Source organism: Culex quinquefasciatus, chromosome 2, assembly GCF_015732765.1.
Source record: "Culex quinquefasciatus strain JHB chromosome 2, VPISU_Cqui_1.0_pri_paternal, whole genome shotgun sequence".
NCBI lineage: Eukaryota > Metazoa > Arthropoda > Insecta > Diptera > Culicidae > Culex > Culex quinquefasciatus.
The window spans coordinates 183,038,371-183,110,459 of NC_051862.1; the positions used below are offsets into that span (position 1 = coordinate 183,038,371).

Genomic DNA, 72,089 nt, shown 5'->3' on the forward strand with positions numbered 1-72,089 from the left:
CTGTGTTTAGATTTTTGGGACAAGCGAAACCAGAAATATCCAAACGGAGTAGATGTTGGCGGGGTAGTCCTTAATGTAGACGCCGAGGGCGAATTCGACCTTTTGTTCCGAGTTTAGGTGGATTCCGGTGCTGCGGACTTGCGCTACTAAAGTTGATAGGTTCGTGTACGGGAGGTTGATTGGAAATCCGTTGATTCTGTACGAGATGAAGAGCTGGTTGAACACGTCCATGTGGCGGTCGGTGTTGGCCTCCAGACAGGCGTCCACTTCTAGGGCCGATAGGGCGTAACGGAGTTGGTCGCTGATATACCTAAAACAGACGAAATTTGTCAGATTTTTTTTAATAACGAGTTTTCAAAGCATACCGATTCCAGATCGTCTTCCGGTGCGTTCTCCAAGTTCCAATTTTCTTGATAATCTTCCGCTTAATCGTCCGCTGCAAATCCCGCACCCCGAGCGCACTTTTGTACAGAAATGCAGGTTCGTGAACACACCCGCTGGGAGCTTCCACCGACCTGTTGAACAGCGCCCTCCAAAACCCGGACTTGTGAACGTCAAGCTGGGTCAAAAACACCCGATTCTCCCTCTGGATGTTGCCCCACACGTTCTGCTGGTTAACGATGAAATAAATCCGACTCAGCGGGCAGTACGTGTCGGTGGCCTGGTACCGTTTGCCGCTGGTCGGATCGACGATGTAGAATTCGGCGCCCTCGCGCAACAGGACAAAGGTGCTGTCGCCGGTCAGCAGACTATGCCCCAGAACGAGATACGCGTCGTACTCCAGGCTGAGGTAGAAGCAGGTCAGCAGCACGCCCAAGTCCTTCGGGGAAGCGCACATCATGTGGAGGATTTCCTGCGGGAATCAGACACAATCTTCTTACTAAGCCTTCTAAAATAAACGCGATCTTTACCTTATTGGTCAACCAAACGCCCGATAGCTGCGAGCACGCGTCCGTGTTGTAGTACACCGGAACCAACGCGACGTACCGCCGGATCATCCGCTCGACGGTTTCGTCCAGCACGAACGGCACGTTGACCGGGCCGAGCAGTCGCGTGATGCAAACCCGCTTTCCGCTGAGCAGCGTCACCAGCGGAAGCCGGGCACGCTGCGGAAACTCGTTCCGGTACTCCTCGAACCAGAGGTAGATCCGCGCCTTGGTTTGCTCCAGCTCGATGCATTCCAGCCCGTTCGTGTCGAAGGTGGGTATTTCGACGTTCGGTTCCAGACTGATGAACAGGGAGATGTGCGTTAGCTCCCGCATATCCGGCAGGCTGGAACCGATCAGCATCGAGGTGTACTCGGGGGCTTCCGATCCGGTGGTAGATCGCGTGTAACCAAACAGGATCGGGGGTGTTTTGATCTCGAAGGTTCCTTCAATCTTAGCAAAGAACAATCAGTAAACACTCAAATTCCACTAAAGAAAAAAAAATCCCACCCTTTGATTCAGATAGATGGTGCTGATCGGAATCCGGAACTGTCCCAGCCACTTGCTCGAAATGCGCTGGTAAACCTCCGTCGGTCGCGCTCGATCGTCTTCCAAAAGATCCTCCATGAACTCGTCGTACAGATCGATACTGAGATACCGGCGGATCTGATCGCTCGAGGCGTCCAAAGAAATCGCCAGCTGCTCGTTCCACGTCGGATTTGTTCCGTCGGCCGTGGACGTCCGGAGAACCTTGTCCTTGATCGAGATCGTAATGTACGGTCGAACGTTGGAGGCACGGAAAGCTGAAAACAATTACTTAAAATTTGAGGAATCCACAATTTCAACGAATTGAAGCTGCGTCAAACATTACACAATAGGACTGGCCGCTTTTAGTATTTAATATTATTACTATTTTTGTATTTTGGTATTTTAGTATTTTGTTATTTTAGTATTTAAGTATGCTAGTATTTTACTTTTTTTATTTTATTTTTTAGTATTTAAGTGTTTTGTTTGTTTAAAAACAGACCGCATATTTACGGATGGTAAATAAGTAAAATTTACAAATATTTTGTCTAGATTTACTAGTTTTAAAAACTGGTTTAAACTGTCAGAGGACTGTTTTTTTAGGAATTTTATGTAGAAAAAATTGGTTGAAGAATAAGTTTAATTTTTTAGGACTTTTAACAATTTTTTCGTAAGATTCACGGAGCTACTTACAAAACTTTGTGGACGAAAGGTTGCTATTCCTCCGTCCAGCCGACGACGAGACCTGATGATCCTCCGAGCGCATCGGGATCCCAAACGCTCGCACCACGGTCACGATTATCTTGAACTGGTTCACATCTGACACCCGGATCGAGGCGCGGCTCATCGGCGATCTTCGCGACGGTTTCAGCGGTCTCCGAGGGCCAAAGATCTCAAGAAACGCCAGACTCAACGAGCCGAACGTGGGGATCTGATCCCCAATCAGCAGGTTATCGTCGATCTTGTCCTGGTTGATCACGTTGCAGTGGTTGGTTATGGTGTCGTACACCTTCTTGAGGTACTTCTTGCCGCGATGGCGCTGCAGATCGATCGGATCCGTGCCGAGCGTTTCGTCGATGATCTTCAGCTCGTCCGGCACCTCGATCTCCCGCTCGACTTGCGGTATAAACTTCAGATCTTTGTACTTCAAGTTGTTCTGGAAGCGCTGACTCAGCATGTTCAGCCGTTCGTTGTTGTTGATCTCGTCTTCCGAGCAAAACGCCAGCAAATCCTCGTTGAACACGAACGCTTCGTCCTTCTCCTGCAGATCATCCTTCTCGTCATCCGAGTCTGCCTCTTCATTCTGCTCCAACGCTTTCATCAACATCTCCGCATCGGAATCGGTTGGATCCAGCAACTGCTCCTCCAGCCACTTCTCGATCAGCTCCTTCGAAAGCTGAATCCTCTTCGGAATGTTCCTCCTCGTCGACGGACTCGGAAAATCTGACCCCGCTTGCTCCAACCAACCCACCCTCAAGTCAACCTTTCCATTCCGGAACTCGTTCTGCTTGATCAACTTCCCGGAAGTAAACTCGTACTGCACACTCTCCACATCATCAAACAGCTCCGAAGAATTCGGCAACGGTACAAACACCTCCGTCAACTTCAGCTTCTTCAACCGGTTCTTCTCGTACAGCTCGATCTTCATCGATTCCGGAATCTTCGTCGTCAGCTTGATCGAGAACGACGTGTTAAAGTCCACCAGCGAATCGCTCTGGAACTGGCGAGCCTTCGTCGACGCAACATGATTGCCGTCGATGAAGAACTTGATCTTAAAGCGCAAATCCTTCCGCAGGTTCGATTCGTAGCTGCTTTGGGGGTCTTTCTGCAGCGTCAGATCCACAATAGCTTCTCCCGGTCCACGAAACGATTCCTCGAAGGTTTTCTTAAATTCCTGTCGCAATCGGGACAGATCCGGCTTGCGAGGCTTCTGCACTAGCTTGGACTCGTCCGCGTGCTGCTCCAGATCGCGCAGGTACAGCTTGTAGTCTTGCTTCTCTTTTGCATAAAGTTCATGCTCCTCCTCGAGCGTTTCCTCCAGCTCGACCGTGTACCGTTCGTTCCAGCGGGCGCGATCCTCTTCGACGTCGGACACCTCTTCGCTCGTTATGGTCATTTTGAGCCCTTGGTCGGACTTTTTGTCTTTCAGCTCTTTCCAAATCTCCACGATCTGCTTCTCCAGCTGTCGTTCGGCTTTCGCTTCCTTGTAAGCAAGCTTACGCAGCTCGCGTCGTTGGATTTTGTATGAAAAAGATTGCTCCGCTTCATCCACCGTCACACGCCGAAGATCGGCCAACTTTTTCTGCAGTACCGACACGACCTTCAACTTGCGATTCGTGTAGTACTGCTTGTAGAGCTGCTCCAGCTTCAACCTCAGCTTGACCACTTCGTCAAACGAGGGATGATTCTCGAAGCGCAGCTTTCCAATCAGAATCTTGACCGTTCGCTCCATCGGAAGTTGCTCGGTTGTTTGCGACATTGGAATCGGTTCCACGAAGAACGGGGTAAACTTCTTACCGCAGACTCCCTTCACCCGTTTGTCCGTGATGAAGTTCTGCAAGTTCACCAGATCTCCACAAGCATCGAACCACTCTTCCTGCTCCTCCTCGATCAGCCGATTGATCATTCGCGACTTGTTCGCTCCATCCAAATCCGGTTTCACCGGAACCAAACTGCCTGCCCCAGCACTCCCTCCATCCGAATTGACAGTCACTTCCTCGAGCATCCCTCTACCTTCGGGAAGCTCCTTCCCAGGAACATACAACAAATTCCCATCCTCAAACACCATCTTCTCCAGCCGATACCGCTCAATCACCTGATTGCCATCTGTTTGAATGTACGAAGACGCCAAATGACCCGGCGAGTCCGGATCGTTCGCCTCCGACGGAATCGAGGGAGACCTTTCCGCCGCACCATTTCCCAAAGCATCGTAAAACACTTCCGGCACGGCGTCCACGAAGAACAGCACCTCTCGGTCGTACTCGTCCAGCTTGCCCGCTTTCTCGTCCAGTGCGAACCGCTCCAGCGAGTTTTGGATTTCCAGCTCTTCCTGGATGTAGTCCGGATTGAGCTGGAGCTTGGGTCGATGTGGCGTGGACGCAACCTCTACGGGTTCCGGTTCTGGGGTGACGTTGTCGTGGGGTTCGATGGCGCGGGCCGGGCTAGGTTGGATGCTTTTAGCGCCTTTCGGTTGGAAGGACTGCCGGCGGCGGTGGCGGCCACGTGAGCGACGCTTGCGGGGTGATTTTGGCTTTGGGTCGCTCATTGTTTACGGATTTTTGAAAATCGTGGATTTTCTAACGAGGCAGCGTTGTTGAAATTTATTTGTTTGGTGAAGCATGGTTTGTATGGGGCTTGGGAGTTGCGTAGCAACCGTCGCTAAAGTGAGTTGCAAACTCCGAACTCAACAGGTGTTTGTTTGGGTGGGTATGGGGTAGCCGGTTTTGCTTAGCAACGGGGCCAGCAACAGGTTGTTATACTGCCGTTTTACGGCGATATGATGTATACGCCATCGAGGTGATTTTGCTGTAGACACGATTTTCTGTTTTTGTTCATTTTTTCAATTTAAAATGACTAATTCAAGGTCTGCTCTGTAGAAACTGTTAAAATGTACAATGAAAATGTGGCCCCTACAAAATTTCTAGTTTTTTCCTATTCTCTACGATTTTAAACCACAAACATCATTTGGCCGAAAAAATAGCAATAAAAAATCACTACTTTTACTTCCCAATGATGTATGTATACATTGCTTGATCAAAGCTGGCTACTAGGCTGGCTATATTTTTGTGCCAGCTATTTTTACAGCTGAGCGGATCCCTTAATGCATTGTCCACGTGGATACTTTAAGGGGGGGGAGGGTATTAGGGAGCATTCTTTTATTACGTAACAAAGTTGGGGGGAGGGGGGGTTGGAGGCCGTGTTACGCTCCATACAATTTTTTTTTAAAATTTGTATGGAAGTTTTGTTACTAGTGGGGAGGGGGTCTAAAAATCCGTTTTTTTGCGTTACGTAATAAAAGAACGCTCCCTTAGCGATTGTCTACGCTCCATAAACACATTTTTTTGCATGAACAATTGTCCACAAGGGAGGTGGGTGGGTTTAGAATTTTCAAAAAAGTATCTACGTGGATGTGGATAAGGTGTCATCCATTAAGTACGTCACATTAAAATCAGCCAAAATTTACTCCACCCCCCTTTGTCACGATTTCCCTATGCTTTTAACACGCAATGTCACGCTTGCTCAAAACCCCCCTCTTCCCTCAGAACGTGACGTACTTTATGGATGACGCCTATTGGACGTCCCCTAAGAATTAAATCGAAATAATGTAATAAAATATTGCCAAGTCTTGATTTGGTCCCAAAACCTTAAATCAACATTCAAACAGAAATGAATTTGACTTCTAGCAATTCTCAATGTATACATACATCATGATGAGTAAAATTGGCGTATACATCATTGTTTGTTTGCTTAATAAAATGGGCCCCAGAGCAGTTTTTTGAAAAATTCTTTCGTCAGGAGGTAGCTTTTAAGATTCTTTATCAGACTGTACAATAAAATTGAAAATGTCCAAAATGGCGTATACATCATATCGCCGTAAAACGGCAGTATAGGAGACATTTGATAACATGTAACCATGTGTGAAGAGGGTTTGTTTACAAATGCAACAATACAGTACAAGTTACTTAACAAGTATGTACTGTTCTTTTTTGCGTGAAATCTGCATCAAATATTTGCGATGCTTGTGACACAAAATTATTTGTTGTCAACATCAGACAAAAACATTTCAAAATATTTGTACTAGAGCAATTCCAGCCCAAAACAGGATTTTTCTCGAACCTCTCCGATTTCAATGAAACTTTGTAGACATGTTATCCTAGGCATATATAAGCCATTTTTGTGTATATGGAGCCAGTAACACTCGATAATGACATTTGAGAAGGGCGTACGTGTTTTCAATATTTTTGTATTTCGTAATTTAAATATTGCTGTATCTCGAAGCCGTTGCATCGTATCAAAAAGTGGTCAAAGACAAACTTGTAGGAAATTTGACGGGTTTTCCGAAAAAATACACTGAATGAAAAAAACACTCCACTTTTATGAGATTTTTTTGATTTATAAGTTTAAAAGTTAAATTTGAAGGTGAGCCCACGATTTTTTGTCGTTCAAAACATTTGTGAAAATAGCCTAAGATGTTACAAAAAGACTCACGAAAAATGCAGGATGGAGCAACTCACCTAAAAAAATACAAAAATCATTTACTGGAACTTTTTTTTTTAATAGTGCTCTAAACGTCAAAATTTTCAAAAGCCGAACACGGAAATCGATTCTCCAGACAATTTTACATAAAAGTCTCCATATTGACCATTGTCCTAAGTCCAATCCTTGTGAAGTTACAGTGGTTTTAAAAATAAAAATGTTGAAAAAATAGGTTTTATGATGGTTTTTGGCAATTTCTATACGACGGACTTGATTTTTCAGTTTCGAAAATATTTTTACCGAAAAACTCGTCCAATTTCCCATAAGTTTGTCTTTGACCACATTTCAATTGGATGCTAATAAGCTAATTTATTATCCAGCTTACTTTACTACACTGAAAAAATGTTATGTTTGAATTATGAGCAATGTTTTTTTTTTCTTTTTTTTTCAGTGTAGCATTTGTTTCGAAAAGTAATACTTAGGGTTAGTGAATTTTCAAGAATTCGCGGAGTGTGTGAAATCCGTGATTTTTTGTACTTCCTATCAATCCTTTGGCTACGCAACACACGTTTAATTATGTTTAAAACTCATAAATGAATAATATAAATGATTAAAAATCAAATCTAATTATTCGCTCTACAGCATTGTCTTAGCGTTCTCGATTCCGAGATTCCTACTCGAAACTAGGTGTACGAAGACTTGATTATTGAGGCAATTGCAATTTTTTTCCTTAGCTTCCATCTACCCCGGGATTTCCAACTGATGACCTTTGGATTGTTAGTCCAACTGCCTAACAGCGACTCCACCGAGGCAGGACCCAGGGAGACGATTCCTACATCTGGACTGAGCTATCGACCTAACCTTTAGGTTAGACCGGGGCCAACATTTACTTCCCCATCCGACGGAAGGCGTGATCAGACAATTTCGTCTAAAAAAAAGCCACCGGAACCTTCTGGGATCGGACCCAGGCCGACCGGGTGAGAGGCAACCAAGCTTATGATGTCCATGCTAATTATGCACGTAATGCAAGCGATATCAATCATTCTAATATTGATTTGTCGCTCAAAACATCACAATGATTTGGCATGTTTGTCGACCGAAGAAAGTCGTATCCTAGGAGCAATTATTGGACGAATCATCAATGTACCCGAATCAAATTTGTGGCAATTGGGTCCTAAAATGAAGCTTAGATTGCTGATATTATTGTTCACAGCGATAAAGCTTATTTTTCTGAGTACAATGACCCTTTGTACGACCACAAAGAGTTTAAAATGGATTTTTAAATCAATTTTGAAAAATTAACCTCGCGGTCCTTCTTGACAGAAAAGCTCCTACTTGACAGCTTGTTCCAAGGGGACCATAGTTGATCCATCGAAAAAATGTTGTCTTGTCAATATTTTTTTTGCATTAAAATGAAAAAAAAGTGATCAGACAAGGGTTTCCAGAAGCGTTTATTACTTGCCAGTCTGCCAATTAATTACTCAAATTACTGGTCCAAATTAATTAATTACATTAATTGCTTTATTACTTTTCCCTATGATGAAAAAATATATAATTTAATATTAAATAGATTTAAGTATTTATTTCAACGGTTCTAATCTTGAATATTTATTAATAGTTCATTCGATAGCTCTTGAAAAATAAATTCAATGAAATAAAATAAAAACACTCAATATCAAGCAAAGTAGAAACAGTATTGTTTTGTTCAAAGTCTTAAATTATGATTTTTTATTTTATTTTTTTTTTTTGTGTCAATCTGGATATTGTGATTTTTTGTATAATTTTTATTGAAAATAGCAGAATATTTCACAATAGTTTCATGTTTACACTTTGAAAATTGTCTCCCACTAGAGGGTGCTGGAACTTGGCAAGTCGAATGCCATTGAAACATTGTTGTTTAAAGTTGTTTGAAAAAAGGCCCCCAGATTTTCGAGCCAAACATAAACTTTGAAAAATATTTGCAGCGGCTCTTTATGAAAACTGTGAAATTCTTCAAAATAACGTTATGTTTTAAAATGTTTTTCAAACATTGGTTTGACATTATTTCGTTTCGAGAGAAATATGGTGAATAAGGCCTTCTACATACAGAACCAGTCTTTTTTCAATATTTGTGTGACACTCTGATTTGAAATGAAAAAGAAATACTGTTCTAATAGATTATATAAAAAAAATAAAAAGTTTTGTTGAAGTACAATATAAAAAAGATTACTTAAATTACTCAAAATTACTTTAATTACCAAATAATTACTTTAAATTACTCTAATAACCATGAATTACTAAGTAATTAATGAATTACCTAATTACCAGCTTAAAACCAAAGTAATTATTAATTACTTGCCAGTCTGAGGCCTTGCTGGAAACCCTTGTGATCAGAAATGGTTTTTAATCGTGTTTTTTACCGTTGTATATAAAAATTGGCATAGGGCTTTAGTACCCAATTGTCTCTCATCTGACTTCAAACGGCCATTTCAAACCACCAACTTCCATTCTATTTTCTCTTTCCCTAGCCAAATCCGCATGATTATAATTCTCTCTTTTTCCCTGGTTCCAGTCCTAACTAAAATTCGTTTTGTATGTGTGTTATCAGTTGAAACCTGTTGCATTGCATGTGTGTTGACTTTTAGTCATCGCCCGACACCGTTCTACTCAAGTTCTTCGCTATATCGTGACAGTTCCGAATCGATTCGGTATCAGTTTACGTTTGTTTTCCGCCGATTGAACACACGGGTTCCCGGTCACCCTCCGCGCGCACGTTCCTTAACCAGAGTGAATTGTAAGGTTTTGACCCTTCGTCGAGTGGTTCCTTGGTCCGCGTGTGCTGTGTATAGAAACGGTGTGCAATGATGAACAAGGCGATTAAGCTCAACACAGGATTCAGTATTCCATTGATTGGATGTAAGTACCGGCAATGATTTGGGATTGGCAGGACTTGTGCGGTTCGGTTGGATTAGGTAACAAGGGATGGATTCATGCATGCTCTCGTGGGCCTTAAAACCACAAACATTCTGGAGGTTCTGGGCTTAATTACGAAATACAAAGGAGAAATTACTTATTCATTCAGCTGCATGTAAATCGATTTCGATTTCACAGTGTGTGGCCTTGTATACAAACCATTCTGGGTTGGCTAGAACTCTCTCCATCGATCTACCATATATCACTGTTAGTCGTTGAATTTGAATAACATTCAAATGCGAGTCATTTACCTGCATTTACAGTTGGTACCTACCAAATCCGCGGCAGCCAGTTGATCTACGACTTGTTGGATTACGCATTGAAGGCAGGCTATCGACACATTGGTGGGTAACTCTTCGCAGAGGTCGCCGCGGCCAAGCGGCTTTCCTCATCGCGCACAGACTTAATGAAACCAACTTGCCCTTCTTTTTCGTTTGCTTTCTCGCCAACCGTAGACACCGCCGTGTGCTATCGTAACGAGGCGGACATCGGAACCGCCCTGAAGACGTTGCTTCCAAAGTACAACCTCAAGCGGGAGGACATTTTCATTACGTCCAAGATCAGTAAGTGACGGCGTTGACCCTTCTTCCCAAATCAAGCTTAAACCACATGCTCTTCCCTTTTCCACCAGTCCCCCAGCTCAACCAGGGCGAGCACTTTGTGGAGGAGCTCGTGCTGAAGTCATTGGCCAACTTACAAACGGAATACATTGACCTTTACCTCATCCACTGGCCCGGCGTTAGCGGTAAGTCCGGTCGTACGGGGCGTGGTCTTAGACTTCTACTTTTAAAAGTGTAGAAAACGAGTGTAAAACGCAAAAATACGTCACTTGAGAATCCTGGCTCAGAGAAGAATCCGTTGTTTGCAGGGCTCCAGGTGTCCCATCCGGACAATGTCAAGTACCGTCGGTGCACGTGGAACGTGCTGGCCAGGATGCACCGCGAGGGCAAGTGTCGCTCGATCGGGGTGTCCAACTACACGGTGCGCCACATCCGGGAGCTGCTGGCCGAGTGCAAGGACGGGGTGCTACCGGCTGTGAATCAGGTAGATGAGAGGGGAATGTGTTTTTAATTTTTAGAGGGGAGGGATCGTTGAACTCGTTGAGCTTATTGGATTGATTGAGACACAATGGTGGCACTCTGTTTGCTTCGGTGGTTTTTAAGATCGGCGGTAGGAAACGCAATCCACCGATGGCTTCTACCACACATACTTTTCAGACGTTCGGTTAGGTGGAGTTATCTTCAAGAAAAGCGCCAGAACCAGTGGACTCGTGGTGAGATTGATTTCTGGGAAACTTCAATTACCAGCCCGGAAAATAATTGAGATTTTTTGCATCACAATTTTTGTGCACAACGCGATTAAATCCATCTAGAGGTGAGATAGAGCTATTTTTACAAAACGAAGCAGCAAGTCAGTTGAATGGGCTGGCTTTGTTTTAATTTCAAGAAGTTAATTCATTTCGCATTCGCACTCGCTTGGAGATGGTGATATTAGCGGGTTGCAGACTGGATTTCGTCATATATGATGATTGTCCAGCGCAAAAGTATAAGGTACTTAGCGGCAAAAAGTTAATGAATTTCCGTAAAAATGTATATGAAAGTACTGCAATTTATTTGAGTAAAAATTCCTACTAGTTATGACATAACCGGAAAGGTGTTGAATAACGTAGTTCATTACAGATTCACAAACATTTATATTTTTTCTTACAACTTGGCATCTTGGCATCCAATGCTCTGAAAGGGTACACCTGCCAATCAAGATTAGTTTGGGAAGGAGTTAACTTTCTTAGGAATTATCCTAACAAAACTTGGTAAATGTCTACTGAGTTGCTGGGTTGTGTTGTGAAATTTTAGGGAATGAAATAGCGGACAGTTTAAGGGTGATCACTCGTCTATTGAACGGTCACTGTTCTTGTAAATACCTAATATGGGGAAACTGCAGATTCTATTTGTCGATTTTACTAAATGGAAACAGAAAGTTCCGAGCACTTGTTATGCAATTGCGGTGCCTTGATTCAATGAAGAATTATATTTTTTGGGAAAGGGGTCTTACAGCCCTCCAACTTTGCTAGGTTCCGCCCAGCAGGGCAATAGACTTCATCAAAAGAATCGATCCTATTAGAGATATCCACGCACGAGAGTGTGTTAGTTTGTAACAAAATTTACACGCAGACATAGGCAAATCGAGTAGAATATAGTTAGCTAAGCCCGATCTTACGCACACTAGCTTACCATTTGTTTTTGCTAACGGATACAAATTTTAACCCAAAAACCCTTCGTGTACGTATACGCAATACATGCGCACGTAGATAACTCTATGATTCGTTTGTCAAAATCAGCTGTGTTCTTTGTTATTATGTGGTAAACAGCTGGTTTTTACAGACGATTGATCGACTCGATTTGCCTATGTCTGCGTGAAAAAAGTGTAAACAAAATCAGCTGCTTGGAATTCAGCCAATCACAATCGTTCAAAACCAAAACAATTGAGTTATCTACGTGAGCATGTATTGCGTGTTTGTACACGCAGGGTTTTTAGGTTAAAATTTGTACCCACCAGCAAAAATAAATGGTAAGCAAGTGGGCGTGAGATCGGGCTTAGATAGCTCTATAGAGTTATCTACGTGCGCATGTATTGCGTGTACGTACACGAAAAAGATTGAGGTTAAATTTTGTACCGACCAGCAAAACAAATGGTGCGCTAGTGTGCGTGAGCTCGGGCTTAGATAACTCTATACTTCAAGTACAAATACTAATACAGAAGCATGGTGTGGGTGAGAGAAATCGTGGAGATCTTTATTGGGACAAATGCAGTAAACATGAGCTGCCTCTCACCGTTCCATGGAGATGGGTTATACTGATTTGCTTTAAACTTGAAGTTCGCATCCGCGTAAGGGAAGCGCTACCATAGAGTTTTGATCGTGTTTTCGAACTTTATGAACGCTTGTTCACGATTTTGGGAACTGATTTTGAAAACAATTTTAAAATTGTATTGTTTTCATAGTAAAACTATTTTGTCATTTCTGAATCGTGTCATTTTGATCAGTCCTCAAGACTGAACATACGTTTAAGTCTACTTGATCTACTAAAATGAAAATTAATTTGAAGATTGTTTACTTTTTTTAAATAAATTTTCATTCCCTAGACCAGTATTTCTCAACCTTTTGCGATCCATTCCCCCCTTGACTGATTTGCAAGAACTGCATTCCCCCTTATTTTTAATCTACTGGTATCAATGCACAAACATAATTAATTTTTTAGGTTTGCAAAAAGATTACAGTTTTCATAACAATAAAAAACTATAGAAGGTATTTGAAAACGTTTTATTATAATTAAAAAAAAAATGAAAAGCCACTATTCTAAGCTTCTTTTCGTTTAAATTACAATAAAAAATTACAATTATAAAATATGTACAAATATTAAACAAAATTAATAATTATCGGCGGCAAAAGACAGATTACTCTTAAAAATGTAAAGAATTCAAACAAACTTAAACAATATTTGAAAAACTTTTTGTCAACTGCCAATTATTTAATAAAATATTCTTGTTAAAAAGTGTACAAAAATCTCACAGAAACCAGCAAATCTGTCACAAAAAAATCTGCTTGAGTCCAAAAAATACAAATACGTCACGAATATTTAAAAAAAAAATTTTATTGTTTCAAGAAATGTCAAAATTCACAAAAATTGAAACTTTAATAACTATTTTTTGGGAAAAAACAAATGTTGTTATTACTAATCAAAGAAACTGAAAGTTGCAAAGAATGATTCAAATAATGATTCAAGACATTGAATTTCTATTGAACCCTCATTCCCCCCCTAGAATGGCCAAATTCCCCCCCAGGGGGGAATTCCTCACCGGTTGAGAAACACTGGCCTAGACCTTCTATGACCTTCGATTCACATTCATGGAAATTCAAGTTCGTTTCCAAGGATACTAGATGACAGCAGAAAAAAAGCAGCATCTCAATTTTTTTTAACTTCCATTCTTTAAAGGGTTAAAATGGATGAAAATAAACATTTTTATGCATGTTTCTATCGTGAAATCGTCTCAGGAACACCAATATGATAAAATTATAATCAGAAAATGGGATTTAAGGGGTCCCCCGAGTAAAAATTTACAACCAAAAAATTCACTAAAAGTAAAAGTGTCTATTTAATATGTTAAACTGCCTTACACAAAGCGTTCTCAGTCTCGGATGGTAGTCCCAGATGTCGCCTACAAGCTGCAGGTCGAACCGATTTGATATCTGGATGGAACACTTTTTTATTTGAATTTGAAAATTGTGCTATTTTTTCACTAAAATGCCAATAACTCCCTTTAGATTCAACCAATTGAGATGCTCTATCCTGCATTTTGTTGCATTTTTTAAGCCCTTTCAGATGCATTTTTAATTTTGAAATTAAATTGAATGTTGCCCAAGTTACAACCTTTTTACGATTTTTGACGACCTTCAAACTTTGTGTCCCGATTTGCCCCAATTCCCGTTGACCTAGAGTGCTCATATTTTGGCCAGATGCTAGTTTTATATGTACAAACAACCCCTGAAAATTTCAGGCAGATTGGTGAGGTCGATGCGAGATGGGTATGCTTTGCTCGTGGACTCGCTCTTAAACTTTGGTGAAACGACCTGCTGAGATATTGCCATGCAAAGGGTTTTAAAAACAAGAAAATTGATGTTTTCTAAGTCTCACCCAAACAACCCATCATTTTCTAATGTTGATATCTCAGCAACTAATGGTCTAATTCTAACTAATTTACAATGTTAAAATATGAAACATTCGTGAAATTTTCCGATCATTCCGAAAACAATATTTTTATTTTTTTTAATCAAGACTAACATTTCAAAAGGGCCAAACATTCAATATTATTTCCTGGACTTGTATAGAAATTTCAGAGAATTATTAAAAGTAGTTTAACTAGTTTTATTAAAGGTTTAGCAATGAATTAGTTATAATAAAACAATATTAGAGGTAGTGCCAATCGCCAATATCAATTTTACATAAAAAATGCCATGAAATCTTGTTTTTGTAAAGATAAAGTTTTAGCCGGTACAGATAAACAGTTCCTCACCAAATTTTAAAATTTTGAATGGATTCAATGTTTTTGGGCCAAAGTAAAGCTATTCCAGAGATATTGGACCCATTTACTATTTTGTAAAACAAGTGAAAAGCTCTGGGCTGTAGAGGGTTCAGCATCGCTGGTCTAGAATATATTTATTCAAAGTTTTCTCTCTGTTCCCATCCCGTTCCAGGTTGAGTGGCACCCGCAGCACTACCAGCCCGAACTGCTCGAGCTGTGCCGTGCCGAGGGAATCTTCCTGCAGGCGTACTCCTCTCTGGGAACCTCCGGCAGTACCCAGCTGCGGGAACACCCTACGGTGGCCGACATCGCCTCTCGCCTAGGTCGTTCTCCGGCCCAGATTCTGCTCCGTTGGGCCGCCCAACAGGACGTGGGCATCCTGCCGAAAGCGAGTTCGCAGGCGCGTATTGAAGAGAACATTGCGCTCGACTTTGAGATCCCCAAGGAGGACACGAGCCTGCTGGACGAGCTGAGGAAAAGCAGCGGTGCGAAGAAGTACGCCTGGGATCCGACCCCGGTCGTTTAGAAACGAATCTGTTGTTGTTCTCACACGTCACGTGGTGCCTTTCGTTTGCATTTTTTGTTTTAAATCATTCTTATACATTTTTGCTGAAAGCTTATTTAAGTCGGTGTACTGTGTACGGTTTTAAGAAGTAGAACGAAAATATAATTTTTATTTTGCTAAAGCTAGAAACAATGGATGCAAAGTTGGCTAATTTAATCTCGAAAGTTTGCCTTGCAAAGTTCAACAGTTTGCCAAAGACTGGAAAGCCGAAAGCAGAGTACGAGTGGAGCATTCTGTCCGCGATAGTCTTGGTGGATGCGGCCAAGGCAGGTGACCCCACGGTAGTTTCGCTTGGCACCGGAACAAAGTGTTTGGGCGCAGATCAACTTAGTGAAAAGGGAGACATTCTGAACGACAGCCATGCGGAAGTCATGGCTAGAAGAGGATTTTTGCGTTTCCTTATGCAACAGATGACGAGTGCTTTGAAGAATGGGACGAGTATTTTCGAGCTCAACTCTGAATCGAGGAAGTTCTCGTGTAAGTCCGGAATATCGTTCCACTTCTTCACTACCCACAGTCCATGTGGAGATGCAAGCATCTACTCTGAAACCAGTCGATCATCCGACGAGCCGTCTCCAAAGCGAGTCAAACTTTCCGCTGAAGGAATGACCGGTGGCAAACTACTTTCCCCGTCAGCCTCGGATGCGATGGCCCAGGACGTAGGCAAAGTTCGTACCAAACCCGGTAAAGGCGTCCGCACCCTATCCCTGTCCTGTAGCGACAAAATGGCTCGCTGGGCCATTCTCGGAGTGCAGGGATCGTTGCTGATGATGCTTCTCGATCGGCCAATCTATCTGGAAAGCGTCGTCATTTGCGACGGAACGGACTTCTGCAATGAGGCAATCGAGCGGGCGCTATGGAAGCGATGGGATCCGGATGTGGTGGAGGGTGCGCTGCGTGAGCCATTCCGACAGGTCAAACCGACGATTGTGGCCGCCAGCAACGGGTTGATGTTTCAGTTTAGGAAAAATCGACCCGTTTGTGGCGGTGGAAAGTTTCAACCGGCGCCGGGAGGAATCGTTTGGTGTAGCGATGTGGAGAGGTAAGTCTTGGATGGGATTATAGTTTCTTTTTAATGAAGACGCTTGTTCAGCTTGGTTTGTGTAGCTTTGAAAGCCTCACCTTTTGATCTTTACCGTTCTTCAAAACTCGCTTACAATCCTGAGATATTTATCAAAACTTCCTATAAAATGTTTCGAGCAGATCGTGCTATCTTGACAATCCCTGTAATTGCTTTAAGTTGCCAAAGAGAAATTACTCAGGAGACGTTTTGCTACTCAACCCGCAATATTTGTGCAATAGTAAAGCATAGTTAAAAATTTAGAAATTTCAATGGAAATTCTAGTGCAATCAGCTAAAATCAATTTTAAATGCATTTCCCTGCGCTTAGAATCATTTTAAAACATGTTTTGGTTTATTCAAAAATATATTTTTTCGTTACAATTTTTGTTTTCCTCAAATCTTACATTTTTTTTAACTAATGATTGCAAAACAACTGAACTATGTACATCGGATAATCGAAATACCATAAACTATTCTAAAATGATTTAGATTTTTTAATCGAAGATGGCGGCCATAATGGCTGTGATAACATAAGCATTAAAGGCAATTACATATTCAAACTTGAATTTAATATTAAAGGTAAGATAAATACAAAGCAAAATTTATTTGGTTATGATTCGACTATACGAAGTCCGAGACAAACCTTCGTATAATTGAAACTTCGGTTAATCGAGGCTTCGGTTAATCGAGTCTGGACTGTACCACAAAAAGATTGTTGTCCATTTCTTTCAAAGGTACACGCTGCGCGGCATTTCAGAATGTTCCGTAGCATCCGTATTTCTAGCAAAGATAAGTGCAGTGCTGCTGGGGACGCGCAGTCCTGTTTTTTTCGCGATAATTTTCGTCGTAAATGATCGTAAAAATTTATTCCAACTGGCAGTTTTAGTATTATTTCATCAAACTATCGATTTTATGAAGAGTAAAGCGGCTGGCACGTGGTCGATAAAAAAAACTTTTTAAATAATCAATTATCTATCTTTTCGCAGCCGGCTGCCTAATATTTAAAATTTTCAACCGATAAACAAAATGTCCATGGTCACATCAATGCCACTCGTGAATCCTGACCTCATACCTATCTACTAACCCCCTCAAAACTCATGTGATACTTTGTCGGAGATGCAGTCGATTGGGCGGTCTCTATCACTCAAGTATCGGACTAACATTCCCATCCATTTCCCCGTGACCCTACCATTGGTCGTGGCCGGCACCGGTATTGATCAGCATGATAGGGGCCTTTGAGAAGTTGCGAAGCGAGGAAAGATAGCTCCCACTTATCTTCCACGGCTCGTGGATGTAACTTCTGGAGGTCCTGGTCAATAACGGAGTAGCAAATGCGGGTGGGCACCTATGCTAATACGCGCAATATTTCTAGCAAAAACAATATCTGTATACCGCCAAACCGTTGAAATGGAATATTTCAATAATATTTTTATATTTTTGATTAGTTTAAGTCAGAACCGAACCGAAATCAGCTCATAAATAACGTTTGACCCTAATGAACTGTTTTTACATAACATAATTTTTGTCCAACTTGTTTTGGGCCTGTCGGGAATAAAAACATGTTTGGACAAATAAAATATTGCGACATCAAAAATATTGGTAAACAATGCAATCCTATGTCATCTCGTTTATGGAAATTCAAAAAAATAGTTTCGACTAAACTTTTTTTCATGCAAAACTTTGAAAGTTCTCTTCGCGTGAATTCAACATGTGTGTGTCTTGTGAAATTATGGGAAAGTATAGTTTGTATCAAACTTGGGTTGGGCTTCCCGGGTATTAGGTGGTGACAGCCTTCGCGCTGCTTCCAATGACCCATTTCAGAATGGCAGAGATCCTAGCGGCCCAATTCCGAGGTCAATGGACATTATCTGGTTCCGCCTAAACATAGTACAAGAACCAGACGGGTCCTCGACCTATCTTTTAACTTCCAATCCCATCAGGCAAAACAGGGATCAGCGCGTATTTAAAAATAGTTGAAAAGTTGGCAAAATGTGAAAATTTCAGTTTGGATAGATCTCACCAAGTTTCTGGTAGTCCTAAGCACCCGGGAGTTGTCCCATATTTTGGTCGTATGCGTCCGGAATTCCAGTTGCTCTCACGAGCCTCTATCACGAGCAGCTTGATCCTATTCCTGCCAACACGACTCACATCCTGGCGCACAGATATGCTGGCAATTCTTGGTCGATATCCACGTTCTTGGACGATATCCACGTTCTCCGACCAACCTTAACCGATCGCAGATCGCCCATCAAGCTTTGCTGATCTTCCAAGTACTTCTTCTCCATCTGCAACACCTTCTCCAGTAGCAGATGAAATTGCTTGAGCGCTGCTTGATGACACTTCCAAAAATATTCCTTGGCAAACTGCTTTTATTTCTTTCGAACTATTTGATTTTTCTAACGAGTTGAATACCACCCTTAGAACGAGCTAGCCCACATCACACACTAATACAACTGCAAGAGCAAAGCCGCCGCGATGAACTGTCAAACCTTTGACCAAGCGTCGTAGAAAACGAAAATCGCGAAAAAAAAACTATCCAAATTCCCAAAACAGCAGGAAATCTTCACTTTCCACATGCAAATCCACATTGTATAATCTTTTCACTACTTTTCACGCGATTTGCTATAAAAACAACCGACTAAAAAATTCAAATTCCGCGGACCGCACACCACCAGCGTCTGCTCTCGATGGCAGGGCTGCCAACTCCCTCTTCGCGTGTATCCACCATCATTCAATTTAATGCAGTTGGGAACCTGACGGAAATTTGCATTTAAAGCAGGATATTACTGCATCAGCTTGCTGCACATTTAATTACAACGCTCGCCAAATTTCCTATAGCTCGTTGCGATGTAAGCACAATCAAACAAATTGAATTGCTCTGAGCTGCTTGGTGGTACGAAAATGTACCTCCAGGATCAACCTCCAGAAGAGGGTACCTTTGCAAACGTTTCTACCGACCTAACTCGTGCAGCATTTTCCAAACAACCCCTCGCCCAACGTGTTGAACTTTCACTTCGTCAGTCACTCAACCGTGGCCAGAGGGTCCATTAGTTCCACAAGAAGTGCCCGGTTTGCAGTATCGCCGTCAGCCATCGAGGTTTCCTTCCCCCGTGGGTGGAACTCCGCTTTTGGCGTTCCGAGGGAGGTTGACTGAGCTGAGCAAAAAGCGCATAATAATTATCGCAGTCTCCAATTAGATTATACGCTTTATTTGCTGCCTGATTGCGGGCGAATGATTTTCTTATTTCCCTTTTCTTAACCTTATTTATGCAGGTCCAGTGACCTGCGGGGGAGGAAGGTGCGTTCATTCAGCTTCTTCGACCACGGTTTTATCCGTGCATAATAACGAACGCTTTCACCTCGGGGAGCAATTACTTGATTATTGCATAGAAAATATTTTTGAGTGCGGTCAAGGATTTTTGATTCTTGGGAAATACTGGAGTGAAGCAAGTAAAAGTAGAGCCTTTGAATTTTTCAAACAATACTTATCCGCCTCTCACTATTTTAAAATTGCATATTTTCTCAAGTTCAAAAATATCAAAGATTGCGTCATAATCTCACCAAAGCCCTCTCCCCTGGATGATTAATTGCGCAAACTTATATAATGAGAACTTCTTATCTGAGGGTACTCATCTACCATTCAGTTTGCACCACCTCACCTCAACGAGACGCAATTCATATAAAACATCAAGCACACTAACAGGCAACAGACTTCGAGTTGAGTCCTTTTCCAATTCTGCGGTCTTAATTTTCTTGATTCAACCGCCACCGCCAAAGGAAGATGAGCATAATTATTTTCTGTTCCGCACCTGCGCTGACCTCGGACTCCCTACGTACCTGGTGGCAATTTTCCACTGCAATCCCACTTTACCTCTCCGCGCTGCAATGTAAAATTGTGCTCTTGGCAACTCGCTTTTTCCTTCTAATTAATGCTGGATAATTATTTTTCCCATTTTCTTTCAATTTCTCAATTCCCCCGGACCACTCGTGACGGCGACATCTCCTTGGACTCGGCAAACATCAAAACCAAAACCATCGACGTCTTCTGGGAGTTACTGCAGGAACGCGCTGGAGGTGGAAATTGGTGGCCGCCGGCAGGGCGTTACCAAGAAGATGCTTGCCACTCCGGCAGCCCGGCTCAAGATATCGAAAATTGAATTATTTGCCACGTTTGCAGCGGTTTGGAAGGCGGTGACGGCGGCAGGTTCCGGAGCTGACATGGACACTTTGCGGTACGTTGACGTCAAGAACCGATCCCGAGCGTACCGGGAGCAGTGGGATGCACTACGGGTCGCCGTGTTCCCGGAGTGGAGTGCGAAACCGAGCAGCTTGTTAACTTTTGACCTTTGTTCGGGGGGCAAGTGAGGTGGTGTTTGTTGGATATAGGGTTTTCTCAAATAAATAAGTAGAAGTCTGCACGTTTCTGTGAGTGGTTAAGTTTTAATTAATATCACCGTCCTGACTGATCTACGTTCGAAAACATCGGTTTGTTGAATACAGTGAAGCTAGAGTGTAGCAAGGTAATCAGAATGGACCAGGGGACAGAATGGGCCACCCTTCGTTTTGGGCTTTAGATTAGATATACAACTTCTTTACTTTTCAGCACTGAATTGAGTGCTGAAAAGTAAAATTTTTAAGCACTTGTAACGGAAAGTAATGCTATTCAATATTGTTTAATTTGCATAGCACGCTACAAACTGCAAACGTTCCCACCGTTTCACGACTCAATCGTCAAAACTTAACAAAATTCTCCACACTGAAACGCCATTCATCATTGTTTTGGTGCGCAAATGTTCTACAATGTGTTATGACGCTGTAAATGCTATTAAATCCGTTTTATAGAAAAACACTGTTTGGAAAATAGTTGCACTCCCGCCACTAAAACACACTCCCACACTCTGTCACACTTTCAAAGCTGAAATCCCGCTTTTAATAAACTATTCCACGTAACAGCACCGCGAAAATTCTGTATGCGAGTGCGTGTGTTCGGTCGTAATAACTCTTCAGCGTGGCGTTTGGGGCAATATTTTATGTACTCTATACGGTTGTAGAGCGCCAGAGGATAGAGAGAGTTGAACAAAAATCCGCTTTTGAACGGTTCACGAGAAACGCGAAACGTGCCACCAGCCATTAATGATAGAGACGTAATGTTAGAAAGTTGCGAAAAAAGTAGTGTGCAATCCCCCCAATAGTATGCAACTAAATTCGAGGAAAAGCCACGTGGAAAATACTCGCGTGATGCAGGTACTGGGACAATTTGGGCAAAGTTGAGAAAAAATGGTAATTTACTACGTTTGGGATTTTTGAGTTTGCCCAGAACGCCCTGAAATCCCCTCTTGTCGAATCATCTCACGTGAATAGTTCATCTAGCTTTTCAACCGTGCTGGCGCCGTTATTTGAAAGGATTATCAGGTAAATTTAGTTTGAAGGTTATGGGAAGGGAAATTTAAGATTAAGGTGGAAGAAATCACCCGTTTAATTGGGACGATGGGCCGTAAGAGCAATGTCGTACCGCTCCTTTCAAATGTTGCTCCAGAAGTACGGGTACACGGATAAAAATCCATTTCGTAATTTTTTTACGACTTTGGAAACAATGTTGTCGGATTTTCTTACAGGATTTTTATCCATGTAGAGATAGAAAAGGCATCTAAGGCATTAAATATGTCTTTATTGATTTTTCTTATAATAATTACATTTCTTTTACATGCTATGGCTAAATGCTCTTCATCTTTGTTGTACTTTTCGTTTTATTATTAACTGTTTACATTCATTTATTTACTTCAAATTGCATTACATTTTTGCATTGAATCGATTACATTTGGGTAAAAAAGAAAAAAAAATCACTTTAACAACTAATCCTAATTTAAAACTAAAATAGTAAATTCATTAAAATATTAAAAAAATTAGAACGAGTAAAATGTTCAGAAGTTCTTGTGGTGAAAACAGGTCACTACTGCCTTCATCCGTTGATGCTGGTTGGGTTTCCCTCGGTTGCTGACTGAGGCCTGGAGGTGTTGTATTCTCTGCAACTTTTTGCCGCTGATGCAACGGAAATGGCTGCAGATTTGGAACCACTCGAGCTCCTGGCGACGCCAAAGCAGGAAAATCCACGTTTGTGAATGCTGGTGGTGTTTTGCGGTGATTTGGTTGGTGTCTCGTCGTCGCGTGCTGCCGATTTTTTACAAACTCAGCACGTTTTGGGCAGCTCCGATTCTTGGTCGAATGGTTGCCACCGCAATTGAAGCATTTGGCTTCGATGTTCTCGTTGATTGTGTTGCAAGCTTGAGTTTTGTGCTCACCCCCGCAGGTTGCACAACGACTCTTGATGAAACAGTTCCTTCCACCATGTCCAAACTGCAAGCAGTTCGAACATTGCGTCACGTCACGGTGCACTGGACGATAACGTTCCCAAGTCACGATGATGTTGAAAATTGCCCGAACTGCTTTCAGCTCAGACGGCGTTGTCGATCCTTTCTCGAGATGATCCAGGTACAGTTGATCATGATATTTGATGTCCTTGTTGTGTCTCGTCATCTTGAATTCTTCGATCACGTTCATCTTAAGAGTTTTGAGCTCTTCTTTCAGCACACTCACATCCATGCCGTACAGGCCACGGAGGACCTGTTTCATGGGGCGTTTACCTAGATCGTCTTTGTGTTGTTCAGGAAATCCCGAACGTAGTTGTAATCCTTTCTGGTAGGTAGCAGAATTTTGAGTCCATCAGCACACAAGCGAATGGAAGCTCGTAAAGCAACAGATTTGATGAACCCGGTCATCCACTTTCGGATAGTTCTCGATTATTTCGTCCTCCTTCGAGAATGACACAGATGTTCCAACTCGCCGTCAAAGTTCATCCCGCCGAAGCTGCGTTTGTGGGCGGTAGTTGCTGAAAGAGTTTGAAAGTAAATGAAATTGGTGAGACTCTGAACACATTCTCAATACTCACCGGTGAATTCTTCGGTATTCCAGGTAGATGTTCTTGATCAGGTTCGTCGGATCTCGCTCCAACCTCTGGAAGTAATCCGAGTACGTCAACTCCAGGACTTGCGGCTTTCGTACAGACGGTCCATCCAGAACTGGTGCAAAGTGTTCTTCTGGATGTTTAGGTAATAATCGTCAAACATGTCCCGCAACGAGAAATGGACTGCGGACCCTCAGGACATCCCACACTGTCCCGTCGTCACTTCCGGCACATAATGCTGCTGATGGTCGTAAACCGCCGGCACCGAGTGCAACATCCGCGCTGACCACCTCCGATTTTGGCGCTTCTCGTCGTTTCCCTCTTCCGTCGGATCCTTCTCCTCACCATTAAAATTTATCGTACTTGTTCGAAAAGCGGATGTAAATCTGCTTCAACTTCAATTTTGTCCACCTGGCTACCACCACCGAATACAACCGGTGCAAATCCACATCCCGACCTCCGATCTTTGGCAACCGCATAAACTGCGTTCTACAAAAACAAACAAAATTAATCACAAACGCCACCAAACACTGAAGCTTCCTTCTTACCAACTCCGGTCGTGAAACAGCTGCAGGTCCTGCAGGAAGCTGGCCTTGTCCTTTTTCGAAAACCAACTTTCCCCCCGACCTCGTCCCGCACCGGCACCACCCACCTTCCGCTGCTGTGTCCGCGTCCGGATTTGATTCGCTTCGTGGACAACTCACTCACCACCGGCAAATGTTTGTTTACATTATGTAATTAGGCGTACACGGTTACACGAGAACGACGAAATGAAAGAAATGATGTAGTCGAATTGAAAGTAAAAACTTTTAAATCAGTTAGCAATGAAATTTTCAAAACCTGTAGCAGTAAAAGTTTTCATATTCAAAACAAGAAAAAAAACTTTTAATGGAGCAAATTTTGACCACTTTTTATTTCAACAGTAAGTTACTTTTGCCATTACAGTAATATTTTTTTGTGTGTAGGGGTCATGCTTGAGCTCAACAATCAAAACTAAGACAACGAAAAAAAAATTTTTTTTTGTGATTCGAAGGCTTTCAGATAATCGAGTCTGGACTGTATTTGTAATATAACGATTGTTTTCAGCCATAGAATGTTTAACCCCTCGATCTTTGCCAGACCGTAGTATATGAACTTCGTACACACAGTTTTGCAGCGCCCTAACCTGATTTCAATGTTTTTTGTGGCATGAAAACTTTTTTGTATGGGGCATGGACAACCGATTAAGTATGGCCTAAACTTTTAGTTTTTATTTAAGCTCTTGAGATTTTACTTTTCTTATAAGACCAAAGTATAGGATTCGTTTTTGGATAAAATGATATTTCGGAAATTTAAAGTTAGGAACTTACTTTACTTTTTACTTTTACTGCTCGTACAACCTCCGGGTCATGAGCTGTCTCCAGATGCGCTGCCACTGGACTCGGTCCTGGGCTGCTACTCTCCAATTCCGCTGCGGAACTCCCACACTTTCCAGATCTTCCTCCACTTGGTTCAACCACCGTGCACGTTGCGCCCCCCTCCGCCGCGTTCCAGCCGGCTCCGAATTAATTGTGTGTTTAAACACCAACTTCACCGGATTGATAGTCTGGTTCGGTTGGCGCGCATCCAGCGCGTCCGGCATTCTTGCGACGTGTCCGGCCCACCGGATTCGGCCAGCCTTGGCGACCTTCCGAATACTTGGCTTGCCGTAGAGTTGCGCCAGCTCGTGGTTCATCCTTCTCCTCCATACAGTGTTCTCACGCACGCCGCCAAAGATCGTCCTAAGCACTCGTCGCTCAAAACTTCAAGCGCTTGCAGGTCCTCCTCGAGCATCGTCCACGTCTCGTGCCCGTAGAGGACGACGGGTCTTATCAGCGTTTCGTACATGGTACACTTTGTACGCCGGGAAAGGTGACCAGACCGTAAGGTCTTGTGGAGTCCGTAGTAGGCACGACTACCGGTGATGATGCGCCTCCGAATTTCTCTGCTGCAGTTGTTGTTCGACGTTACCAACGATCCGAGGTACACAAACTCCTCCACAACCTCGAACTCGTCGCCGTCGATCGTCACGCTCGGTCCTATGCGAGTCCTAAGGGACTCGGTTCCTCCTGCCAGCAGATACTTCGTCTTTGCAACATTCACCTTCAATCTAACCTTATCCGCGGAAGGAAGGAAGCGTTCTTTTATTACGAAACGCAAAATTTGGGATTTTTGACCAACCTCCCCCCCCATTCGTAACAAATCGTAACGGATGGGCAATCCCCACTACCCTTCTGTAACGCGTAACGCAAGGACTTTTTGAATTTTTTTTTACGATTTTTTGTATGAAAATTTCGCGTTACGTAACACAATTTTTTTGCACACCCCCACTCCCCCAATTTTCGTAACATTTCGTAACAGACACCAGCACTCCCCCCCCCCCCCCCCCTCCTAATTGCGTGACGTAATAAAAGAACGCTCCATTAAAGGATTGTAATAAATCAAATCAAATTATTCGCACTACAGCATTGCCTTAGCATTCTCAATTATGAGATTCCTACTCGAAACTAGGTGTCCGAAGGCTTGATTGTTGAGGCTATTGCAAACCTCTTTTTACACCTTAGCTTCCATCCACCCCGGGATTCGAACTGACGACCTTTGGATTGTTAGTCCAACTGCCTACCAGCGACTCCACCGAGGCAGAACCTAGGGAGACGACTCATACACCTGGACAGAGCTATCGACCTAACCCTTTAGGTTAGATCGGGGCCAACATTTACTTCCCCATCCGACGGAAGGCGTGATCAGACAAATCTCGTCTCGACTGGGTGAGAGGCAACCACGTTTGTCCCTACACCGCGGGTCCCACCTAATTGTAATAAATGTAAAGGTTTATTTTTTTAAATGTGTTTCAGTATTTCCCTAATTTCTAGATCCATTCCTTGCGCGCCATAAATTCCTGTTTCACAGGACACCGAAACAATACAGAATAACCAAGCGTTGCTCACGCAGTCAGTCCATTATCCCTACCAATCTAGCCCCTCTCTCTGAAATTGAATTGTTTTCCCCGAATTTGAAAGGGGCAAACAAAAAAATCATGCCAGGCAAGAAAAATGGCCGCCGTTGATTTCTCCCCAGCTTTTGTTGGTACTTCTAGGGGTTGGAAATCCTGCAGGCGGCCCGAGGGAGGAATGCATATAGTTGGAATAGTTTCCACCCGGCTGATCCGGTGTACGAGGTCCGAACGGTCGGTAGGGTGAAGTGCACTCATTCGAGAGGACCATCAACATAGTTTTCCAATAGCTTTTCCAAACTATCATTTTAAGGGTGGGTTGGGGGAGCGTTCGGGCTGTACCGGTACCTTCACTCTCCGTATACTAAACTGAAATGCTTTAATAGTTATTGAGCGGGAACAAAAGTTGTAATCGTTTGCGCATGAATTGGTCCTTTCATTCGGGTTTTTTCGAATGGCCGCTGCTGCTGCTGCTGCTGCCTCATTGAGTGGCACTCTATTAGTCCTTTGCATTCATCGCCGGATGCGCAGTGCTGCTGCTGCAGATTTGCAGTTTTTTCCCTCGGCTTCTATGGAACGCAAATCGATGCCCACATGTGTGCGCGAGCTGGGACTTGTTTGGGGATGTAAAATATAATCTTTTCCCTTCTCGGGGGCAGCATGTCAAAAGGGGCCACTGGTAGTTGTTGTGAACATGTTTGGAATACGCGAACGATTTCGAAACTATTTTTCCGAGAGTTTTTCCTCAATGGAAAAGCGCAAATATACACACTCACATACATGCTCGCTGACATTGGTAAGCTGAATGTAAAACATAGTTGTATACACGTGCTTAAAATACTCCGCTCTTTTATTTGCGGAGTGCTGCTTACCGGTTGCTGTGAGTTAAGTGAGTCTTGGCGCGGTCCTTTTGCCGACTCTTCCTTTTGAGATTCTTTTTCTTTGCGCCGAAAGCACTCCGTTCCGCTATGGAAATATATTTGGTGGGAAATTGGCCGTTGACGGTGTGTCTGTTATTATTTTTGCAGTAAACTTTCGGTGTATTAGGTTGTTTTAATCATATAGTATCCTTTAGTCATGAAGGATACTATATTTAAATTAATCATATATTTTTAATAATCAATATTTAGAAATATTCAAAAGTGGCAATAGGGTTCAAACTTAATTTCAAATCCAAGCTAAATTTTTAAAATTTTGGGTTTGCGATTGATCTCGATCCATACAAACAAGTTTGTTTTGAATATTGAATACTAAACAATTCGAATTTCGTCACATTTATTGAACTTAAAGCACCTGCTGTCTGCAGTTAAACGTATGGTGAACTTATTTCGATGGAGAAGTATGGTACTTTTAATACAAAGCCCTAAAAAAATAATAATTTCTGAAAAAAATCTCGTTATCCTGTTTTTATCGAAAGAATGCTGCAATATCTGAAAAAAATATTCATAAGTTGGAGCGAAAAAAATAATTTTCATAAAGTTCAAATTTTCAATAGAAATTAAAGTGCAATCAACTGAAATCTATTGAAACTGCATTTCTCTGCAGTTAGAATCGTTTTCAGCTTGTTTGGGATATTTTTTTTTGAATTCTAGTGAATTTAATGTTAAATTATTCTTAAATTGATTTTTCAAGAAGATTCCATAACATTTTCTGTTATTGAAATGGCGTGAATTTTGTTATTACCGTCTGACTGGGAAACCACTTAAAAAAAAATAACGACGAATAACAAATCGTGTGATAAATAACATAAAATGTTATTGGCCTAGTATTTTCAAATATCAAAAAATGTTATTCCCAAGCTATTTCCGTCTGCTCGGGTAGATGTTTTGGTTGAAATTTGAAGAAGGGAGACAATAGCAACAAGAAAAAAAATATATAGGCTTTATTATAAAATTTTAAATAATTGGAGGTTTATTTAAACATTTATTGACAATGCCAATTTTCGTAATTGGTAAAGTTTTACTAATCTAAAAAAGCGCAGAAAAGAACTCAGAACATTTTATTCCCCCCTCTGCACTGAGCAATAGCCTCTCATCCAGTCGTTTCCAGTGGTGATCTACTTCAACTGAAACTATTTTTCTGATGATGTTGAATGGAATGCCATACCATAAAAAATCATTTCCTGGACAGAATGCTAATACTTTTATTTTATAAAAGAGAAAAAGTGCACTTGTTAGATATGTAATTTAGTATTCAACCAAACATTAGAGATATTCTCAAAGTTCAAATAAAAATGAAAATTCAATAACATCCAAAAAGTATTCAAAAATTAAAAACGCGATTCTTAGGTCGAGGTCGAGATCACATAAACTCACAGAAAAAAGTTCTTAAAACAGAAAAAAATGCAAAAAATAAAGTTAAATAAAGTTAAATAAAGCTGCGAAAAGTCAAACAAAATAGTTTATAAAACCCCAATGAATGCGATATTTTCAAGAACGCGTCAGAAGAGAATATGTTTTGTACAAACTGATTTGAGAATTTTTTTAAATATGTTGTGATTTTTCCAAAATATTTAAATCATGATCGAAAAAAACTAAGATCAGATATTTCGCGAATGTTTAAATTATTGACAAGAAAAATCTAACCAGTTGTTGAGGTATCGGTAATTGAATATTTGAAATTATTTGTATTACAATAAATAAATCTTTCAGAGGTTTGTAACGTCAAGATTCGAATTCCCGGGCACTTCGAAACCGGGACACCGGTTTTATCAATTATATTGATATAAGTTCGCATAATTATTGTCAAAACTGTGTTATTCAATGAATTCTAGCATCATCTTTTATTTCAAATATATTTGAATGCTGTAGCCAATGCCAAAACCATTCAATTACATTAAAACATGAGTTTTTCAAAACTGTGAAACATTTCGCTGAAATATTTCATAGGCGTTCGAAGCACCGGGGAGGCAAAAAGAAATGTATGGTTCTGATTTTCTTAAATTCTAGAAATTTGTCATACAAATTATCGATTGTTTTTATATTAAAAGCTTGTTTGAGACCTAAACAATGCCATTCACTTAAATTTCACTTGCCATTCACTTAAATTTCACTTTGGGCGATTCATAAGCAAAATCGAGTGTCCGGAATTCGAATCAGCTTTTGTCAGTGTCCGGGATTCGAAGCACAACAAGTCATTTTAATTTAAAAATTCTGATGAAAAATGGTTAGAAAAGTCATATTTTGCATGCATAATCTTAAAATTGACTGTTTGTCCAACTAATTCCATGATTTTTTGCCAGCTAAAACAAAAATGATATGCTACTAAGTGTCCGGATTTCGAATCATGACGTTACACACTTGTTTTTGATTTTCGATTTCGGCAGAATTCTGCCGAAAATAGAACTACTGATTTTTTGGTAGAAAAAGGCCGAACTTCGGCAAATTGACTCATAATTTGCCGAGACTCTACATTAGTTCTGCCGAGCGATAAGGTGTTCTGAATTGATTTTTTTCACCGAAGTTCAGCATAAAATTCTGAGTGTGTATCGCAGCAAATATTGTTCCAATCATTTATGTAATTGAAGTAAGTACACACAATAAAAGTTGAATTTTGGTAGGTTGAAAATTTAGTTGGTTGAATACTACCGCATGGATAATAATTTTGACTATTTTGAATATTCTATGGATTTATGTAATATTTTTTATGTTATTAGTTCTTATCTCAGTGTGAAGCAATAGTTGACCTCACCATCTAGACTGTGAGTTTTGTTTAATCTAGAGTTTTTTTGAACCTATTGTCTTTCATATGTTTATGGGTCCTTTAAAAACTCAAGAAATGTTTTTAAGGAGTTTGCAAAATGGTTCCATTTGTCAAAATGCTTATGTGCCTTTTTTAAATGATGTTCCAACTATTTAGTTGAGTTATTTTCATTATTTATTATGCCTCTACCCGGGCGGAAAGTGAGTTGGTGGCGATAACTTGGAACTATCTTGGCTTGTTTATTTGCATCTTGTTGTAAACTCCTCGAGTTATGACGACTTTTGAAACCGACTGCGTATAATGGAAAGTATATTCCATGATCATACTGCATTATCTACAGTTGATATTGAGCTGTTAGTGGTAGTTTTTTTAGACTTAGCAAAAATTTCGAAAATTTTATTTTTTCCAAAATTTTACCCGAACATCATGCAATAATTATTTTGACTTTATTTCAAATTTATACTGGACTTAGCAAAATTTGCAGTCACTGACAGAATTTTCAATTTCCGACACTTAGAATAATTTTCATGAGCTGATATTTTAAAGTTTGATTTTATTTATGCTGGACTTTGAAATTTTTGCGTATATTTTTTAATTCTTTACTTTTACAGAAAAAGCATTTTTTTGGGACTTAGAAAATTTTCAGGAGGTTGGAAACATGATAAATTATTTTGATGTTTATTTTTGCTTTGATCCAAAATTTCGGAAAAATCGACGAAATTACAGGAAATTTTTGTCCGATTTTTACAAAAACATCAGTTTGTTCCTAAAATAATGTCCCTAACAAAACGTCTTCATTGAAATTTTGAAATTCGAAAGTTGGTTTTTAATAATTATTGATATACCCCCTACAAAAATCGTTCCGGCACTTAGAAAATTTACGGGATCCGTATCACGACAAGATTGTTGGTAGAATTTATTAGATTTTCAGGACTTTGCGAAATTTTTGCTCTCAGCCAGTTGAATATTTTTCAACATTTTGAAAAATTATTTTGATTAGAAACATTACCAGGCTTTTTCAAATTTTACTGTGGATTTTTGGACTTATGCAATTTTAGGAATATTTTCATAGACTTTTATTTTTAATTTAAAAAAATGGAATATAGAGACTTTGGATTTTTCGTGATTTGGAAAATTATTGTGACATTTTGGCAATTCAACGCTTTCTCCACAATTTTTTAATGAGTTTTTAAAGTAAAATAATTTTTCAACTTTGAAAAATCTTGTTTTGATGTAAGTGCGTATATTCCTGCAATATTACTCATATTTGTAAAGAGAAAGAAGGGGGGGGGGGGTCTGAATAGTGGCGGGGTGCATTAAAAACCAATAAAATTATTTTTGGGATCAAAATCTACTTCATGAACTTGATATGATTTTTGGAAGATTTCAGTTGTTTGCTAATATAAACTCAACTTGATGTGGCATTGTTGGTCAAATAAACTCAACAAGATTTTTCGCAGATACACCTCGAACAATTTATGTTCGTGGCCATGTTCGGTTATCTCTTAACCATACCCTGGGGTGAACTTGACTTGTTCGTGTTTTTACGAACATGGGTAGATTTTTCCAAGATGCAACTTTCTGCCCGGGTATGAACAGTTTATGCTTAGTCATAAAAAATCTGAACTTCGTCCACCGTCGCGACGATGGGGAAATTGGTATGAGATATACTCATGTGCGGTAAAGAACGTTTTTGAAACCATGCAGCACTCCCAAGTTCCAAATCAGACAGATGCAGCCGCTGCATTGAAAGTCGGAACCCTCCTACACTGACGATGCCAATGAGCTGAGGAAGATTGCGAGGCTGGGGAGGGGGAAGCCACCAAACAGCGAAAACCATCATCGCCGGATATTTCGTTTTACTTCCGGCGTTTTTTTTCTTTCTCGTATTTTCGGAAGGAATGCATGTGCGGAGTGTTTTCTGTTTTGAAAACCATTATCATAACATTATCATCATCAGATTATGTTCTACCTGGTTTTGCTGCAGGTCGGGAAATACAAGAGTGTGCGGGGGAAAACCCGACCAAGGTAAGAGATGTGCACTTCTTGTTGAAGGAAGGTAAACGAAGGCAGCAGAAAGCATTACCACAGAGTGGATTTGGCTTCGGTGTAGTTGCGGGATGCCTCATAACCTGGCTGGCTGGCTGGTTGCATTCAAGCAAAACATTCTGGTGAGTTGGTTGGTGAGATGAATAATAATGGAGAATGTGTAGGTAGCAATTGTGCACTTTTTATCCCGGTATTGTTGAGATGGAGGAAATCCGAAGTAATTCCCATGTTAAATGGTTTCTGAGTGTTTGTTTCTTCTGTATAGATATGTTTTATGCTCGGATGTAGGTTAGTGGTGCTATTATTGTGTTCTTTAGAGTATGAAACATTAAGTAAATCTGGAGCGCGAATGAATTCAGATGAAGTTTTAGTTATGATCGAATACGTCGGAATCATTCTTTTTATTGTTTGTTCTCTTTAGTTATAGTAGATTGTGATGTTGCTGCTTTTAAATTTTTTGACTGAATTTGTTTTTCAGCCATTACATTTAAATTTTGTTGGCTAAGCAAAACCGTTTTTTTGCCACAGGCACGTACCTTTTTTCTAAGCCCCCAAAATATGCAGTGACAATAATCCGCTCAATATCACGTGCAAACTACCTTGTTGAAAATGCAAATGCGAGCCTGATGTTCCAAGTTCTGTTCCCGACGCAAAAGCTGCGGAGGAAAAGCATTCCCCAAAAAAGATTGCACCCTATTACCTGCTCGGCAGGTACCGCGCGTGTAATGCTGCCACTCTGCCGGTAGTAGGACCTAGTTTCCACACAAGTTGGTCTTCTCAGGAAGCAACCAAAGTTTCCACGGAGTAACACCGAAAAACTGCTCTCTGTTGTTTCAAACTAGAGCGTGTAGCGTAACTCCCCCGTCCAACCAGAGAAGAATGCTAATTTCCGTTGCGAGCGCGAACCCGCCACATTCTTGAGACCGAAACTCGAGACTCGGGGCCATGTGGTCCGCCTGGAAACCCTTTCGCTTCTTCGTTTAAAAGAAGAAAGCGCGCGGTTTCGGTTGGCTTTTGTGGTTTGTTCCGCCCAAGAGTCACAGCGGAAAGGCATCTCGACCACAAATTGGAGGAAAACTTTAACAATGTGCAACCCTTGAGAGGGGAAAGCGGATGCTGACACCAAAAAAAGTTCGGGTAAGGAAAAAGTGGTCAGGGAGGCGAAAATCTCTGATTGTTGATATCAGCAGTATTAGTTTCGCAACAAATGTATTTTTAAGTTCAGATATTACATTTTCCCATTAGGCCGTTGCAAATATTTTTCAAAGTTTATGTCGTCCCCCCTTCAAAATTGGTCTGAAAAATTAAGGGGCAAAAAAAATATTTTTTCAAAAATCTTCAAAATTTTAATGAAAATAGAAGTCAAATCAACTTAAAACAATCTAAAACGAATTTTTCTGCATTTATAATCATATTTAGCATGCTTGAGCTGTATTTAAAGTATTTTGATTTGTTATAAAATTCCAATGTACAGCACCGCAAAAACTTTTCTTTTTTTGCAAAAAAAATACATTTTCGTCAATACTTAGGTATTTTGGAAACTAATGATTGCAAAACAACTGGGCAGGTGTAAAATGCATTTTTAAACACTTTGTTCATTCAAATGTTGGAACCATAGCTCGTAAATTCAATTTTTAAACTTTTTTATTTTTTTCATGCCATTTCAATAACAAATACTGTTAAAATAACAGAAGGTGTTATGAAATCTTCTTGAAAAAACCATTTTTGCATAAGAGTTAAATAACAGTTTATGTTATCATAACAAAATTTGTTATTGGTCTGATATTGATTGAAAGCCAAAACAACTTTGGAATAACATTTTTTGTTATGGAAGAATACCGCCAACTGTTATTGGGATGATCGGATTAGTTGTTAAAATAACAAAAAATAATAACAAAGATTTGTTCGAAGAATAACGTAAAATGTTATTTGTCTGGTATTACAATAACAGTCCAACAACAAAAAAATCATAACGACGAATAACAAATCTTGTTATAAATAACATACAATGTTATTGGCCTAGTATTTTCAAATAACAAAGAATGTTATTCCCAAGTTATTTCCGTCTGTTCGGGAAGAAGTGATAGAAAGAGAATGCTCTTGCTGGCAAGCACGAGACAAAAGCAAATATCTCACAAGCTATAGTGAGGGTAGCTATACTCTGTGATGTTTTGGTGCTGAAATCATCAAGTGATAGTTTTTTCTATCAGTTATTTACAACTGACAAGCAAAGAACCGCAAAGACGAATACACGGAAAAAAGAAAAATCTCGAAATCGTCAATTTGAAAACCATGACGTCAGAAATGAACTAAACTCAAAGTTCATTTTGTAAGTGACTTTGACCGATAGAAAGCTGGGCTGAAGAGAAAAGATGGCGATAATCAAAAGAACTTCATTCCTTTCAAAATTGTTAGCCTCAAAATTTAGTCGTGAGTTGATTTGCTCCTTGATATATTTACGTTATTAGCGACCATCCTTAAACCACGTAGTGTCTTTTTGAAATCTCGAACCGTCCCCCCATCTCGTGGACAATAGGGTCCTAAAGCCCAAAGTAAATTTGTAGCTGCAACGGTATAAAACACGATTACACGATCTCTTGTCACTTTTTTCATTTAACAATGAAAAAAAAAAAAAAAAAATCGACAAGATAACATTTTTTGATGCATCAACTATGGTCCCCTTGGAACGAGCAGTCATGTAGGATGCTTTCTGACAAAAGACCCGCGAAACTTATTTTTGAAAATTGAATAAGAAATCCATTTTAATTCCTTTGTGATCGTCCATAGGATCACTGTACTCAGCAAAATGAGCTTTATCATAGTGAACAATAATATTACAAATTTAAGCGTTATTTATGTCCATAATAAAATCTTTTTTGTATGGAGCGTGGACAGACGCAAACGGCGCCCCCACCCTCCTCTAAATTGGCCACGTAGTTTATGGATGGCCCGCCACTAGTGCAAATCTGGAGTTTTTTTAAAGACCCTAAAAGCTATTGTTTTTCATATGCCTTGTCGAAAAAACTCTAGAAATGAACCCTACTCATGAGTTAGATTCTTCGTGGTTCCTAAATTCATGAACAACAATTCACGATTACGGGAATTTATCATTATCTGTGTAATATGAATTTTTTGTCAATATCGAGATATAAGCCCTAGGTGGCAGAGGATGTCCCAATGCATCTTCTGAAACGAGAATTTCACTAAAATAATGTTTTGTCTAGATGGTCGATGCGAAAATCCAAACGGCTAATATGCCACGGGAAATTTCCTTGAAGATTTGGTGATAGCCAACTTTTGCTGAAGATTTTATGATATCATGAATCCAAAAATGCTAAATATCGACTAACTGGAAGAATAAATAAATCGGATTAATTTGCATCAATGGAACTTAAAAAACCATGCGTCCCCATTAATTGGGTCCTAAAATGAAGCTTAGATTGCTGATATTATTGTTTACAGCGTTAAAGCTTATTTTTCTGAGTACAATGACCCTTTGTACGAGCACAAAGAGTTTAAAATGGATTTTTAAATCAATTTTGAAAAATTAACCTCGCGGTCCTTCTAGACAGAAAAGCTCCTACTTGACAGCTCGTTCCAAGGGGACCATAGTTGATCCATCGGAAAAATGTTGTCTTGTCAAAAAAAAAATTTTGCATTAAAATGAAAAAAAGTGATCAGAAATGGTTTTTTATCGTGTTTTTTACCGTTGTACATAAAAATTGACATAGGGCTTTAGTACCCAATTTATAGTTTCCATCATATTTTGGTGGAGACGCATGGTTCTTTGAATTTGGTTGTTGTATTTAAATATGAATAAGTTTCTAAAAGTTTTTTTTTGTCGATCGCTTTATTTTGACTTGCCAAAATGGCCTAGGATTATTTTTATTTTTCTCAAATTGAGCTCAGGCAGTTTAATATTGCAAAAGTATGTGGAAATTACGATTATTTGAAGCAAAAGGACTGTTTCGTAAAATAAAGAAAATCATAAATGTATTATAATTTTATGATTCGATAAAATAGAACTGACGCGTTTTTTAACATATTTAATCGTTTTTTCAAATAAAGAATTTGTTTAAAAAAATATCTGTAGAAAGCAGCTATTTCTTTTTAAACTTTGTTTAGCAGAAATTTGGATTATACACACGAACCTCTGGTTGTCAATATCGAGAACCATCGACCATCGAGAATGAGAGAAACCACCCTCCAGAGCGATGCAAATAAAGACTCGAAAGAACATATTTTAACGGCACCGTCTTGCAAACTGTAAGAAACGGATGTCGCAGTCTTTTCAACGTACATTAGACTGGCTCGACGTTATATATATATGGAAAATTTGAAAAATGATCAAATCAAACCAGAACATTTTTTTTTTATGCTTAAACATCTCCTCTAAATTTGGGAGCGATTGGTTGCGTCCACACTTTGCGTGTTGTATATCAATTTTGTTTGGGAATCAGTATGGAAAAACCCTCTTGTTTACAATTTTTTTCAAACTAACACAAAAGCGTTAAAATTGAGAAAATTTTCTATATAATTTCCCGAAGAAACTATTGCTCTATGTTGCTCCGGTTTAAAGTTACAGCGTCCTCAAAACTGGTCTAAAACGTATTTTTGCTCGGAAATCTCGTTTCAGACCAGTTTTGAGCTCGCTAATCTTTTGACAGGAGCAAGATAGCACCATACTTTCTTGGGGAAAGTTTACGAGAATTTTCTAAATTTTAACGCAATTGTGTTGGTTTGACAAATTTAGTGACAAATAAAAATAAATAAAATCAAAATGTAAAAGATATTATTTTTCCATACAAATTCCCATACAAAATTGAAATGCAATGCGCAAAGTGTGGACGCAACACATTGCTCCCAAATTTTGGGGAGTTGTTTAGAGGGTTAAAAGCAACCGTAAATACATGTTCTGAAAATTCGACCATCTGGAGCCATCCAAAGTACATGCAGTATATGAGAAAGTAAGGCTAGAGAGGATTTCGAGAAAAAAAAGCATTAAGTATGCAATTTAAAGGGAGTGAAGAAACCATCGACTGATGGAGAAATATTGAGATCAAGAAGTTTGATACGGCAATTTTTTGACAAAGAACTTTGTCTTAGGGCTCTATACAAGGGTAGCAATCCAGATTTTTCGCGAAGCGAAATGTAACGCGTAGAAGCAAATTTTCGAAAAAAGTGCAAGATTTCAAACGATTGTATCTTTTTTCCCTCTCGACCAATTTGAACGTTTTACCCACCAAACGAAAGGGGAAGACTTACTTAATGATCTTAAAACATGTTTATTACAGTACTTATTTATTTAAGTACTTAAAAGTTAACATAAAACTACTAAAGAATAGCGAACGCTGATTGGTCAAGCGCAACCTTTCCCGAACACATTAATCAGATTCAAGTATCTAGCACTTAGCAAATTTTGCCTTGCCTCCTCCTTCCGTGGAACTGTCACGCGAGAATGTAGCACCAAGGTTGCAACATGCCGTGCGATACTATTTAAGTTAGCACTTAGCCTCAGACAAATTCAGTGCCTACCGAGGTTTCATCCGAAGCGGACCTCGCGTTGGTTGTTTAAATGCTCACACATACATAATTTTCGGATCGTCGACGAGCCAACAAAACTCGGCTCGGTCGGTCCTGAAAAGTCATTCTATTGCTGGACGTCGACGAGAACACATCAGAAGCAGATGGCCTGGTGGCCCGGTAGCAGACGGCCTGGAGGTCTGGGAGCAGATGGCTTGGAGGCAAGGACCAGCTAAGACATGGTAGTCGCGGGAGTCGATCATTGGAACTGGCCACCACCTGGATTGGAGTGGCCGGAGGCCCCAGGGATGTTCCGATGGGGGGACATTTTCCAGACCGTAAGAGTTGGGGCAATATGGGTATCAAACTTAATGGTTTTTGCTACTGGACATGAAATTTGACATTTCGGCAGTAGTGGCCACAATCCGGAGTGGCCGGAAGCCCCGCGGATGTTCCGATGGGGGGACATTTGTCGGACCGTAAGGTTGGGGCAATATGGGTATCAAACTTTATGGTTTTTGATACTGGACATGAAATTTGCCATTTCGGCAGTAGTGGCCATAAACCGGAGTGGCCGGAGGCCCCGGGGATGTTCCGATGGGGGGACATTTGCCGAACCATCAGAGTAGGGCAATATGGGTATCAAACATTATGGTATTTGATACTGGATATGAAATTTGACATTTCGGCAGTAGTGGCCACAATCCGGAGTGGCCGGAGGCCCTCGGATGTTCCGATGGGGGACATTTTCCGGACCGTAAGAGTTGGGGCAATATGGGTGTCAAACTTTATGGTTTTGATACTGGATATGAAATTTGACATTTCGGCAGTAGTGGTCACAATCTGGAGTGGCCGGAGGCCCCGGGGATGTTCCGATGGGGGACATTTGCCGAACCATAAGAGTAGGAGCAATATGGGTGTCAAACTTTATGGTTTTGATACTGGATATGAAATTTGACATTTCGGCAGTAGTGGCCACAATCCGGAGTGGCCGGAGGCCCGCGGATGTTCCGATGGGGGACATTTGCCGGACTATAAGAGTTGGGGTAATATGGGTATCAAACCTTATGGTTTTGATACTGGACATGAAATTTGACATTTCGGCAGTAGTGGCCACAATCCGGAGTGGCCGGAGGCCCGAGGATGTTCTGATGGGAGGACATATGCCGAACCATAAGAGTAGGGGCAATATGGGTATCAAACTTTATGGTTTTTGATACTGAATATGTAATTTGCCATTTCGGCAGTAGTGGCCATAAACCGGAGTGGCCGGAGGCCCCGGGGATGTTCCGATGGGGGGACATTTGCCGAACCATCAGAGTAGGGGCAATATGGGTATCAAACATTATGGTTTTTGATACTGGATATGAAATTTGACATTTCGGCAGTAGTGCCCACAATCCGGAGTGGCCGGAGGCCCCGCGGATGTTCCGATTGGGGGACATTTTCCAGACCGTAAGAGTTGGGGCAATATGGGTATCAAACTATATGGTTTTGATACTGAATGTGAAATTTGACATTTCGGCAGTAGTGGTCACAATCCGGAGTGGCCGGAGGCCCCGGGGATGTTCCGATGGGGGACATTTGGCGGACTATAAGAGTTGGGGTAATATGGGTATCAAACATTATGGTTTTTGATACTGGACATGAAATTTGACATTTCGGCAGTAGTGGCCACAATCCGGAGTGCCGGAGGCCGGGGATGTTCCGATGGGGGACATTTTCCGGACCGTAAGAGTTGGGGCAATATGGGTATCAAACTTTATGGTTTTTGATACTGGACATGAAATTTGCCATTTCGGCAGTAGTGGCCATAAACCGGAGTGGCCGGAGGCCCCGGGGATGTTCCGATGGGGGGACATTTGCCGAACCATCAGAGTAGGGGCAATATGGGTATCAAACATTATGGTATTTGATACTGGATATGAAATTAGACATTTCGGCAGTAGTGGCCACAATCCGGAGTGGCCGGAGGCCCCTCGGATGTTCCGATGGGGGGACATTTTCCGGACCGTAAGAGTTGGGGCAATATGGGTGTCAAACTTTATGGTTTTTGATACTGGATATGAAATTTGACATTTCGGCAGTAGTGGTCACAATCTGGAGTGGCCGGAGGCCCCGGGGATGTTCCGATGGGGGGACATTTGCCGAACCATAAGAGTAGGAGCAATATGGGTGTCAAACTTTATGGTTTTTGATACTGGATATGAAATTTGACATTTCGGCAGTAGTGGCCACAATCCGGAGTGGCCGGAGGCCCCGCGGATGTTCCGATGGGGGGAGTTGGGGTAATATGGGTATCAAACCTTATGGTTTTTGATACTGGACATGAAATTTGACATTTCGGCAGTAGTGGCCACAATCCGGAGTGGCCGGAGGCCCCGAGGATGTTCTGATGGGAGGACATATGCCGAACCATAAGAGTAGGGGCAATATGGGTATCAAACTTTATGGTTTTTGATACTGAATATGTAATTTGCCATTTCGGCAGTAGTGGCCATAAACCGGAGTGGCCGGAGGCCCCGGGGATGTTCCGATGGGGGGACATTTGCCGAACCATCAGAGTAGGGGCAATATGGGTATCAAACATTATGGTATTTGATACTGGATATGAAATTTGACATTTCGGCAGTAGTGGCCACAATCCGGAGTGGCCGGAGGCCCCTCGGATGTTCCGATGGGGGGACATTTTCCGGACCGTAAGAGTTGGGGCAATATGGGTGTCAAACTTTATGGTTTTTGATACTGGATATGAAATTTGACATTTCGGCAGTAGTGGTCACAATCTGGAGTGGCCGGAGGCCCCGGGGATGTTCCGATGGGGGGACATTTGCCGAACCATAAGAGTAGGAGCAATATGGGTGTCAAACTTTATGGTTTTTGATACTGGATATGAAATTTGACATTTCGGCAGTAGTGGCCACAATCCGGAGTGGCCGGAGGCCCCGCGGATGTTCCGATGGGGGGACATTTGCCGGACTATAAGAGTTGGGGTAATATGGGTATCAAACCTTATGGTTTTTGATACTGGACATGAAATTTGACATTTCGGCAGTAGTGGCCACAATCCGGAGTGGCCGGAGGCCCCGGGGATGTTCCGATGGGGGGACATTTGCCGAACCATCAGAGTAGGGGCAATATGGGTATCAAACATTATGGTTTTTGATACTGGATATGAAATTTGACATTTCGGCAGTAGTGCCCACAATCCGGAGTGGCCGGAGGCCCCGCGGATGTTCCGATTGGGGACATTTTCCAGACCGTAAGAGTTGGGGCAATATGGGTATCAAACTATATGGTTTTGATACTGAATGTGAAATTTGACATTTCGGCAGTAGTGGTCACAATCCGGAGTGGCCGGAGGCCCCGGGGATGTTCCGATGGGGGGACATTTGGCGGACTATAAGAGTTGGGGTAATATGGGTATCAAACATTATGGTTTTTGATACTGGACATGAAATTTGACATTTCGGCAGTAGTGGCCACAATCCGGAGTGCCGGAGGCCCCGGGGATGTTCCGATGGAGGGGACATTTTCCGGACCGTAAGAGTTGGGGCAATATGGGTATCAAACTTTATGGTTTTTGATACTGGACATGAAATTTGACATTTCGGCAGTAGTGGCCACAATCCGGAGTGGCCGGAGGCCCCGGGGATGTTCCGATGGGGGGAAATTTGCCGGACCGTAAGAGTTGGGACAATATGGGTATCAAACTTTATGGTTTTTGATATTGGACATGAAATTTGACATTTCGGCAGTAGTGGCCACAATCCGGAGTGGCCGGAGGCCCCGCGGATGTTCCGATGGGAGGACATATGCCGAACCATAAGAGTAGGGGCAATATGGGTATCAAACTTTATGGTTTTTGATACTGGATATGAAATTTGACATTTCGGCAGTAGTGGCCACAATCCGGAGTGGCCGGAGGCCCCGAGGATGTTCTGATGGGAGGACATATGCCGAACCATAAGAGTAGGGGCAATATGGGTATCAAACTTTATGGTTTTTGATACTGAATATGTAATTTGCCATTTCGGCAGTAGTGGCCATAAACCGGAGTGGCCGGAGGCCCCGCGGATGTTCCGATTGGGGGACATTTTCCAGACCGTAAGAGTTGGGGCAATATGGGTATCAAACTATATTGTTTTGATACTGAATGTGAAATTTGACATTTCGGCAGTAGTGGTCACAATCCGGAGTGGCCGGAGGCCCCGGGGATGTTCCGATGGGGGGACATTTGGCGGACTATAAGAGTTGGGGTAATATGGGTATCAAACATTATGGTTTTGATACTGGACATGAAATTTGACATTTCGGCAGTAGTGGCCACAATCCGGAGTGCCGGAGGCCCCGGGGATGTTCCGATGGGGGGGACATTTTCCGGACCGTAAGAGTTGGGGCAATATGGGTATCAAACTTTATGGTTTTTGATACTGGACATGAAATTTGACATTTCGGCAGTAGTGGCCACAATCCGGAGTGGCCGGAGGCCCCGGGGATGTTCCGATGGGGGGACATTTGCCGGACCGTAAGAGTTGGGACAATATGGGTATCAAACTTTATGGGTTTTGATACTGGATATGAAATTTGACAATTCGGCAGTAGTGGCCACAATCCGGAGTGGCCGGAGGCCCCGAGGATGTTCCGATGGGGGGACATTTGCCGAACCATAAGAGTAGAGGCAATATGGGTATCAAACTTTATGGTTTTGATACTGGATATGAAATTTGACATTTCGGCAGTAGTGGCCACAATCAGGAGTGGCCGGAGGCCCGGGGATGTTCCGAGGGCGGGGGACATTTGCCGAACCATAAAAGTAGGGGCAATATGGGTATCAAACTTTATGATTTTGATACTGGATATGAAATTTGACATTTCAGCAGCAGTGGCCACAAACCGAAGTGGCCGGAGGCCCGGGGATGTTCCGATGGGAGGACATTTGCCGAACCATAAGAGTTGAGGCAATATGGGTATCAAACTTTATGATTTTTGATACTAGATATGAAATTTGACATTTCAGCAGAAGTGGCCACAATCCGAAGTGGCCGGAGGCCACGGTGATGTTCCGATGGGGGGACATTTGCCGAACCATAAGAGTAGGGGCAAAATGGGTATCAATTTTTATGGTAATTATGAATCTAGTGAATCTTGGGAAATTTGGACCAGACAATGTAATCGAAAATTTCAACAACCATCTTGCAAAGTTCTTTGTCATACTGGTCATGTGTAACATAACCACCTGCACCTTTTATTGGATAAAAAATTGTTTCAAAATTTTTAAAAGATCTATAATTATTTTCTCTGTTAATCATAACCACTGCTCACACAAATGTGACTGTTCAAAGAAGACCTCTCGGAGGTCGCAACCGTCCCGGGGACGGAGGGGGCCCGAGTGTGACCAAATGGAGAAAAATAAAACAGTCGATTCCCCGGAGCAAGCCCTCGAAAGCTCAAAGCTCGTCGCGATGATGGCGCGACCAGGTCAGCGGAAGCCACCACCACTAGAATGCGATTTCCAATTTTCTTATTTTTCGCTTTTTTTATTTTTTGCTCCTTGCTTACTAAGTCGGACTTTTCTTTCGTTCCGTCGCGCGTTGAGTTTGGAGTTTCGAACATGGTTTTTCCTTCTGTGTAGAGCTATAGCTGTGAATCGTCACCACCATACGGAATGGAAACGTTTAAATTCAAATGGCATTATGGCGATTATATAATCATGGTGCCATCAGGAACAAATCGCTTTTAGATTATGTGAACGCTTTTTTAATTGCTTCGTTACCCCATTGCTCCCGGTTGCTGTCGAGTGTTTGGCTGTCCGATTCCGAGTGCTTTTTGGAAGTGCTGTTTTTTTGCTGGGGTTTTTTTTAGCACGAAAAAGAAATCACAGAACAAGAAGTCAGATCGTTGCCGGCAAAACAGAACGAGGTCATGTTTTCTAAATTGGTAGATGGCACTACTCTTCTGTTGAACTTCTTATGCTTTGGGAATGCTTAAGAAGGGTGAGTATGAGGGTGTTAGTGCATCTTTGTGACGGTTGCACTTTGATGCAATTTCTATAGATGCGATGTTTTGCAAGTATTTGCAGAGATTGTTTAATGTGGACAATTGGTATTGGGTTTTCAATGATTATTTTTAGTTTTTTTTTGTAAAAAAAATGATTCAAATTGGCCCAAAATTAAAACACGATCACGACCATTTTAAAGATTTCTTCTTCATGGCTTCAGAATGGAACAAATACAGTCCAGACTCTAATATCCGAAGTTCGATTAACCGAAGATTTGTATGGGACTTCGGATAATCGAATCACGAACAAATTTTTTTTTCGTATTTTTTTATTTTCTTACTTTTAACATCAAATTCGAGTTCTGCAAACCCATTTTAGGTAAATTTTAATGGCCTATGAAAGTAAAAAAATGCAATTTTTCAATATTTCATTGTCGCCATTTTGGCCACCATCTTGGATTTAAAAATTCTTAATCATTTTAGAGTTGTTTAGGGGTCATACTAAAGCCAAACAATCAAAAATAAAACATCGAAACCATTTTTTCCGTGATTCGATCATCCGAAGTTTGGATTATCCTAATTGAAATTTTGCCAAGGCCTTCGTATAATCGAGTGTGGACTGTACTGCTAAGATTTCTTCGAAAATGTCCTCTTTTCCTTACTTGGTACTCAACAAAGTCGTTAGAGTTTTCGCACAAACATTAAACTTATCTTGGCCCGAAATCCAACACAAATAAATTGCGCCTTTGTAAACCGGAACTGGTCCCGTGCCCCTAATAAATTAAAGTAAATAACACACATACACTCGCACACCCCGAACAAAGTTTTAACATCCTTAGCAGTTTCCTCATTATTTCCGACTCAATGTTCCTTACCATGCTGCGGTTTACACCCACCCTCCTCCTTTTCCCACACCGAGAACATGGGAACATGGCCATGCTAACTAACCGAAAAGTGGTCGACAACCGGCCGGAACGACCACGGGGGGTCCCGCGGGGGCGCGCGCGACAAGGAGGACATTTATCTCTTGGCCGGATAAGAGTTCATTTAAATATTAATACCACCCGGACCAAATGGTGCCGGGCCATTCCAAATCGACACCGGGATCCGGAAGTTCGCGGCGCGGCTGCCGTGGTGTTGATTTCCGATTGTAATCGACGTCCTCGTGGGACGCGAGTTCGACATAAATTGTGCGGCGCTCGCGAAATCTCTTAATCTTCGCAACATTAACTTAACTACGATAAACATCTTAATACTCTGCGAGGCTGGTGGGCTTCGGGCTGGGTCTGGGACGATCAATGGCTGGGCTGCGAGGGAAAATTTATATCACCGAATTGCGACTACTTTCATGGGCAATTGCGTCCGCTGAAGTGGGTTTTTTCGTGGAAGTGATGGTCTTTTGGAAAACGCGCGCGTTCGGATGGTTGGTTGGTGTGCGAACCGTTTTCTGATGGTTTTTGGTGAGCAACGATGTGTAACGTGGGCAGTAGCGTGATGGATTGTGTGCGACCTGTTCCAGCAGAGTTAGTTTGTTTGACTATTTTTGCCAAATCTATTGTCAGAATGAGTCACCTTTATTGAATAAACAATAAAATTTTCAGTATGAGCAATTCTCTACCAAAACCGGAAATGGATTTTATTTGTATTTTTTTATTTGACTCAAACTTTGTGGGGGCCTTTCCTAAGACCAAATAAGCTATTTTGTGTTTGTTGTAGAAATTGTTGAGGACTATATGTATGTATGTATGTATGATCCCCATACCCGCAGGCAACTTGGTCCTGGAACACATGTGAGCGCTAGGTGAACAATTCGATCATCTTTTACTCCGTAATCTGTACACCCACGTGCATAAGTTTTTTTTGCACGAATTTTAGTGCTACAAATACCGGCGCATAGATCAAAATGGTTACCCTCTTCCCTCCCCAAGCGCCGGGAATTTGTAGCGGGTGTAGGGACACTTTGCATAGACGCCCTTGCTCCCATCACGTCACTGAGGGTATGGAGCGACGAGAAATTAATAAGCATGCCCCCCCAGTCGAACCTTCATTAGAGAAGCAGGCAATCCACAACTCACAGCGAACGACTAAGGGAACACCCTACCACGTATATAGTAATAATTGGGCGTGGTTGTCTTGAATGATATGAGTGAATGTTAGAATAAGTGTTAGAATATTTGTTTTTATAACAAGAACGGGCTCACCAATTGTTAATATCGTCGAGTCTAGTTTTTGAGCTTCATTTACTTGCGATCTGCAGAACATCAAACGTCGAAGATGACAAAACCTGGTACTGGAAACAGCACCGTCGGGCCCATCGGTTGACCTTGGAATTACACTGGGAGAAGAACCCCATCTCCCGATTTGCTACTGCTGCTCCTACAGATCCCTGTTGGCCACCGCGTTTTCTCCGGCTCGCTTGAACCTTCAACTTGCTCATCGACCGTAGAATCCTGGACCATTGAGCCTTCATCTTCGATCTGCTTTTGCTGCTGGTTGGCGTCGCTGACGATTGCGTTGGCCACCGTTGACACCAATTGGAAGAGCACACGAAACTCGGACAATTCCGGAACGAGCTAAACTTCCCGACGAATTTATCACAAAATTCCCTTTTCGTTAATCTTCATAACTCACTTTTGCAAATAAATCTTTGATAAAAAACGTCATCGGAAAAAACGCATCCGATCTCGCGCACGGCTTACTTCGATCTTCTGTTGTAGAAATTGTAGAAATTGTTGAGGACTATAGAGGAAAAAATAGGTACACGGAAAAAAATTGCAGATTTTTGAATCAACTTTTTTTTTACTAATACTCAATTTCCCAAAATACATATTTTTTGATTTTCGAGATTTTTTGATATGTTTTAGGGGACAAAAATCTGCAACTTTTGAGCCATAAAAAAACATGGTCAAAAAATCTGCCGCCGAGTTATGATTTTTTGAAAAAATAGTGATTTTTGGAAAAAATCGAGTATCATGCAAAAACAAGTTTGACATTATTCTTTGATGCAAAATTGAATTTGCAATCAAAAAGTATATAATACAGATTTTTTGATAAAGGTCTCCTTTCTCAAGATGTAGCCACCGAATTTCAGCGAAATATTTGCAGTTTTTCGATTTTTAAAAATAGTGACCATGAATGACCATTTCTAAAAATATTTTTTTAACAGTTCAGAAAATTTGCTGTAAAATTGTCTAAGAGACATTCTCGGATTAGTTTTCAAAAAGCCGTAAGAGCCATTGGTAAACAGAGTCCTTTTTGCATCGGTATTCGACCTACTTACGAAAAACTAATATCAAAAATGCTCGAGATTGTTCATCTACACGTCCTTCAAGTGCCCCAAACTTAAAATAAATGAAATTTTGTATCATATTCGAGAAAAACAAAAAATAGTGTCAGAGGTCACGATGGCTCTTACGGCTTTTTGAAAACTCATCCGAGCATTGAAGATTGGACCTCGGGTTGCTGAGATAGAACCGCTTTAAGAAAAAGAAACACGAAAATTGAAGTTTTCTAAATCTCACCAAAATAACCCAACATGAACATTCGTGAAATTTTCCGATCTTTTCGATAAAAATATTTTGAATTTTTTTTTATCAAGACTAACATTTTAAATGGGCGTAATATTCAATGCATTGGCCCTTGTTTCATGTTTCAAATATTCATATTTCAATGTATTAATGTTTCATGTATTAACATTGAAAATCGGACCATTAGTTGCTGAGATATCGTCATCAGAAAATGGTGGGTTATTTTGGTGAGATTTAGAAAACTTCAATTTTCGTGTTTCTTTTTCTTAAAGCGGTTCTATCTCAGCAACCCGAGGTCCAATCTTCAATGTCTCTTAGACAATTTTGTAGCAAATTTTCAAAACTTTTCAAAAATTATTTTTAGAAATGGTCACTCATGGTCACTATTTTTAAAAATCGGAAAACTGCAAATATTTCGCTGAAATCAAACTTTCGGTGGCTACAGCTTGAGAACGGAGCCCTTTATCAAAAATATGTAAAAAACTTTTCGATTGCAAACTAAATTTTGCATTAAAAATAATGTCAAACTTGTTTTTGCATGATACTTCGATTTTTTTTCCAAAAATCACTATTTTTTCAAAAATCATAACTCGGCGGCAGATTATTTGACCATGTTTCTCTATGGCTCAAAAGTTGCGGATTTTTGTCCCCTTAAACATATAAAAAAATCTTGAAAATAAAAAAATATGTATTTTGGGAAATTGAGTTTTGGTGAAAAAAAAGTTGATCAAAAAATCTGCAATTTTTTTCCGTGTATCTTTTTTTCTCAAAAGTCCTCAACAATACTTACAACTTTGCGGAAGTCACCAAATTGATCAGAAAATCCATTCAAAAGTTACAGCTGTTTGAATATTTACATATCATTTTTGTATGGACAGCAGCCAAGATTGTATGGAGACTTGTATGGGTGAACCAATTACCCAAAATAGCTTATTTGGTCATAGGGAAGGCCCCCACAAAGTTTGAGTCAAATAAAAAAATACAAAAAATAAAAATGGTCTAAATCGGCCGATTTCGTAGAGAGTTGCTTTATATTAAATTACATCAAATTGAATTAAATTAAAATTATAGTTGAAGGAATTTATACTTTATGAAGTTTTTTTTTGGTCTATCAAGTCCCTGGAAATAAAGAACAAGTTGTGTTGACTCCTAAATGATCATAAAACTCAGTCCTCAGGGTTTCCATAAAATTAGTGACATGATGCAATTTGGAATGGTTATTATTAGGAAGTTTGGTGTGGAAAAAATGTGTTTTTTTAATTTGATGAACGCCCGATTGTACGGAGAACAAAACACTTTTATTCCAATGAAAAAGTTGAAAAAAATGGTCTCGCGTTTATTAGGGACCATCCATAAACCTTGTGGACACCTCCATACAAAAAAAAAATGTATACAATTTGTCCACGACGGGGGGGTACGTTGATTGAGAATAGTGTCCACGTGGTTTATGGATTTATGGATGGTACCTTAAAGTTATGTAACGAATCTTTATAACTGAAAAGTTGTTCTGATGTTCTGAGTTCTGATTTATTAAAAAAAAAACCTCAAAAAAACTTCAAGTTTTAGTATATATTGTAAAAACTGATTAAAATTTGAATTAAGTGTCATTTTTAGACAAAAATCCCAGTTTTTTTATTACACATTTTTACATTTGTTTTCTCTCACACTTCCACATTTTAACATTCTGTTTTTTTGTGCCATTTTTAGATTTACTTATTGGTTCTGAAAACACCAGTATAGAAATGATACAGAATGATTGAATTTGAAACAAATACATTTAAAAAAATACTAAGGCAAAATGCAAATAAATCGTTAAATTGGCAATATTTTATTGCTAAAGTATTTTTTTTGTTTTTTTAATGTTCCTAGTTAAAATTTGATCTCAAGCCTATTTTATTACATTTGGACATTCAATTTATTTATTCAATATTTCATTAACAGCTGGGCCAGTCATAGAACTATTTTGAAAAGTCGTCGTGTGCTGGATGAAATGGCTTCACAGGCTGGACGTTGAGCAGGCCTGCAGTATATAGACAACAAGGCACAAGGGACTCTAGTGCAAGCAACAGTGCAGGAAAGATGGATTTGTTGTGTTGTGATTTCTAGACTTGTCTACTGAACTTCGGCAGTTGGGAATTTTCTGCCGAAAAAATAGATTGTTCGGTTTTCGGCAAAATTCGCCGAACTGCCGAACTCGAAAATCAAAAATTAGTGTGTAGAATGCTTTCATCAGCATCTAAACAAGTAAGTAATTTCGATTGCTAATTTGATTTTGCATCCAAAAGTGATGACAATATTTAGGATCGCTTTCTTTTTTCTAAAATCGTGTCTTCGGTACCAGATTTTTCATCATCCCAAATATTGTTGATTTAATCTAATTTCTAATTTACAACTTAAAAAAAACGATTGGCAAATATTTCGAATGCAAATTTAATTTAATTAAAAAAAAACATGTCTTGAAAGGTGATGAAAATCTGGGCTACCCCCTGAAATCAACGATTGACCCATCACTATGCTAAATTCCAAATATGAGCTCATTCTGACCACGGGAACCACTCCCTCTAATCACTTGAAGTTTGTATGGGAAAAATCGTTAAAATGTGTGGAGACAAGCTTTTACATTTTTAGCTGTGAGGTGCTCCACCCAGAGCATAAATAGTTGTTTTTAATGTAGAAATTCCTTGTATTTTAGAGCCCAAAAATCATATTTTTAAATTAATTTCCCAAGCCTCAAATTCAATTGTTTTGTTTTCTGAATTGTTTTAATTGGTTTGTATATTTTTCAATCATAAAAATTAATAACTAAACGTTTCCACACAAACAGATCAGCATTTCCCCATTATAAACCTATGAACTATATCGAAAATTTTAAGTGATAATTTTGTCATGTTATTTGTTTTTATTTTTGTACTTGACCAATTTCTGAGAAATTTTAAATTTATTTGGTTTTTTTTCAATGTATATCCCAGCAACAATGTCATATCCCTCATAAAGTCACAAAAAGGGAAAGGAAACCTCGGGTTACTTTATCGAAAGTGAGGGAGCTCCGGCAAGCACGGCATCACTGGAATCCGTTGCCAACAGCTCGGATTTATTTATTTACACTTGCTTCCGTTTCCGGTCCAGATGGTCGTGCCGAGATAGGGTGGGGTTTTGCGCGTTCTGTAGACTTCCCTTTCAGTGTGTATAAGTGGATGATTGTGTTTGCAGAGTATCTCTACGGAGTGTGTGTGCTGCATATTTCGTGATATGACTGGTTTTTGTTTCCTATGAGTGTTTTGGGTACTCAAAGTTATGCGAAAGTGGGAGCGGAAATATCCCTACAGCACTACTTCTAGCTTATAGTGTCCGGAAAAGTCCCTTTTCCAGTTTCAAGTGGTGGAAAACGACGATGACAGTGCGACCCGTTCCCTGCGGGCACCCGTCGTGGATAATTAGCCGGAAAGTGATTGCTGGAATTCGCGACTTGGAAAAGGGACATTCCCGTGGTGGTGGAGTTTGGAATTTGTGCTGGAATGTTTGGGCAGGGGTCACTGTGGGACGGTCAATACACTCTGTCCCGTAATCTGCAACAGTTTATGACGCTGTTGGTTCTTGCGAGATTGTTCGGATTATTGTGGAATTTGGTGGAATTCTGTTCAGCTCTAATCTGTAGCAATGTATTAAGTGAATGTCACTGGATGCCATGTCGCTGATCACCCGATCCATCAAGTGATGTGTGAATGTTTATAGGCTTCGGTTTAACGTATTACCCATTTCAATAATCCATCAAGTTTCTCGTGAGCGTTTCATTTCCGAACGAACCAAATGCAAAATAAAACTAGTTCGAACTCGAGCATGGTTCTTCGATTCCCTGGTATCACAACACTTCAGTCCTCCAACCTTTGCTCAAAAGCCACGTGCATTCAGGTACACCCACGTCGTTTCTAGAGATTTCCGAGCTGATGCTGCTGCTGCTCCATCTGAACTGTGGAAAGCTGCAGGGAAAACGAATTCCCTCTCCCGCTTGTTATCTCGAACGTGACTATTTTCTTCAATGTTTTGATAGGGTGATAGATTTTTCATAGTTTTGACAATTTTTTATCATCCTTAAACTTGCTAAAAACTCTTTGATGCCTGAGTCTACACTGTTTTTTCCGATTTTATTCTAAGGTTACAGAATTTGTTTCAAGGAACAACTTTGTAGAACAGGGCAAAGTGCAGGGAATTGATCTTGATAATATGCAGGCTGATTTTGGAGCATGTTTTTGTTTGGAAATTAAGGACTTGGACGAAAGGTGGTGCGGCTGCCTATCCCACGCTTGGTCCAGGCTAAAATCCAGCATGATGTTGTAAGAAAGTTGCAGATGTCGCAGTGATGCCAGGATACAACACAAACTGATTCAAAGTTTTAAAAGCACATGAACAAGATTCGATAACAATAACATCAGTATTTCCAGATTCTGTGACTCTTTCTGCCAAGAACAGAAAACATTTTAAATCAGTATAGAATGTCAAATAAATGAAAAGAATATTTGTAGCCTAAATTTTCCAAATGCCCAAGAGTCATGGGTTTTGTATCGATAGTCCATAAGCATTTTTTAAAATAAAACTTCAATCATCACCCTACCAATGTACAACTCAAGTAAAACTAGCACCATCCGTACTGAACGACATTTCTCAGTCAATACAAACCATCAATAAATTCTCACCCCCTCTGACAGAGCAGAAGAAGCTTCATTCAGAATCAATGTATACTGCTGCTGCTGCTCTAGTCGTAATGTGTGTATGGAGTGTGAACAGGCAAGTGGGAGGAGGTTGAACTTGTGGGTTGTGGGGGAGAGGTGATTGCTTGGGCAGAGAGACCCACCACCGTGTGTTGTTTATTCAATTCCATGCCCTGGAGTAAGGATCTTCCTCGTTCGCGGTTGGTGTTGGCGTTTCTTGGGTTTCTGGGAAATGAACAATTGAAAAATTGGATTTCCCCCCATACCAAGAAATGAACATACCGGCGCACACACACACACACATACAACGCACACACACGTGCAAACCGCACCGGGTTCCAAGGGTCACGTTCCAACGAAGGTTGCCTCGCTTCGTGCTGATCAGCATCTCCAGCCATGGCATACGGTTAGGTCAGTACGGAGAAGTGCAACCTTGAGGCAGCATTGGTAAAAAAAGATGGAGGGAAAAAAGGAATGGCCACCTCGAGAGCCAATATTGGCTTAGTGCTTATTTGGATTTCACCACCATTAATAGAATCGCACGTGACTGGTTCTGCTCTTTTTTTTCCTGGACGCCAAGCCCTGATACATGCTTGGAGGATTTTATAGGGGAAGAGCCTCTGTTTGTCGGACTTTTTTTTATTCAAAGAAGCTAAACAAATACGGTCACAGTTTATTCAGTCGGAAAACACTTTTTTTAAGCGAGATCAAACAAACGTTGTCTCTGACATTGGGTTAACTGGGTAATCATCAAACTTCTAAATCAATGACAGTGTGTTCTGTTGTTGCTTGACCAATTTGCTCGGGATGTATAACGTAAAATTGATACTTTTTCGTTCCTGCCATAGGACAATTTCGACTGATCGTTGGATAGGCTATGGGAAGACCTTCCAACGAGTCCAGAATATTGAAGATCTGTCAACACTTGTCTCAAGTTATGACTACTTAAGTGATATTTATGTACTTTTTCGAGGCCGGAACTCACTTATCTGTATAAAAACTATATCCGGATCAATTATGCGACGTATTGGATAGTTTATCGAAATCCCTTCCAAACGTTCAAAACATAAAAAATCTGGAAACCCTGTCTGTAGTTATGACCACTTAAGTGATATGTATGTACTTACTTAAAAGCCGGATCTTCTGGTTTCCGTTGGCTCTGTACTAAAATTCATGTTTGATGCCAGATGTAAACTATTTCTTGACCTTTTATTTGACTCGTTTCTGATAAGAGAAAGGCAACGACCACATAGGTCCAGGGGTGCCCAACTTTTTGGCCCTGCGGGCCAGATCTGATTTTTCTGAAGCAGTGGCGGGCCGGAACTAATATTTGATAAAAGTTGAACAAGTAAACACATTTTTTCCTTTTTTATGAATGGTTTCTTTTTAAGAAAATAAATAAAAGAACTAGTGTTTCAAATAAGATTCATATATCTTTAAAGAATGAACAAAGATAATTTTAAAAAGTGTGTTTATTCGATTTATTTTAATTTGTGTAAAATTGTAAAGTTATTGTTTTTGACGATTGCATTTAAATACCCTGATATATTTTTTTTCATTAAAAACAATCAAATTTCAATGGTCGTTCCATTTTTTTAAATTTAATTTCCTCAACTTCAATATAAAAAAATCATTGAGACATGATCTTGGACATGATACAATTTCTTCAAACGAAATTTGGATTCGAATATCCTTTACAAAAAATAAATAAAAATTATTAACTTATTTTTAAAGATATTTTAAAATTTAAAATCTGTAAAAATAAACATAAAATCATTTTTGCAATTCCGTCGTGAAACTACTCACTTTTCCTGTCATTCTTGAACGACGAAATAGCCTACTTTTCTGTACCAAAAATAGCAGAATCGAATAGCAACACTTTTCAAAATAAATGCTGAAAAGTTCTACTTTTCAGCACTCAAATGGGTGCTGAATAGTTGAACTTTTTAGCACTTGTTTCGAAAAGTAACACTTTTCAACATTTTTTGATTAAAACGGTTTATTGAAAAAATACATGAAAATTTTACTTAAAATTTCACTCAGTGTGTGTTTTTTGGAATTGCAAAAAATGTTGTATGGAACTCGTTGCAAAACTTGATTTTTTTAGCACTCTTCATATTTATCCAACTCGGTGAACCTCGTTGGATAAATGTACGACTCGTGCTGAAAAAATCCTCTTTTTGCAACTTGTTGCATAAACTACTATTTTAATTCGTTATCCCTCGAAATTCAATTTTTTTTAACAAATATATTTTTTGCTCCCTGATTTCTTGACTCATTATGAGACATTGCTAAATGTTTTAAAATGTTTCAGCAATCTATTTTCAGTATGAAAAATTTGCTTTTTATGAAAAAAAAATTATCACTGAAAAAATGTTCTGTAAAAAAACAATTTTTTGCTTACTTATTTATTTAAAAAAAAAGAAAAAAAACTTAAATTTGAAGCAGACACAGTAAAAACTGAAATAAATTTAAATGTAATGTCTTTTGAGTGGGTCTCGTGGCGCAGGGGTAGCGGCTTCGGCTGCCGATCCCGATGATGCTATGAGACGCGGGTTCGATTCCCGCCTTATCCACTGAGCTTCTATCGGATGGTGAAGTAAAACGTCGGTCCCGGTTTCTCCTGTCTCGTCAGAGGCGCTGGAGCAGAAATCCCACGTTAGAGGAAGGCCATGCCCCGGGGGGCGTAGTGCCAATAGTTTCGTTTCGTCTTTTTGTACATTTTTAGACAACAGTCCAAGTTTTTTCCATAAATTTCACAATTTTACCAAATTAAAAATATGTTGTTGTCTTGCACCATTTTTCTGTTTGAAAATATCAGTATAGATACTATAAGAATTAAATTAAAACATAATGAATGTAGTTATAATGTGTTTAAATTTGATCTCAAGTTTTTTTATTTAGACAATAAATTTTGTTTGATTAAAATTTCATGAACAGCCTTAAGGGCCGGTCATAAAACTATTTTGAAAATGGGCCGGACGTTGGACAGGCCTGAATGGCTGTAAACGTCAAATTGAAATATACTTAAAAGTTGTCATCTGCCAAAGAGAAATCATGAAAAAATCAAGAAGCAACATTTACTGTAAAGATTTTTTTAAATTATAATTTGCACGAGAACAATTAAACCAAATCATCCAATTTCGTAAAAAAATAATAGGACTCTGAAAAATCATAAATATTTTAAAAAGGTCTAATTTTAAAGATTTTAAAGAGGGGACCATCCATAAACCACGTGGACACTTTTTGGGAATCTGTTACCCCCTTCGTGGACAATAGTCCATACAAAAAAATCTTTTTGTATGGATCGTGGACAATCGTCATACCCCCTAAAGTGTCCACGTGGTTTATGGATGGTCCCGAGTATATTAATCATATTAATGTTACCTTGACAAGAACGTTAACTGTTTTTAGACATTTAAATAAATCAAAATATGTTTTTAAAAAGGAAAATTATCACAACACTCAATATAAAAAAAAACATTTAATTTTAAACAAATGTTAAATAATCATAGAGATTTAAGAAAAAAACTAAACAAACAAAATTCAAAGAAATTTTGTTTGGAAGAAGAGTAATTTCATTTTATTTGATTGGTTTTTATGTATTTCATTTCATTTGTGTATTTTAAAAAGGAATTCTTAAAATGTTGTTACAATATTTTTTTCATGCGTGTTTTCTAATAGTTTATATCAGGTAGGATTATTCTTCAGCATTCAGTTGTGAGTGATATATTCTGAGTTATTGTGTTAATTCAACGTTGAGGCCAAGTTTAATTGATTTAAAACTATTTTTCTCAATCTGTTTTAAAAATACCTTTATGATTTATTTTTTGTCCTTGATAATTTATTTTAAAAAATACCTTTATAATTTATTGTTTGTCTAATTATACAGGATCAATTTAAAAATCATGAAGTCATAAAGTTAGAGAAAGGAATAACAATGTTTTATCTTATATTCTGACAAGCTGTTCCGTCATAAGCCAAGCTATCCATTAAATGGTCCGAAACAAACAAAAACTTTAATGTAGCCAAAAACGAATCTATCCCCAAATTAAAAGGTACACAGGTAAATACCGTAGGACTCCTTTTAAAAAATGTCAACGATGAAATCCTGAAAAACTCACACACGTGCATGTATTTCTTGTGAAGGATAGGATATAATTCCAACGTAAAAACGACTAGCTTCCTTCACAGAACAAGAACAAACCCCAACCCACTTCCCCCCTCACCAACTCAAACCCGACTGACCATTAATCTGATGTTTGGGGCATGTTTTTATATCCATTTGGTGCCGCCCAACCTCACGAGCCTCTGTCAACCGAATAATTCCAGAGCCTTGCCACAGCCGGGTTTTTTTCCTGCTGCCTGCTCGTCCCCAGCGAATTTGGGAAGAGGGGTTTCTGCTCCCCAATCCCCCCCCCCCCCTCACTGGTTCCTGTGGTCCTGGTGGATGTTTCCGGTAAAATCTCAACTAAAACTGAAAGAAAGGGTCATCAACGACCGGCACGATAGCCGGGCTATTTGCTCATGGGTGGACTGAACTCTCTTTTTTGTTGCCTCCCCGGTTGCCCCTTTTTTGTATTATGTAGTGTTTTATTGGGGAAAACACCCGGAAAGTGATTTTAATGGTCGGTAAACGTAATTAAAGCTTCCTTCCGCTGACCTTCCGGGGTCGGACCCACTCGGACGCAATGGGATTTGATGAGATTCCTTCGGAACAATGTAAAATGCTGTAATTTAGGGATGAAGTGGTATTTAATTTCAGTTAATAAAAAAATAGTTTTTGTTTTTGTGTGTTGCTCATCGAAAATCCCAGATTACATTTTCAATAAGTCTTGGTTTTTTCTCCGCAAGCTCACACAGCAGTTGCCACGATTCCTCTTCGATTTGCGTGAAACTTTGTCCTAAGGGGTATCTTTTGTCTCTGATCACGAATCCGAGGTCCGTTTTTTGATATCTCGTGACGGAGGGGCGGTACGACCCCTACCATTTTGGAACATGCGATAAAATACATGTCGTAGGAGACCAGCATGTATTGGTATTGGTGAAAGATCTTGAATGATGGCTGGGAAGAGAAGTACGAAAATGCAAGGTTGTTAACGGTAAAATTATCGAGGTTCGATAACGATAATTTATCATTATCGTCATTCGAATAATTCTATCGGCGATAATTCTATCGGCGATAACTTTATCGGCGATAATGGACGAAAACTTATATTTACCATATTTCTAAAATTGACTAATTCCAACCAAATTATGTTGAATTTTCAGGCTTCTTCTTAGAAAATATTTTTTTTGATTATATGGTAAATTTCAAAGTATAAACATTAAAAAAATCACAAAATACCGTATTTTCTCGAAAATACTCAAATTTTCAAAATTCGGAATATTGGTATCAACCGATTAGAAATTAAGCATGAAATTTCCCTGTTTTAGAAATTTTCATAAAATACCGTTTTTTTGGAAAGTACTCACATTTTTATAATTTGCAATAAGTGTATCAAACGATTCAAAATGTTGCATGCATTTTTAACTGTTTAAGAGTTTTGTGAATGAAATACAACATTTTTCGAAAAATACCGTATTTTCTCGGAAATATTCAAATTTCTATGATTCGCAATATGGGGTCAAATGGTTAAGAAGTGTGCTTGCATTTTCACTGTTTTAGAGTTTTTTGAAAGAAATACTGAAATTTTCTCTGTTTTATAGTTTTTTTGAATGAAATACTCGAAAAAATACACTCTAAAAAAGTGAATGCGGGCAAAATTTCGAATCGATTGACACCCATATTGCGAATTTTAGAAATTTGGAAATTTTCGGGAATATACGGTATTTTGTGAAAATGTGAGCACTTAATACAAAATTCTCTAAAACTGTGAAGACGCATGCAAAATTTCGAATCGTTTGATAACCATAATGCGAATTATACAAATTTTAGTAGGGACCATCCTTAAACCACGGTATTTTGTAAACTGTTTTAAAATGCGTTCTACACTTGTCCAGTTGTTTTGCAATCATTAGTTTCCGAAATAACTGAATATTGACGAAACAATTTTTTTTGCAAAAAAGAAAAACTTTGAACAATATTTGCGACGGCCTTACATCATTATCAAAAAATATATTCTAAGCAAATGCAATGAAAATTTAACATGAATTAATTATAAAAATGAGTTTTCGTCCGTTATCGGCGTAAGATAGTCGCTAGGGTTAGTGAATTTTCACGATTTCGCAGACAGCGTGAAATTTGTGAAATTTGAAGATTTACGTTTTTTAAAATCAATTATTGCTGTTATTTCAACATTATAAATATTTCATCCATGAAGACTTTAATTTACATTTTAATAGTTTTTAATTGAAATGGTTGAAATGAAGAGTTGTATGCAAAACATACATTTAAATAAAATTGTTTCAACATTTACTGAAAAGTGAATGCTGAATACTAACATGATGTTAATTTGGCTTCTATTTTATTTGAAAGATATAATAAAAAAAAATAAAAATAAAAAAAAATAAAGCTTGGTTAAAATCACCTTTTAAGAACATTTAAGATTTTTCTGAATCCTGTTTAATTTTCAAGATATTTGATAGTTTGGGTGGATGGTTCCCGGGGAAGCTAAAAAATACATTTTTAATTGTTTTCAGATTTTGAATTATATTTTGAAGATTTCGTTACAAATCAAATTATTTTGGCCTATTAAGTTTATTGAGTTTTTGAAAATAGAGAATGTCACTGAAAACTCAAGTTATTTCAATCATGATTGCAAAATCTTGCTTCGATATGAAATTTAATAAAATGTTAAAAGATAAAATAAAAGCCAATCAGGGGAAACTTCTAAAAAACAACAGTTCAACTGATTAAAATTACGCATGCCCTAAATTTCGTTTCAAAATATATGTAGATCCCATCCATAAACCACGTGGAAACAATTTTGGTAATTGGAAAAAGTTTTCATTTGTTTAAGTTTACTAAAAATAACATATAATGAAGCATTTAAAGTATTTTTTGTAAATTAAACAAAACATTTACAGAGTTAATTAAAAAATCTCACGTTCCACGAAATTTAGTGTAGATTCTTCAAAAAAAAATTTAGCGAAGATCTTCACTAAATTTCTTGGAACGTGAGATTTTTTAGGTTTACTAAAATTAACATGTAATGATGCATAAAAGTAGTTTCTGTAATTTAAAAATAAGATTTACAGAGTTATTTAAAACATCACGTTCCGCGAAATTTCCTTGAAATTTGGTATTTTGAAATTGAGGGTCCCGTGAAATTTGCAGTTTTTTAGTGTGAAAAATCGCTTAGCCTAATTACACTACTCGACAAAACAAAACTTGTGTCAAGGGATTCACGATATCTCATCGGTTCCTCAGAGAAAAGGCATCCCCGAATCCGATGCAATCGACAGAATTTGATTTTATGTCCACGCGGACTGACGAGAAGTTGGTAAATTTTTTAACATAAAAAAATCGAACAATTTAAAAAAAAACATGCGTCTCCTCCCAACTATATGAGCCATCTACAAAAATATGGAAGCGCCTGGTGCATAGCCATTTCCTTTAAGCACAATGGAAACAACCAATACAAATGTATAAAAAAGTTGTCAAGTTCGGGGGGTCCACAGCTAGCATTTTTTGTACGATTATAAAAATAAATATTAAAAGTTTATATTCAAAATATTTGAAAAACATTTTTTTAATTTATTTGTTTACTAAAATTTTATGTTTCTCAAAGGTCTATGGGTACTTCGGGATGTCCATGGTCATCCAAGGACTCCCTAGAGTTAAGATCTATGAGTCTACCGCCGTAACAAGCAAGAGGTCGTCGGATTTTGACCCCGGATCATGTGCGTATAGCATCAGTGGATATGGTAGACTACTATATGAATGTAATGGGATATCCATGGTCATCCAAGGACTCCCTGGAGTTAAGATCTACGAGTCTACCGTCGTAACAAGCAAGAGGTCGTCGGATTTTGACCCCGGATCATGTGCGTATAGCATCAGTGGATATGGTAGACTACAAATCCGACGACCCCTTGCTTGTTACGGCGATAGACTCGTAGATCTCAACTCCAGGGAGTCCTTGGAAGACCATGGACATCCCTACACATTCATATAGTAGTCTACTATATGCACTGATGCTATACGCACATGATCCGGGGTCAAAATCCGACGACCTCTTGCTTGCTACGGCGGTAGACTCGTAGATCTTAACTCCAGGGAGTCCTTGGATGACCATGGACATCCCATTACATTCATATAGTAGTCTTCCATATGCACTGATGCTATACGCACATGATCCGGGGTCAAAATCCGACGACCTCTTGCTTGTTACGGCGGTAGACTCGTAGATCTTAACTCCAGGGAGTCCTTGGATGACCATGAACATCCCATTACATTCATATAGTAGTCTACCATATCCACTGATGCTATAAGCACATGATCCGGGGTCAAAATCCGACGACCTCTTACTTATTACGGCGGTATACTCATAGATCTTAACTCTAGGGAGTCCTTGGATGACCATGGACATCCCGAAGTACCCATAGACCTTTGAGAAACATAAAATTTTAGTAAACAAATAAATTAAAAAAATGTTTTTCAAATATTTTGAATATAAACTTTTAATATTTATTTTTATAATCGTACAAAAAATGCTAGCTGTGGACCCCCCGAACTTGACAACTTTTTTTACATTTGTATTAGTTGTTTCCATTGTGCTTAAAGGAAATGCTATGCACCAGGCGCTTCCATATTTTTGTAGATGGCTCATATAGTTGGGAGGAGACGCATGTTTTTTTGAATTGTTCGATTTTTTTATGTTAAAAAATTTACCAACTTCTCGTCAGTCCGCGTGGACATAAAATCAAATTCTGTCGATTGCATCGGATTCGGGGATGCCTTTTCTCTGAGGAACCGATGAGATATCGTGAATCCCTTGACACAAGTTTTGTTTTGTCGAGTAGTGTTATCGCCGATAGAATTATGGAAATAACGATAGCGAGAACGATAGATTATCGTTGTCGTTCCTACGATAACGATAACCATTATCGTTATCGTTAGACGATAATTCTTTCGATTAACAACCTTGGGGAAGTGCAATTTATCAGTTTCAAGCTAGTTACATTTTTGTTGTGGAATCTACGTTTTTTTTACAATGTACGAAATAAGACTAATGAAAAATTTTCGTAGCGAAATAACAAAACATTCTCAGTGTACAATTTCCATAGTTTCAATTTTTCCAGTCCACATCCCTACCCAAATGGCTCAAACTGCTTTTCGTAAGCAAACATTTTCCCACCGTTGACTACCGTAACCTTTGCCATCGAAACTCCACTTTTTCCTTGGTCATTTACCTTAGCCCTGCTCCAGCCAGGTGGTGAGGTCCAGACAACGTACTCTTTCGCCGCCTCCCAGCTAGAGTCTCTTCCAGCTGTGTCTTTCCCCTCTCCTAGTAGTTACTTGCGCAATGGTGTTTTAATGAAGCGGTTAAGGTGAAAGAGCTAAATACACACAGCCAGGGCTAGCCTTAATAGCTCCGGACAACGCCGGACCAAGTGACAACGCAGGACCAAGTGAGTGCTAATAAAATTTTCCCTTCCGGAAAACCCGTTTACACAAACTCGAAGCGTTCCGAAGTGGGTTGGACATTTCCTGGTTGTTCTAGCAGGGCTGCCGGCGGCTAGGCCGAGGCGAGAGTAATTTGGTTTATAAAGTGAGGTTATTTACGGTTGGAATGTAAATTAATTTTCAGCTTCAGGTTTCCTGGTAGTAAGCGAAGTACTTCGACGTTGTCAACTGAGGTTGATGTGAACTTATTGAGGGGAAATATTTGATGGTTACGGAGAACATAAAAATCAGAAAAAATCAGTTCCAAAAATTGGGAAAAAGTGTTGGTGATGTGCGGAACTAAAGTTTAAAAATTCAATTGTACGTTTTTGAAAAACGTTAGAAAGTCTATGCCTCTCCAACATTAAAATTTCATGCTGTTGTAATCAGAAATCCAACCAATACCTTCCCTGTCATCGACCATTGTCGTGAATCTTTTAAGAGTAGCCATGGAACAAAGCCCAAAATTAATTCGTTACTCAACGTAAACTCAACACCTGAATGGCTTTTCGAACGGTGCACAAGCTCCGAATCACCATCATCCTTAATCCTTATTAATTCTGAGCCATAACAACCGTGCATCGATGGACGACAAACGTGCTTCCATCAACACACACATAAACAAACACAATCACACAATTTAGCTGTCGTCGTCCAAGAGTCGTCGGTTTTTGTTGTCCCCATCGGAGCTGTCGAAGTCGTCGTCGTCGTCAGTGGCCGGAATTTATTCCGTCCAAATGTGTATATTTCAAGTGAAATATGACAAAGACAAACATAAATATGCGCACGTGAGCTTCGTTCCCACGTTTCCGGAGTGGGTGGTGGTGGGCGAATAGCTCGCAATAAACCGGGTTTGCCGACTTTCCTCGCAGCTGCAAATAGTCGCTCAACATTTTGGAAAATTTATTTTATTCGAAGGGAATTACTGCTCTTTGATGGGAGGCCGAAAATAAATTTATCGAGGCATAATACATAAAATATCGATAGAAATGTATTTATTTCTTTTGCGTTGCGTTTTGCGCCTGAATCCACGTGAACAAACACTCGCACAGACGGGCAAACAGATCACAGATTCAGGAATAGCATTTGCCTGATTTGGTTGTTTTTTAATTTCAAATTTTATTCGAACATAACTTGAAAAATGTAAACTGGATTATATTTCGCTTTTAATTTTTTTGAAAGTTAGATTTAATTTTTGTCAGTTGACTTGGAATAAAATTAATGAGTTATCGAAAAATGGAGCTCGAATTCGTGATAAGCGACAAAAATTACCCTTCAGGAAAAAGTTTCACACAAATCGAACAGGGGTCGGCCAACTTTTTACGATTTCGTTACTTTAAAAATATATAACGAACGAATTGACGCAAAATAATCAATAATAACTGTGATTCTTAAAGAGATCCCAAGATTTGAAAGCATGTTTTCTTGGAAACTTTTTTCTTTAATATAATATTAATATCAACTTTTTTGGAAGAGTCCTGGGACAATAGATTAAAATATTACTCATTTGTTCAATGATGTAGAAAAATATTTAAATATTAGATTAAAAAAAAATAGTTCATATCATAGTTTCAGGCAGGGCTGCGGAGTCGGGTCATATTTCAAGCGACTCCGACTCCGACTCCGACTCCGCCTTTCTCAGACTAGCCGACTCCGACTCCGACTCCGGCTCCGGCTTTCAACAAATGGTTGGCTCCGATTCCGACTCCGACTCCAGCCTACCAACTCTAGCCGACTCCGACTCCGACTCCGACTCCGACTCCGACTCCGACTCCAGCTTTCAACAAATGGTTGGCTCCGACTCCGACTCCGACTCCGACTCCACATATTTTTAAATGTTTCAAAAGTTAGTCAACTATTATTAGTCAATTATTTTTAAAACATTGATAAATAAGATTATTTAAATACTCTCTAAGCGTAATGTTTTTCTCAAGAAAAATAAGTTCGAATCACAAAACGAAAAAAAAGTTTCTAGGTTACAAGTTTTATACGTTATGGAAACGGAAATCGAAAAATATCTTCAGTTTTAGGGAGCGTATGGTGGTGTGTCCCCACGCTTCTTCCTCCCCTGTCGATTCAGAATTGTGTTGTTGTTCGAACACTCAGTGCTCAAACTCAACCCAATTACGAGTTATCTTTGCGATACGGCTTTACGCAGTAGGCCTGGCCGCTTTAACGCTTGTGATGTTTCAATGCATTCCGATGCAATGGCGCACTACAAATGTTAATAAATGACAAGAAGAGTGCTAGGCGTTATCTAACCTAAGGCACTCTCCAGGATCCCTTCGAAAGATTGGCTGCGCTAGGGTCTGATTAGATTAGATTAGATTAGATGTATTTTTTTATATTTTGCTTAAACTTTGAAGCCATTTTTTTCATTGGTTTACCCAAGAATGCTTTCTGTTTTGTAAAGCACGCCGTTTTCGAGTTGTAGTCACTCAAATATTGAACGATACGTGTCCATTTCTGAAAATATTTTGTTTTGTAAGGATCAGAAAATTTCCTGAGATAAAGAAGTTGAAATGGGAAAATCTCTAGTTTTCTAGGTTTCACAAAACATCTTCCCTTTTCTGGTGCTAATATCTCAGAAACTATCAGTTTTATTTCCAAAGTTGATTTTTCTGATCTCTTCAAATTAAATGATTTAAAAGTTATGGAGTCAAGACTATCATTTCAAAAGGATGAAAAATTCAATATTATCTTCTTTTGAAATGTTAGTCGAAATCTTCAAAATATTTTATTTGGAAGAGACCAGAAAGTGTTAGTTTTGCATTGTGCAAATGTTTACTCGATATCCCTCGATTTCCTATGCTTTTTTTTAGACGTTTGGAAAAATAGTTTTGTTTATGGATGTGATTTTATTTTTATTAAATTGTAAGGTTTTGTATTTTCGTTCACATCATTCATCAATCTTCTATATTCATCTCTTAAATAATTTTAAAAATTCAACATCTCACAATCTATGTCCTTCCGGTGAGACCAACTCTCACCCCAAAGTTCGGAAGCTACGCTGTGTTTGATTGTTCTTCCAAAAGTCGCTCCGCCAGCCCAATTCCACCCTTTCCTGTTGAAGGGAGGAGTCGGCTCTTGAGTTATGACCAAACGGGGGATATCGGCATCAGCCTGCCGGTTTTGGGATGGAACACCGCCGCCGCGCCATCGATAAAATCTGGCACGGGTCAATTTTCTATTTTCGTACCAGCAGCAGCAGCAGCAGCAGGCCGCCGCGGTTGTTTGTCGAATTTTCGAACGATGACAAGTGGTGCCCGATTCCGGAGCTTCGGAGCTAATTTATATTGGCTTTTCACCTGGTAAAATGCGGGCTGGGATCAATGATGGTAGGGGGTTTGGGGAGGGTCGATGGTGACATTTTTTTTGTGTTAGTCCTTGGTCATTGCCTGGGCGTGGACGACCAAAAACAATAAATTGTGCGTTGCTAGCAGGTGAGTTTTTGTTATTAAATTTTTGAACCGACTGAAATTTATTACAATCGATTGGGTTTAATAATTGATTTGGATTTCAGATAAATTTCAATAATTCATTTTAAGTATACAAGACGCAACCATTTGTAGGGAGAATAAATGAATTTATAAACTTTGGGTCGTTAAATTTTAATTTTTGCCACTTTAACAAATCTATTGAAATTTCAAAACAATGTTTATCTTCAATAAAAGACCCAAGGATCATTGAAACGTAACTTGGTTATCAATAACCATCTGGAAAATGGCGTGAAAACATTTTTCTACTCTCGTATAGCAAACACATCACCCTCGGGGTGGGTAGGTGTATCTTCAAACAACCCCCGACCCGTGACTTGTATATAAATAAAAAAAAAAGAAGCAAGAAAGGTCAACCGCGACGTCTACTGAGAAAAAGGCTTTCCAGTCTAGTGAGAAGGAAGAAAAAAAGCGTTGTGTCGTTGACAGGTCGTGTTGACGTGTGGCGGTTCCACACGACGGCCTTGTCGTCTAAGCTCTCTTGTCAGCTGCTCCTAGATCTAGGACCTGGAGGCAATCCCTTTTCTCCTACGGTTCCCTTACGCAAAAGGAGGCACAAAGTTATTTACGATGTCACTTGATTAAAGTTATGATTTATTTTACACCTTCATTTCACCCAAGCCCTCGTCCGGACTGCTTCTGTTCTAGGCTTCTCAGCAGCTGCGTGATTTTGAAGCTGATATTTTCGTTGGATATCCTGTGATGGTACGCATGTTTTCTGTTTTTTTTTACATTTTTTAGACAATAAATTTTATATTTCAATAAAATTTATTGTCTAAAAAATGTAAAAAAAAACAGAAAATATGCTTGAGTACTTCGAAGGACATTTGATATTTCATTGAAAATTTGAAAAAAAATATCATAAAAGCTTAACCGACAGAGAATCACGCAGAAGATCCTAGCAAAGGGGAAAACATGCGTACCATCACAAGGACTCCAACGAGTGTCTACCGAGGCTTCAAAAGGACTGCAGCTGCTGAGAAGCCTAGAACAGAAGCAGTCCGGACGAGGGCTTGGGTGAAATGCGTTTTTCCAGAGAGCAAATCTACTGCCTCTCGTTGATACCATATCGTATAATAAGAGTTACTGCGAAATGAGAAATGAGTCCTTTTATGCGGTACCGACTGCGAGACGAGCTTCGTCCTCGTTGTCGTCGTAATATGCTCCCTTTTTCATGTTTATTTATTTCTGAGTACTGCTGATGGGTGCAAACGGGGTGGCATTTTCCTGGAGGCCACAAGTCTCGTCATAATAAGGATCTTTGGTGCTCTCTACCCGTACGGTGGCTTCTTCCAGGGCGTCGTTTTCGTCTTTGTCACGACAGTCATTTCAGAGCCTTGGTGGAAAATTAACCCTCGAGAGGAGTTCTAACGGCAACAGTCACTCTGAACATTGCAAAAACATGATTTTTCAGCACCAATTTATAACAAATGACTGGTTAACCCCAGCAATCCTCCCTTATTAAAATACCTCAGGGTCGGCCTGTTAATCCGAATTCGGCACAAAAGGAAAACACCTGCTAATACCGTTGAACAAAACACCCACTTTATTCCGGAACTTTCCGACAGTTTTATTTGGCAAACTCAAACTGCACTTCCTTGTCCTTCCCACTTCCTTATCCTAGTCCTACCTCACATGTCCTCTTTTTCCTTCTTCCTTGGGGCCCCTTTCCGGAACTGTCACTGCTGCCTCTGCTCGTTCTCGCTCGTTCACATGGTTCCCTTTCGGCATGCTAATTTACGCGTCGTGGAACAACAGTCTCATCACTCTTGAAGCTAACCTAACCACTGATTACAAGTTATACATTAACAAAATTTAATGTAAACATTGAGTGTTTCCCGATAACTCCGATGTACATTGACATAAGGTGTTTACATTTGTTTATAAAAGGAGAAAATCTCGGAACTTAACCTCAAAGGTAAACAAACAAAATGAACTTTTTTGACAGGTGTCAGTTCCGGGACTTTGCATTTAAAATTAATTTTTGTTCCGTTCCGCATGGAGACAAACTCGGTCGGGATCACGACAAGGACACGGTCACGGGAATGGCCAGGAACAGGCACCTATACGGCCAGGGACACGAAAACGGCCAGAAGCACGGACACGAACACGGTCAGAAGTCCGGACAAGGACACGGCCTACACCCAGAACTGGGAATCGGCATACGAGAGAATAAAGAGCACGATTCGGTAGTAAAATGGTACTGTGTGCGGACTGAGAGGATAAATCCCGAAATTACCGAGAGTACTTAACTCATGGGTTCATCTTCAAAAAGAGTTCATCTATCAAAAAAAAAAGTACCGGTACCGAGACTCGAACCCAAGACCCGGCACATTGAACCGTGTCTTTGCCGTATGGGCCACAATGGTTCGGTGACTAAGTGGCGGTCATGTGCCCATATAAACCACTCAATAGGATGAACTGTTCCAATGAACGAATGAACACGCGAGAGGACTATACTCTCGCAAAATAGCACTTTCCTCACGTTTCTTTTCGTGAGGACTATCCTCTCGTTCTTTAACTTTGGGTGTAGAGCACGGCCACAGGAACGACCAGGAACAGGCACCTACGTGGTCAGGTGCACGTACACAAAGACGGCCAGAAGCACGGACAAGCACACGGGCAATAATACGGGGGAAAATTCGGGTTTTGACGTTTCGTGCGATAAAGGAGAAAAGCAACTCGCGACAAAATTTTGAGGCTAGGAATTTTGACAGGTATGATTTTCATAAAGTATTTGCCTCCTTTTCTCTCCCACAGAAAACTGGGGACAATGTAGCTGTCAAACTAGGCTAAAATGTTAAAGTCACTCACAAAATGAACTTTGAGTGATTTGAGAAAATCGTGACGTCAAAATGAACAGTTTTCACCAGGGCTGCGGAGTCGGGTCATATTTCAAACGACTCCGACTCCGATTCCGGCTTTCTCAGATTAGCCGACTCCGACTCCGACTCCGGCTCCGGCTTTCAACAAATGGTTGGCTCCGACTCCGACTCCGACTCCGGCCTACCAACTCTAGCCGACTCCGACTCCGACTCCAGCTTTCAACAAGTGGTTGGCTCCGACTCCGACTCTGACTCCGACTCCACATATTTTTAAATGTTTCAAAAGTTATTTAACTATTATTAGTTAATTATTTTTAAAACATTCATTAATAGGATTATTTAAATACTCTCTAAGCGTCATGTTTTTCTCTAGAAAAATAAGTTAAGTAAAAGTAAAGTAAAGTAAATAAACGGAAAAAAAGTTTCTAGGTTACAAGTTTCATACGTTATGGAAACAGAAATCAAAAAATATCCTCAGTTTTAGAGGCATTTTGAGAAGAAAGTTTTGTAAGTAAATTTGGATTTATTTGCTTAACCTCAAATTTGAAAATATTTTTTTCAAAGCTAATAAATTTAAATATTAAATTGTTACTTTTGAATGAATAACTAAAAACAACCTGAACTTAATGATCTATTGTACATTAAAATTCAATTTGCACACTTTCAGGCTGACATTTGTAAAAAGCATAGTGAAAGGCACCTTGTTTTTAAATGACAATTTTAAACGAAACATTTTTTTTTTTAAGACGTACATGGACATCACGCCATGGCTGAAGGAGATTATTAATGCAAATCAATGTATCTAAACCATTTCTTCGTGGAAAGGACGCTTAAGATGTCCTTTTCAAATATCTGTGACATGGAAATTATTTCACCCTGGAATTTTTTGATATATTTTAATTTTAAAATGTTATATACTTTAAAAAGGAAACGCACGATACTTCGTGAATCTTCACCTAAAACGAAGCTTTATGAATGATCTTGCGCCTCCATCAAAATATATGAAAAAAACTTAAAATATAATAAAAAACAAATATCCACAAGCAAAATATTTTCTAAATTACAAATATTTCATTTATTTAAGGCACATTGATATGCAATAATTATAACCTTCCGTCATATTGGCGTTAGACAAACAGTATGAGACAGATGCCCATCTGCTCCCAACGAGAAAGTTAAGAACACATAAATTTGAAATTGAACGAAAAATCAAAGTCGCTCGAGGCGGGGTTCGATCCTCCGTCCTTTGGATTGGTAAGCAAAAATGCTAACCACTAGACCATGACGACTTGGTGAGCGTGGACTGGAATTAGGAATACTGTTACAGAGAGCGAATTGTGGCGCTATAACCTCGACAAATAGCGACCAGGGCATTCGTGGAAATACAATGTCGTCCCATTCCAGAGGGTCCCGGAGTACCAAATCTTCTTAGCATTGTGCTCCCAACGAATACACCCAAATCTCGGAGCGTATGATGGTGTGTCCTCACGCTTCTTCCTTCCCTGTCGATTCAGAATTGTGTTGTTGTTCGAACACTCAGTGTTCAAATTCAACCCAATTACGAATCATCTCTGCGATCCGGCTTTACGCAGTAGGCCTGGCCGCTTTAACGCTTGTGATGTTTCAATGCATTCCGATGCAATGGCGTACTACAAATGTTAATAAATGACAAGAAGTGTGCTAGGCGTCATCTAACCTAAGGCACTCTCCAGGATCCCTTCGAAAGATTGACTGTGCTAGGGTCTGATTAGATTAGATTAGATTAGTTTCAATTATTTTTAATGCAACACTTTGATTTTCTTGTACTCAGTTATAAACAAAATGCGCATGTTGAGTTCCAAGTAAGAGATTATTATTATCGTTGATTATTTGTTACAAAAGTTAAACTGTCAGTGACTTTTTTCGATTTGCAATAGCAGTGATTACTATTTATAATCTTTTTATGTATCTCGTAATTTTTTCCTCAAAAATTATTTAACTTAAAACTTCCAAGAAATATGCTATCGGGGTTAAAGATGACTGTGTGTGTACTTTTTTCAGATATAACTGGATGAAATTTGGTCAAATTTGAATTGAAAAGGCACATAAATATAGACAAAAGGAAGCATTCAAGAATTAATAAATCAATTAAAAATATAAGATGTTTGGTAGATTAAGCTGTTCAAAAGGAAATACTGAACAATTAAAAAACATATTTTTTGTTAAATTTAAGATAGCTCCGGCTCCGACTCCGACTCCGGGTTATCAGAAATCTTCGGCTCCGACTCCGACTCCGACTCCAGCTCTTAAAATTTAGCCGACTCCGGCTCCGACTCCGACTCCAGCTGTTCGAGTTTTGACGACTCCGACTCCGACTCCGACTCCAGGTCCCCAAAAAGACCTGACTCCACCGACTCCGGCTCCGACTCTGACTCCGACTCCACAGCCCTGGTTTTCACAAATTAATTTGGAATTTTTCGATACAAGAAAAAAACTTGTGATTTTTTTTTTGAATAAAATGCACCGTTTTCGAGTTAAAGCCACTTTTTGATAATTTTCTTTTTTTTTACAAAAAGTCCAATAAGGCCGTTGTAAATATTTTTGAAGATTATGTCCCTCGGCTCTGACCAAAGTCGAGGGGGGGGGGGGCAAACAAATCAAAAAAAAAAAAAAATATAAAAATTGCAATTACAAGCCTAGGTTTCAAAATTTGGATGAAAAAGGTGTTTCAAAATGCATTTTACAGGCGTACTGTTGCTTTCCAATCATTAGTTTTAAAAATATCAAGATATTGACGGAATTTTTTTTTTCGAAAAGAAAAACTTTCCGTGGGACTGTAAATTGGTATTTTATGAAAATTTAAAAATGTTTTCATATGAGTTTAAACATGCTAAATATGATTATAAACGCGAGAAAATGCATTTAAACTGGTTTTCAGTTGATTTAACTATAATTTTCATTAAAATTTTGAAGTTTTTCGAACAAATATTTTTTTCCTCTGATTGTTCAGGCGAATTTTGAAGGGGGGAGGGCGACATAAACTTTGAACAATTATTTGCAACGGTCTAAAGAAAATAAAACAAAATTGAAAAGCTAACGAAATAAAAAAAATGAGTTTTTCTAAGTGCTACTTACTTGACACTAAATTTTGAGATGATTATATCTTGGAATCTGTTGATCCAATCTTAATGTGTGAAAAATTTCCTACCTTTTAGAATGGTAGTTTTTGCATAAAGTCGCAAAAAAAATCGAGTCGTACGTCCAACGAGTTGAGCATGAGCATGAGCATGAGCATGAGAGACCACCCATGGTTGTCCTTCTCCGTTGCTGAACAGGACCGTAATATCCCATCAGCACAACCGGTCACACGCTTCAACGATCAAATGATGTTTCCCTTATCAACAGCATGCATGAATGCGCTGAAAAGATAAAACATCACGATCATCAAAACTAGAGTCGGTGCGAACAGGAAACAGTCGTTGGCCACCAACGGCGCCCGCCATGTCAGTTTGTAGATCTCGAGGGGATGGGACGGGAATGTTAGTTAGCACAGGCTGCTACCAAGGGTGGGTTCTATACGATATCCACACCCCCGCGTGTGCCGGAAAACTACTTCTACTTGGTATTTTGTTAGTGGGAAAGGGCAATGGCCAGGATTCATCATAGAGGATGATGATGTGGCCCAATAATCAATGAATTTCGTTAAATAAGGTGATGTATTATGTATTCTCAAGGCAAACAATGCGGATGAGACCATTCCCGGTTATTTGGTGTTGAGTTTAGCATAAATGATTCAATCTTAGACAGCCGGCTGTGGAAAGATAGAATCAAAATTATGTGTGTTTAAAAGGTGAAATATTAAACTCAGCGTTACATTTTTACGTAGAGTTGACCTGAGACTATTTATATATTTTAAATTATTATAATATGAGCGACCAATAAATGACTGATAAGTTATGATGTTATCTGAAGGACGTTGAAACAAGATTTGTCGCCACGATTCGCGAAAAACGAATAGTCGAATTGAATGATAATTTATATTTGGCTAACGCAATTTAAAACGAATCTTCCCGTAAAACAATTACAAATCATAGAACAAAGAAACCCGGCTGTGATGTGTATCAAATACATCACTAACGAGAAAAACACACTGACGACGATCGACGAAACCGGAACGCGAAAAAAAAATGCGTCCCGACGGACAGGCACCGCGAAACGGACTGGCTCAGCTCTGCTGTCATCGTGACAACCAGAGCTAGCCGCACCTTCACACTCAGCGCACGCACTCACCCGAAATACACACCGACGACGATCGACGAAACCGGATCGCGAAAAAAAAATGCGTCCCGACGGACAGGCACCGCGAATCGGACTCCGAGTCGTACGTCCAACGAGTTGGATAAATACGACGAGTGCATTTTTTGTAATTGTGAA

At 39.8% G+C, this 72,089-nt stretch overlaps 3 protein-coding genes across 4 annotated transcripts in view; 2 read left to right on the plus strand and 1 right to left on the minus strand.

The window, feature by feature from the left end:
• The window catches only part of LOC6041507 (coiled-coil and C2 domain-containing protein 2A), a 4,827-nt gene extending 61 nt beyond the window's left edge, over positions 1-4,766 (minus strand). The window contains exons 1-5 of the mRNA XM_038255576.1: positions 2,145-4,766; positions 1,437-1,729; positions 912-1,379; positions 366-853; positions 1-310 (exon numbers count right to left, since the gene is read on the minus strand). The exon at positions 1-310 is cut by the window's left edge and continues 61 nt beyond it. Coding sequence (XP_038111504.1) covers positions 7-310; positions 366-853; positions 912-1,379; positions 1,437-1,729; positions 2,145-4,716 — 4,125 coding nt within the window. The 5' untranslated portion in view covers positions 4,717-4,766 and the 3' untranslated portion in view covers positions 1-6. The remainder of the gene's footprint in view (positions 311-365; positions 854-911; positions 1,380-1,436; positions 1,730-2,144) is intronic.
• Positions 4,767-9,270: 4,504 nt separating this feature from the next.
• Positions 9,271-15,372, plus strand: LOC6041506 (NADPH-dependent aldo-keto reductase, chloroplastic). Its single transcript, XM_001850704.2, has 6 exons — positions 9,271-9,542; positions 9,863-9,943; positions 10,055-10,162; positions 10,231-10,344; positions 10,468-10,643; positions 14,851-15,372. The coding sequence occupies exons 1-6, from the start codon at positions 9,488-9,490 to the stop codon at positions 15,202-15,204; spliced, it is 888 nt and encodes a 295-aa protein (XP_001850756.2). The 5' UTR covers positions 9,271-9,487; the 3' UTR covers positions 15,205-15,372.
• Positions 15,339-20,723, plus strand: LOC6041543 (tRNA-specific adenosine deaminase 1). 2 transcript variants are annotated; one of them, XM_038255195.1, is made up of 2 exons: positions 15,339-16,285; positions 20,367-20,723. In XM_038255195.1, exons 1-2 carry the CDS (start codon positions 15,375-15,377, stop codon positions 20,668-20,670), a joined length of 1,215 nt encoding a protein of 404 aa, XP_038111123.1. In that variant the 5' UTR covers positions 15,339-15,374; the 3' UTR covers positions 20,671-20,723. The 2 variants fall into 2 exon arrangements, 1 of the variants encoding a protein (XP_038111123.1); XR_005277379.1 differs by lacking the exon at positions 15,339-16,285 and adding an exon at positions 19,828-20,192 and having other exon boundaries at positions 20,367-20,501.
• The last annotated feature ends 51,366 nt before the right edge of the window (positions 20,724-72,089 follow it).

Excerpts from the sequence above, each read along its gene's own strand:
- LOC6041506 (XM_001850704.2), top strand. The coding sequence starts at position 9,488 with ATGATGAACAAGGCGATTAAGCTCAACACAGGATTCAGTATTCCATTG. Across the intron at positions 9,543-9,862 it reads CAGTATTCCATTGATTGGAT|TTGGTACCTACCAAATCCGC; the intron begins GTAAGTACCGGC and ends CTGCATTTACAG. Across the intron at positions 10,345-10,467 it reads CCACTGGCCCGGCGTTAGCG|GGCTCCAGGTGTCCCATCCG; the intron begins GTAAGTCCGGTC and ends CGTTGTTTGCAG.
- LOC6041543 (XM_038255195.1), top strand. The coding sequence starts at position 15,375 with ATGGATGCAAAGTTGGCTAATTTAATCTCGAAAGTTTGCCTTGCAAAG. Across the intron at positions 16,286-20,366 it reads TGGTGTAGCGATGTGGAGAG|GAACGCGCTGGAGGTGGAAA; the intron begins GTAAGTCTTGGA and ends GAGTTACTGCAG.